We start from the raw sequence: 72089 nt of genomic DNA, 5'->3' as shown, positions 1-72089 counted from the left end.
GTACACTGTTTTCACCCAACACATCAGACGCAAAAATGATAAAGAGAACTTCCCTTCACTAATCGAAATACTCGATAGCTGCCCTGCAGACATTTTCCCCAATATCAACTGTCTCTTAAGGGCCATCATAACGCTCCCTATGACGTCCTGCACTGTTGAGAGACTTTTCTCTGCAACAAACCGGATCAAGACACGCCTGAGATCATCAATGTTGACTGGACTCTTGAACAACCTGACGCTTCTGTCGTTTGAAAGAGAACTAACAGATACCTTGGATCATGACGACATCATCAGTCTCTTCAATTCAAAACCCAGACGACTCCGCCTTGTATAACCAACCGATAAGGTAGGCCATGGTTTCATATTTTAGTCTGGCCCGCCGTGGCATGTATGTTTATTATTGCAGGCACCCTCTGTGAGCGAGGGAGTTCTGAATTGTGACAGGCTACTGTAGGCTATTGGCTATTTAATTTGTGTTTGTATGATTACAGCCCGCCGTGGCATGTAAGTTTATGATTAGGAAGCCTCTGATAAGCGAGGGAGTTATGAATTGTGACGTATTGGTTATTTAATTGTGGTTGTATCCCTGTCAGTGCACTAACGAGGGTTATGCAACATTTGTTATTATTGCGTGCCCGGTTATGTTCCATCCATTCATCTGGCTGCTCATACATAGGTCTAAAACGTGCGGTGATGAGTTTCACTCAGGCCTACCCAGATTTTTCCAGGCCTACCCATCAGCCACTTTCTGTATCCGCCACTGCTCCGAACTACACCAAAGTGATCTCGGTGAGTCAAACGTCTTATAATATGTCGTAAATAAGGTCCAGGTTGTCAAAAACGAGCATTGTCCTTTAACAGCCCTTTCTGCAATTTCACTTTCTGGGCACTGTAGATTAACCCACTGTAAAGAACTATTTACACATTTTATCCAACTTGCCTCTGAAAATGTTATAATTTTGGACTCTCTACAACCATGAAAATGCATGCAGCACTCCATATTTCTCCTTAATGACAATTGGGGGGGTTGAAGAAGAGGGCACCTGACTGGGATGTTTGAGAGACGTAAGTTACCAAGACTTGCCAGTTGACACTGATCTGTTTTATAGAGGTGGGCACCTGTGAGGCAGAGAATAAAATGGTGCCAGTTTGGATAAAAGCAAGACTGCCCTCTTGACATTGATTCATGCTTGCTAGAGCTTTATAGAGCGATATAGCACTCAATGGTTCAGTGCTAGCAAGCTCTTAGCATCACAATATAAAGACATCGGGAAGAGAAAATATACCAACATCAACATAAATACAACGAAATGAAAACATTTCACCGGGAGTTAAGAGTTTTAATAGTGTCAAAGAGTAGAATTTTCGACTTTTCGATCTCAATGTGATGGCTTATTTATGTCAATTCCCTGCCACGGCTTATATAACCTTTATTACCAACTCTCACCAGGTTTTATTGTTATCCGTGGTTCATGAAGCTAATATGTTACTGCTTTAAACTACCATCACATGAGTGAAACAGTCATAGCCTCTCTTAAAATGCATCTCCCACATGAGTTTGTGCTCTAATGCTCTCTCTCTCTTTATCAGAGCAGTACCATTTAATTCAGACCTCTGTTCAAGCTTTTCTCTCAGCTCAGAGGTGTATTCTTTCAAAGACAAAACAGAGACACAACCTTCTCCATAAGCCTGGCTCCTTGTAGCTGGCTTTGGCTGGGGCCCAATTTCCCTGCTGTAAAACCTGTTATCTACATTTCAATCATTAATTCAATTACACCCATGCTGTCTGGTGTTTACATTTTGGGGGCCTTAGTAAGCTGTATGCAAATTCTGATTGGTTTATCAGCGGGAGCTGTCCCGCGATGTGCCTGAAGAACAGACGATTAAAATGTAAGTTTCCGGAAAACTATGATCACATCAGAGCTGCCAACAAATTTTATTAGACTTATTAGAAATACTAGGTATCACACGCAAAAAATCGTCTACTCTGTCGATACAGGTCAATCAAGTAAACGAAAAACACGGTCGGCCCACTGTCTAAAAGGGTCAATACTAAACAATACTAAGGTGGTGAGGTAGCAGCTGATTGGTCAACCGCAGCTGGATGGAATGAAGGATGATTGGACTGGACTCACCAACGGCACCTGAATGGAGTGAGAGTTGGGGGAGGGAACAGAGGGAAGGAAACAAACACACACGCACACACAAACCCAAGCCAGACCAAGGGCCGTAACAGCATGCGTTACTTAAATCAGACATTTTAATCAGTAGCCCTGTGCATACCATTTTGATATCTTACAGAACATATTACAATTAATGAAACCAATGTCTGTATACTAGGGAGATTCCTTCCAAGAGTTTCTCAGAGTTTGTCTATTTATGTGCAAAACTAGTGGCTGGCAATAATCTGGAGGTTGTCAGTACCCGTTATCTTCATCAGTTGTTGTTGTAGGGGGCAGCTTGGTAGTTGTTAGAGGAGGATGAGTGGTGGTTGTTGGAGGAGCCAGAGTGGTGGTAGTGAATCTACAATGAAGGATAGAGGAATGTTAACGAGATTACCAAAAGTAGGTTTAGGGTCCCCATACTTAGAGGCGACATCCAACATATACTGGTGGTGCATCACCATTGCAGTTTATGAGCAGCTGTGTTAGACACAGCTGGGGTCAGCTGAACGGGTGCTCTTTGGCTCTGCTCTCTGAGCTACCTAGCTAGCTAGATACGACAGAACCAACAGCAGTAGCTAGCTATGAGCATAACGTTTACACTTTATAATAAGTGCACACTATAAAGCATTTATTAATACTTAATTCATCATTCATAAAGCGTTATTCATTCATTATTACACATTATAAAGACATGTATTCATACATTTATAAAGGTTTTAATAAGTTAATATTAAATGTGTTTATTCACAGTTTTTTCCTACTTCATAAACAATGCATTTACCATTTGTAAATTACGTATCATATCAATTAAACACGTTTTTCATGAGTTGTTAATGGTTCATCAGGTTGTTTATAACGTGGAAATTAATGATTGACAAACTATAAGTACCTTATGCATGCATTTACGCATGAAATGAATTAGACATGCACACAGCTAGTAAGTGGGTTAATAGATGCTTTATAAACACTTAATAATGCTGTAATTCGTGATGAATTCAAGTAGTTATAAGGCATTTACTAGGCCGTTGGTAAAGTATTATGTGGGAGTTGATTTAAAGTGTAAACTATCTACTACGGAGCTTCCTTCCAAGAGTTTCTCAGTTTGTCTATTTATGTGCAAAACTAGTGGCTGGCAATAATCTGGAGGTTGTCAGTATCTGTTAACTTCATCAGTTGTTGTTGGAGGGGGCAGCGTGGTGGTTGTTAGAGTGGGATGAGTGGTGGTTGTTGGAGGAGCCAGAGTGGTGGTAGTGAATCTACAATGATGGATAGAGGAATGTTAACGAGATTACCAAAAGTAGGTTTAGAGCGCCCATACTTAGAGGCAACATCAAAAATACACTGGTGGTGGATCACCATTGCAGTTTATGAGTAGCCAGTTCATGAGCAGCTGGGTTTGACACAGCTGGGGTCAGCTGAACGGGTGCTCTTTGGCTCTGCTCTCTGAGCTACCAAGCTAGCTAGATACAACAGAACCAACAGCAGTAGCTAGCTATGAGCATAACATTTACACTTTATAATAAGTGCACACTATAAAGCATTTATTAATACTTAATCCATCATTGACAAAGCGTTTTTCATTCATTATTACACATTATAAAGACATGTATTAACACATTCATGAAGGTTTTATTCTTCATTAATAAGCTAATGTAAAATGTGTTTATTCACTGTTTTTTCCTACTTCATAAACAATGCATTTACCATTTGTAAATTACGTATAATATCAATTACAAACCCGTTTTTCATGAGTTGTTAATGGTTCATCAGGTTGTTTATAACGTGGAATTTAATGATTGACAAACTACTTATAAGTACTTTATGCATGCATTTATTCATGAAATGAATTAGACATGCACACATGGTTAGTAAGTGGGTTAATAGATGCTTTATAAACACTTAATAATGCTGTAATTCGTGATGAATTCAAGTAGTTATAAAGCATTTACTAGGTCGTTGGTAAAGTAATATGTGGGAGTTGATTTAAAGTGTAAACTATCTATGCTTTACACAGCATTTACTAATGAGATATTAAGGCTGGCAATACAATTGCGATTGATTTAAACTAGTCTGCAGTGTTTTTTTTTATTGCACATGGGTGGTTTTGATCCCTGGTCTACTGCAGTGCAAACACCTGTCGAGACCATTAGGCCACCAAAAACAGTGATGCAAATTCACTTTCTTTAGTGCCTTTATACAATCCATCTGGTTGCGCAATATCGGAAGCAGTCTTGAATTTTGGATTTTGACCATTGACATGCGTTACTTAAATCAGACATTTAAATCAGTAGCCCTGTGCATATCATTTTAATATCTTAATGTAACATATTCAAATTAATGAAACCAACGTCTGTATACTAGGGAGCTTTCTAGGCGCATGTGAAGAAAAAAGAAAGAAAAAAAAGTCGGAGGCCTACACTATGGCCTACAAACCTACACTAGGGCCTACAAAACATGTATTTACCCCTTGTAATGAATGCAATTTCAAAGATAATGAGTTGGGGTGATAGCCATGCTTCGACAAACCAATTTGCACATGCAAATGTCACTGCGCTCAACTTCGCAGGTGCTGAAGCCTATTCTTCCCCTCTATATAGTGCCTTTGTAGGGTAATGGTATCTTAGATCTAAACAGTTCGATTCCTACCTGGAACTTATTTTGACCGTAAGGGGTCCTTTCGGGTGGACTATCAGATAGTAGCAATGTCATCCCGAAGGGACATTTGTTAACACACAATAACAACTATAGTAATATAACTACTAGCCTACAACAACAACACACAGGCTACCTACCATCAGTCTCAAGTAAGTACACCAACACGTTATCTCTCCTATGAAGCTATACATGGACTCCTCATTCTAACTGTGAACAGGTGCGCTGGCTTACAGCCATGCACAAAAAAAACAGTGCCTCTTGTGGTAGCAACATAGAACTGCAAGTCAACAACCCGACAAAGGGAGGGAGGGAGTGACAACCGGACATTTACTATCTTTGGTGCGTCACCAGGCACAAAAATGCAAAATGTACTTTTTTCTCCACATGCGCCTAGGAAACTCCCTAGTAAACAGACGTTGGTTTCATGAATTTTAATATGTTACATTAAGATATCAAAATGCTATGCACTGGGCTACTGATTAAAATGTCTGGTTTAAGTAATGTGTGCCCATGGTCTAAATCCAAAATTCAAGCCTGATTCCGATATTGCGCAACCAGTTAGATTGTATAAAGGCACTAAAGAAAGTCAAGTTGCGTCACTGTTTTTGGTGGCCTAATGGTTTAGACAGGTGTTTGCACTGCAGTACACCAGGGTTCAAAACCACCCCTGTGCAATAAATAAAAAAAATACTGAAGACTAGTTGAAATCGATCGCAATTGCATTGCCAGCCTTAATATCTCATCAATAAATGCTGTGTAAAGCATACACTTTAGATCAACTCCAACATAATACTTTACCAACGGCCTAGTAAATGTTTTATAACTACTTGAACTCATCATGTATTACAGCATTATAAAGTGTTTATAAATCTTCTTCTATAATATCTTCTTAAAAATCATCGATTAACCCACTTACTAACAATTTGTGCATGTCTAATTCATTACATGGATAAATGCATGCGTCAAGCACTCATAAATAGTTTGTCAATCATTAACTTCCACATTATAAACAACCTGATGAACCATTAACATCTCATGAAAAACTTGTTTGTAATTGATATATGTAGTTTACAAATGCTAAATACATTGTTTATAAAGCATGAAAAAACAGTGAATAAACACATTTTACATTAGCTTATTAATGAACAATAAAAGCTTTATAAATGTGTTAGTACATTTCTTACTAATGTGGAATAATAAATGAATAATGATTAAAAAATGATGAATTAAGTATTTCATAAATGCTTTATAGTGTGAACTTATTATAAAGTGTTACCAGCATGACTAGCTAATTCAAAGCAGTTGATCTTCGCCATGATTAAACAAGTCCAAATGAATGGAGGTGAATGGGCGGCCATGTGTGGGCGGCTCTCTGGTGCTTGCCTTGGGTCAGAGCCGGCGGGGCAGTTTGGTACATTGCGGGCTCTCTCCCCACATCCCCCACTCCAAACCCTGTGTCTCTAGAGCCCCTAAACTAAATTGACCAATTGTGCTGTTGTTTAAAGTATGTGTGTAAACAGCTGAGAGTTCATCTATTTATGTGCAAAACTAGTGGCTGGTAATAATCTGGACGTTGTCAGTACCTCTTATCTTCATCAGTTGTTGTGGGAGGGGGCAGCGTGGTGGTTGTTAGAGGGGGATGAGTGGTGGTTGTTGGAGGAGCCAGAGTGGTGGTAATGAATCTACAATGAAGGATAGAGAAATGTTTACAAGATGACCAATATTAGGTTTTGCCTCCAAGAAGGAAAGAAAAACTAGAAAAAATGTGTAGCGGCTAAATGCCTACACCCAACAATGCAAGTTGCAGTTAACCTAACTAACCCTAACCCTAAGGAACTGCTAACCTAACCTAATGCTAATGCTAGCTAACTGATGCTAACTCTAGCATTAGCTAGCTAGTGTTAACATTAGCGTTAGCTAGCATTAGCATTATCGTTACCGTTCAAAAGTGCCTTTTGTAAAATTTGTCACAGTGACCTTGACCTTTGACATTTGAATACCAAAATCTAATCCAATTAATCTAATTAAGTCCAATTGGACATTTTGGCCAAATATGTACAAATTCTGTCAAGCCGTTCTTGAGATATCGTGTTCAGCAGCCCAAAATCATATTTTTTGAGGTCAGTAACCCTTGACCTTTGACCTCCACAATGTAAACAGTTAATCCTTGAGTCCAACTCAACATTTTACCCAAATATGAACAAATTCCGTTAAGCCTTTCTTGAGATATTGTGTTCAGCAGGCCAAAGACACATTTTGTGAGGTCATAGTGACCTTGAACTTTGACCTTTGACCCCCACGATCTAAGCAGTTCATCCTTCAGTGCCAGTGAACATTTCTACCAAAGGGGAAGAAATTACATCAATGTGTTCACGAGATATTACATTAACAAACATCGGACGGACGGACGGACAGACAACCTGAAACCATAATGCCTCCGGCCAGGTAGAGGCATAAAAACACACCTGTAGTGGCAAATGATATTACCATAAATCCTCTAATAGTGGCCTGTATTCAATTATAGGCTGGGTCTCTTATAATGGCCGGGGGCACGGTCAACACAGACAAATACAGGCCGGCTCCCTATACAGGCCAGGTCAAAAGGGAAAAAAGCTCTGGGCTTTATGGTAGTTTTGGTTGCTAGGCACATTGTTCGAGGTGGTAACAAACATGGCGCCGACCAGAAGAAAGTTTGACGTGAAATTTAAAGAGAGAGCTTTGCAGTATGCTGCAGAACATTCAGGAGAGCAAGCTGCAAAGCACTTTGGCATCGACCCGAAGAGAATCAGATACTGGAGAAAGCAGAAGGATGAACTGCGCTTAGCTGACAAGGAAAGAGCACGGCTAGCTGGTGTATGGGGTTAGATCTGTTTCAATACTTGTCAATATACACCACATGTTGTACAAATGTTTTTTGGTGATTCACAAATACATTTGTGTGGTTCACAAATAAATTCTTGTTTCACAAATGTTTTTTGGTGATTCACAAATAAATTCTTGTTTCACAAATGTATTTTTGTGGTTCACAAATATATTTCAAACTCTACCGTCAACCCTATGGTAGTTATTTTTCATAATGTTTGCAAATATATTTATGTGATTCACAAATACATTTGTGTGATTCACAAATAAATTCTTGTTTCACAAATGTATTTTTGTGGTTCACAAATATATTTCAAACTCACAAACATGTGCCCCGCTTGTATTTACTTGCACCGCTTGTATTTACTGGCACCTGGGCGCTTGTATTTACTGGCACCTGGGAGACACGAACCAGAAAGCGAATTATGAAACGTTTAGAAAAAATGTACCCTGCCTCATCTCAAGCCAATCAGATTACAAGGCAGCTCTGACCAATCAGTGTGCGCGTTTTGTTTTGGTTCCGTCACTCAGCTTCGTTTTCTTATTTTGTTAGGGGATTAATTGAAGTCCAGAGTTTAGGGAAGGGACCTTACATTTTCAGTCACACTTTCGATTCCCTTTTGTCTTTTTTATTGCCCTTTTTTATGAAGTAGGCTACAGGACATTTTGATCACACCATATAGGTTCCCAATACAATTAAAATAAATAATGGGAGTCAAATGTATCTTCTACAACTACCTTAGATGCTCAATTCACCTTTACATGGGCACCTTCTAGCCCAAGTATGGCTGATGTGATGTCAATGCACTGTGAATGCACAATGAATTTTAGACTTGTAAAGAAAATTTCCCCTAAATTCTCAGCTGATACATTTACACTCATTCTAAGGGTGTTAGAAGCATTTTACAGTGAGGAACACCATGCTTGTGGTCTCATCTGTGCTGTTGTCCTCCAGGGTTGCAGAGTGCAGTTGAGGAATGGATGGTGTGTTGACTTGTTCAGACTAAGATTTGCAGGTGTTACTGGAGAACCTACCATGATATTAACATTTATGAAACAATAATTTATTTGTGAACCACACAAATGTATTTGTGAATCACCAAAAAACATTTGTGAAACATGTGGTGTATATTGACAAGTATTGAAACAGATCTAACCCCATACTGGTGGTGGGCAGAAGAAAGTTAGCTTGGAGCTAGAAGTATAAGGTGGTCTTAACGCCCACACTCGGGAGTGGTGGTCGTAACGCCCAAACATAGCCACTTCCACTTAACTTTCACTTTCTGTTTACATACCGGTAGGCCTCTTTGATTTGTTTTGTTGGATGACATAGGGCATATTTTTTGGTTTGTGCAACATGTTTGCAATAAAAGTCCTCAAATTAAGGGATTATGTCCATGAGAGTTTAATTTTAAGAAATAAAGGCCTGCGTCCAATAAAGGCCTGGGGCTCTCTGCAGCTCAGTAAATAAAGGCCACAGCCACTATTAGAAGATTTACGGTACTTTCAAAAACAGCTTCATATAAGAACTCTATGTCATACCTGGTGGAACATGGACCCTCATCACGGTTCCCTCGTAGCTGAGAGAACCTCACAGGTGGCAACGTTGGGCATGGGAGAGAGTTTTTCTTAAGGAGAGGGGAGATATCTGGGAGGAGAATAAATAAGTTGCATAAATGTTGCATGAGTGGATACCTTCAAGACACTGATGACAATAGACACAATTCAACTCCCTCCCTCTTAAAGCAATGGTGGCTATGTTTAAGGGTTGTCTAACATTCAGTTTGTTTGAGATGCTTAAGGTTACCAAACACATCACTTAAAGAACCTCAGTAAAGAAAAGACCTCAGCCGGTCGAGGAGGAAAAAAGGAACGACTCATGAGCGGGTCGTCCAATGATCGTAGGGTTGGCAGTTCGAATCCCGTCGCCTCCTGTCCACATGTCGAAGTGTCCTTGGGCAAGACACTGAACCCCAAATTGCTCCGAATGAGCAGGCTAGCACCTTGCATGGCAGCTGCCGCCATTGGTGTGTGAATGTGTGTGTAAATGGGTGAATGAGAGACCATTGTAAAGCGCTTTGGATAAAAGCATTATATAAGTGCAGTCCATTTACCATTTACCTCAGTGCTACAGTGGAGTACTAAGCCTTTTGCCGGCTAACCTTGGAACGTGATGAGGAAGATGGCATCGCCTCCCTTCAGGAAGTCACTGGTCTTCATGTCTTGCAGCTCCCTGAATTTTCTTCTTCCATACAGACTGTTGGCAAGGAACTTCTCATTGTTCTCGTCAGTGTAGATTCTTCCTACTTTACGAGGGTTGTCCCAAAAAGAATTTCCTGTCAACAGTAGAGAATTGAATGACTCAATAGAACAGTGTAATATTTTGTAAATGTTGTCCATTTCCTTAAAATATGTTCTAACTGTTGCACAGTAGAGCTGTTGTGTTGTTGTTGGACTGTAATATTACTATCCTGACATCGTATTTGCTCATGAAGCTCACCATCAGAGTCTGTCACAGAGGGGTCTGTGGTGAAGCTGAACTGCTTGGACATCTGCAGCTGGATTTGGGGGTTCTGGTCCAGAGACAGGAAGGTCACCTGCCTCCAAAGACAAGGCCACTGGAGCTGGTCATCATACTGACCAGACACCAGACGCATGTAGATGCCAAAATAGCTCCTAGACAACAATCTCAATCCTATCTGATAGGCATAACCTTCTCTGGAGTACAGCCGAGGGCTGAACAGAAAGGCACCGGAGGAGCTGGTTGTCAGACGGTTCTCAAAGTCCTTGATCTGCCAGGTAAAATGTGGGCACTCTGTCTCTGACAGGTTGATGTCATTGATGGAGAACCCTCCTGTAGAAGGTCCTGCTCCTTTATACACTTCAAACTCCACCTGGAAGCTGCTGGTGGCGTTCAGGGGTACATGATGAAGCTGCCAGTGGGGAGTTGGAGGACCTGGGAGAGACGAAGAGGGAGAAGATAGAAAGAGAAACATTTGATGTTGACATTGTGGGATTGTTCAATGCTCGCTTCCTGCGTGCCTCCAGGTGGCTGAGCCTGTTTGGCGGTATTCACAGTGTTGCCAACTTGGCGACTTTGTCACTATATCTGGCGACTTTACAGACCCCTTGGCGACTTAAAGGAGTAGTAAAGGGAAAATACATGTTTAGCCCTGTTTTAAGGTTACTTATGATCATATACAATGGTTCAGATCAAAACGTTGACAAAAATAGCACTTTTGAGAAAGTCTGATAATTGCTCTACCACCGTTTTGGTCACAATGGATGTGGGTGGGCTCCTTGAAAAATCATTCAAAAAACATGTTAAACTCTCAATTTCTCTCAATGTATTATAAAGAAATGAAATCAGGCATTTAAATTCCATGAAGGAAGGAAGAACTTCCAACTTTAACTTGGACTGAATGTCATTCCAGGACTTTGGGGCTGCATAAGTAAATGCTGTCCTGCCAAGTCCTGTACTAGTCCGTGGAACTTTAAAGGAGTAGTAAAGGGAAAAATCATGTTTAGCCCTGTTTTAGGGTTACTTATGATCATATACAATGATTCAGATCGAAAAGTTGACAAAACTAGCACTTTTGAGAAAGTTGATAATTGCTCTACCACCGTTTAGGTCATACAATGGATGTGGGTGGGCACCTTGAAAAATCCTTCAAAAACATGTTAAACTCTCGATTTCAAAGACAAGAAGCTCACCAAGGAGGTAATTGGTTTCCGTTGGTATTCTGACATCAAATTCGCCGCAAAGTATGAATCCTGTAGGGTTTCATTGATCATTTTATGAAATCCATTGACTTGTATTGACGCGACCGTTGTAGATGTGTAGATCAAACCTCAGAGGGGATTCAGGAAGTGGAACTACTACTACTTACGGTAGCTATTGTTATTGTTCAAGCGGAAGTTTACACACATGTGTTGCGACTAAATAGTTCTATGCTAAATATTTTTTAAAAAGCCTTTCCAGATGAACTAGAATCTTACTTTATGGCGAATTATATGTCAGAACGCCAACTAACACCTCGGTGAGTTTCTTGTCTTTAACATGTTTTTTTTTAATGATTTTCCACAGTGCCCACCCACATCCATTGTTTGACCAAAACGGTGGTAGAGCAATTATCGGACTTTCTCAAAAGTGCTAGTTTTGTCAACTTTTTGATCTGAACCATTGTTTATGATCATAAGTAACCTTAAAACAGGGCTAAACATGATTTTTCCCTTTACTACTCCTTTAAGTGTGATCCAGTCACTAGAATGTGTTTGTTGGGCTGGAGCATTTCTGTCCAAAAGGGCAACTATATACGATGGCTGTTTGCCGGTCAACGCCTTGAAAATGAACAAGAGCCAATGATATTCTCGCCGAGCTGCCAGGGATGGCCAGCCAACCTTACTGTAAAGGATACAATGGTGTGTGTCATACCGATCCCCAGTAATAAATCTAAGTGCAGAGTGGTACACAGTCCAATGGTTTCAGGGTGGAAGCTGAAGCGTGATGATAAACGACATCTCCATAATCAAGAACGGATAAGAATATTGATTCAACAACTTTTTTTCCGACAGAATTGAGGGAATCTTGAGCGATTTCTGTACAGAAAGCCAACCATTTTGCGCAGCTTAGAAGCAAGATATTTATATTCAGTGACTCTGCTAATTTGTGTACCATTTAGTGATGCTATCTGTAAACTATTGTAAGCCACATTTTTTGCCCTGACAATATCATGAATTTTGTTTTATTAGAATTGAGAACAAGCTTAAGTTGATGTAGGGCATCTTGCAAAGGAATGAAAGAGAGCTGCAAGTTTTCAGTAGCTAACTGCACAGAATCAGCAATACAATAGATAACCGTGTCATCAGCATATAAATGGGCTTCACAGGATCCATTCAAAGATGATAAAATATTGTTTATGTAGATTGTGAAGAGGACAGGGCACAGCACCGAACCCTGCACTGAGTTACTTGAAAGAAAATATTTAACTTGATTGTTTACTAGTGACTCCACTACTTTTGCCAAACAGGGCAGCCTAGAGATCGGTCTATAGTTATCTAAATTAACTCTCTCACCGCCGTTATGTAGTGGGAGTACGCTAGCCGATTTCCACTCAAGAGGAAGCTTGCCAGTGGCAACAGAGATATTAAAGATGTAAGTCAACTGCTCAACCATAACTGGAGCAGCCAGTTTGATAAAGTAAGCCTCCAGGTCATCTTCACCAGTGGAACACTTATTGTCTAATTGTCTATTGGCTATTCCTGCATGATAAACCTCATCAAGTGTAAATGAGTTGAGAGAAAAATTAGGATGAGGAGACATTTGACCCTGACTATCAGATACAGCAGCTGACAGAGACCCAGTTATATTTCTGTCAAAAAGATGTCCTGCCTCAGCAAAATCCTGGTTAAACGACTGACAGATCTCATTCTTATCAGAGATCTCACGGTTGTTGATAACAATATGGGTGGGGAGGGAATTAGAGGTTTTTTTTTTGTTTACATTTACTGCACTCCAGAATTTAGCAGGATTAGAATATGCATTAGTAACTAGATCAAGGTAATAGTCTGTCTTTGCTTTTCTTACAGCATTTGTACACTTGTTCCTAATCTGACGAAAAGCAAGCCAGTGTCGAGAGTCACCAGAGCGCCTAGCACAAGACCAGGCCGAGCTCCTATTCCTAAACAACCAAGATAATTCAGGGCTATACCATGGTGTGACTCTGTCCTTAATGCGAACCCTCTTGAATGGAGCGTGTTTATTTAATACTGTATTAAATGAGCCTATAAGTGAGTTCAAGGCTACCAGAACATCAGGCTCTGACATGACATGACTCCAGTCACAGTCATTTATGTCACCCATAAACCTCTCTGCATCAAAGTTTTTAAGGCTGCGTTCCGAATCACATACTACCCTACTATATAGTATGCCAAAACAGGATGTAGTATGTCCCAATACATAGTATGCCACATGCAGTATGGCAAAAATACCAGGATGTCCTACTACATCCGGTCGTATTTTGCAGCATGCAAGCCAGCAGGCTTTTCTGGCTATTCTGACCCACAATCCTGTGCACAGCGGAAATGTGCGTCACATGAGCGAGTTGTGACAGCTGTAGACGAATGTCGCGTTATGGACAGCGACGGATGTGGGCAAATATAAAGGTGCAATGTTATGACAAGGTAGTATGTCCCAATTGGATGCCTACTGCTTTCAAAGTACGTACTTTCTAAGGGCAGCTGTAGTAGGTACTGGTAGTAAGAAGTAGAAGTATGCGATTCGGAACGCAGCCTAAAATTCCTCTTTGAGACCACCTGAGACCCTGACTTCCTTACATGCACATCCCTTAAACAAGCAATAGGACAACGATCGCTCACACCTAGTTTAAAAACACCACTAGAAGGATATTTGTTGACCTTATTAGTAAAAATAAGGTCTATCAGAGTGGAGTTTCAGGTCACCCATTACAAGCAATTCATCAGCAGCGTATTCACAAAACATGTTCACTAAAGTAGCAATAGTATCTGAATCTGCTGATGGAAGACGGTACACTCCTACCACAGTCATAGAATCAAGACCATGTTGAACCTTTAGAGCAAGAAACTCAAAGCACTTTGGGAGAGAGACAGCATTTAAAATTGTCACTGGAAGACTAGACTTGACATACATTTCTACTCCCCCACCCTTGCCTATATGATCCATTCTATAGAAATTATAATTACAAAGAGCCAAATCTGAGTTATCAATATTCTTATCAATCCAAGTTTCAAAATATCTGGGGTTGTCTGTTCAACTAGAATAGTTATATGGTCAGAGTTCTTAAGTAGACTTTAGATATTTAGATGGATTAATCCAAGGCCCTTTTGATTCTTGAAATTTAGCGGTGTAAGGGGAGGGACTGGGGTGGTGACTGCAGTAGTCCTAACAAGGTGTGGAGGTTGAAGAGGTATTGTGACCAAATTACTCACAATAGTAATTGCATATTAAGTAGGCCTACTAATTCTGACAGGGATGTTTTCGTCACTATTATTAGGTGATCCTAGCCCAATTGCAATACTACAGTACATGGAGGAACTATTGTGGTAGGGGCTGGGATCTGCGGGACGTCAATGGTTGAGGGACCTGTGATCTCTAGGCAGTGCATGGGCGAGTAGTACCACAGCCTGTGTCAGCTGAGAAACACAGGTGAAGGGAGGAGAACAGTGATGGATACAGTAGGAGAAGTTGGAGGAAAGTGCTCGGGCGCCTGCAAAGTTTAAATGGAGACCATCAACTGCAAAGAGATTGCTACGGTGCCAGAAGAGGTCAAAATTATTTATGAAGTTCACGTTGTGGGTACGACAAGTGGACCAGGTGTTTAGGCTTAGTAATCTAGAGAAGCGGCCGAGGCCGTGGCCAGGCGAGGGGGTGGGGTCAGAGATACCAACGCTGTAGTGAAGGTGTTTCAGTACACCAAACAGCTGGATAAAGTCACACTTTAACAGCTCGGACTGCTGTTTCCTGATGTTGTTTGTCCCTGCGTGCACTATGAGCGAGTCAGCAGCGGGGAAGGATGTCATAACCTCTTCAATTTTATCTGTGATGACCGCCACTGTGGCACCTAAAAAGACCACGGCGTGGGCGTTATGGATTGACACATTGCTAACTATTGAGTCACCTATTATGATTGTCGACGGTGGAGACGGGGACAGCTGTTTTGAGAGACGCGGACTAACGTCAGAAGGGACGACGTCGGATGGACGAGGCCCTGGGGGTTCAAGTGATCGCGGCAAGGCTGGCAGGGAGACCTCCTCGATTGACTTGGGAGGGGGAGGGCAACCCGAGTGTCTTCTCACAGATAATTTTAATAGATTACGTCGCTCGCTCCCTTTACTGGAGGAGGACTGGGGAACGACCGAGGTAAACGTTGAGGTGTGCTGTGGACGCACAGGAGTTTCTTTTTTGTTTGGGAGAGGGGGGAAGTCCTCATCCAAGACTGCAAATGAGTTGTTAGTGGCTAGCGGAGGGTCAGACTGGTGGACACGGTGGGTAAGTTTGCCATGTTTGCCTCGGCTAGCCATAGTCCATGGAACCGGGGTGGAACTTTCACGGGGCTGCTTTGATTTAGCTCCCTCCCGGATCCAATATTCATCAGACTGAACACATGGTACAGTATCTTCCAACTCCCCCATGGCTGATGTAGCAGCATCAGGGCCGACAAAAACAGTTGAGTCGGCACCCGCAGGGCCAGGGGCAGCGAGGAGGATTGGGCAGACAGAAACATCCAGTGGTGCAGGGATCGGATCCGAGTCTCCTGGACCTGGGGCAGTCGGATCCAGGTCTCCTGGAGCTGGTTCCTCGAGGGCTGGATCTTCGGGGGTCATGGAGTCAGCCGAATTCTTCTGATGGATCTTAGATGCATCGAACAAGGAGTCCATCAGACGCTCATCTTCCTGGATACTGTAGAGGAGGCATTCGTCGCATCTGGAAGGTGAGGTGAGTACTGTAGGCATTGTGCCCACCGGGTTTATGATTACGGCGCAGGCCCATAAATTGGGCCTGCCGCGGTTGATCGGTTCCGAGTGCAGGATTTGCGGTCCAGATAGTAAAACAGGAAACGCTGTCTTGTAAAATCGCACAATTTTATAAAAGCAAAACAGGATTAATAAATGCCTCTGGGCAGGGGTGAAAATTAACTTTTTGGCTCACGGTGAGTCACCTGCCAAGGGGACTGTAGATGAAAAAACCTACCGGCCAAGTATATCTTTTTTTCAGATAGCCTTACGAAATCTAGTCGCCAATTGGAAATTTTACCTGCATTTGGCCGGTGGCAGGTGTTAATTTTCAGCCCTGCCTCTGGGAGAAACTCCAATCGGTTATGTTAAAATGATAAAAACAACTTAAAAGTGCAAGCCGATAAGCGAGCTGTCAAACAATTGACTTCCTGCTTCGTGACGTAGAGATGACATGCTTACAAACAAACACTTCTGAAGATAGAAACCAGATAGCAGCCTCTCTTCTACTTGATCTGGTAATTGCCTGTTGTGACCTTAATTGACTCTGTTTCATTCCTTTGGGTTTAGGAATGTCTCATGAGATACTTTTAGGTATGACACAATTTTAGATATGAGGAACTGCATTTGTTTTTTTGTTTTTCTACATTCATCTTATGATCATATCTAACCTCAACTCCTCCCACTGCTGCTTTTACCAGTTGGTCCAGTTTGTTACATTCCTCATATATAGGGCTTCTGTTAGCATGTTTTGGTTACTGTAGTTCACATTACTCCTAATTCCAGTGGATTAAACATTGATTTTGTTCTGTTGATATTTGTGTCTCTGTGTGAACTCATCAACACTGTAAATGAGGAAAACCCCCGTGCTTTACGAGTATAAATAAAGGTTTAAAATTAAATTCCATGAAGTAAGTTTTTAAATATATGGATGGAGCTAAGGTTTGTTAACATTTAGTGCTAGTGCCTATTGTAGTGCAAGTGGGATACTGGATGTGCTGAGATAATGTATTTTGATCCAGCTACTGGATCAAATCATGGCATGGTAATCATACCAAAATATAAACTAGAGACATGTAGGAAAACAAAAATACCAATATTCTTTGGACACATTAGGTGGAATTGGCCCCTGGACTAAATAGTTAGTTTGTAAACTACCTGGTCAGCCTTTTCTATTCATTTTGCCTCTTTCAGAATTGCATATTATGCAATTTTGTTGATTATGTCATGTAGCTACTTCTAGCTACTTTTGGGAGAACCAACAGCTACTTCCCTCAGAGGAGCTGGCAACACTAGCGGTATGACACAATTACCCAAACCCTGCGCTATAGCGATTGTGATGTAGTGTTGCATAAATGGCCTTAGCTCTCGCAGATGGATATATTGTTGCCTTGTTTAGAAACATTTTTACACCTGTGGAAAGGCATTCCTGCATCGTTGATGACGTCAACGTGACCCAGAGATACCCTGAGATCTACCCAGAGATCACCTGTGATCTGTCCTATGAGATGCAGCTTTCCCTTCGAGTCCCTCTCATCCTGGAACTCTCTGATCCAGATGTTGAGCTGGTCTTGGTCTCCCCCACTGTGGTAGTAGTAGAACTGCAGACACTGGACACTGCACGTCCTGCCGGGAGTCATCCTCCTGCTCTCCAGCCAGTCTGAGTCCCCCTCCTGCCCCGACGCTGTGCTGGAGTGCACGAAGAAACCTGCTCACAGAGAAGAAAAGGTTGACATATTTCAAAATATCTGTGGAGACTGTGTACTTTGTTAACCAGTGATGAACTCTCATGCATTACATTTGTGTTGTTCAACCTTAGCCTTCATAAGGCAGATGTGAAAATATACCAGACTGTGTCTATTAATGGGCTTGATGATGACTGTACCCTGTGGTGGAGAAGGTGTGGTGAGCCCTGAAAGAAAAGAGAAGACGTTACTCTCCACCCCAGTGACCGCTGGACGAGAGGTACTGTTTTCTGTGCCGTGTGTTCCTCCCTCTGTTCGCCTGTCCGCAAAATTGTGCAAAAACTACTGCACCGATTTTCTCCAAACCTGTTGAATGGGTGTACAGTAGCATGGGCCACTTTAGAACCTTTACATTTTGGAGCAAATCCGAATTATGGGGTGGGTCCACAAGCTGCCCAAACGCGGCCAGCCATTCACCACCATTCATTTTACTAGGATTACGCAAAAAGTACCAGACTGCTTTTCATGAAACTCGGTGGGGGGTGTGGGGGGTTCTGTGCTCTCTGAGCACCATTTCTAGTTTTTTTGTATTTTTATTTTTACCACATTTATGCTTATGAGTAATATGCATTCATAATATTACTCAACAAAGTATAATACTCTTTACATGACAGGATAGAATTGCCGGTAGTGCCTATGTTATTGTGTCAGTAGGTTGTAGAGCACTTTTTGTGTAAATGTTATGAAAGAACAGACAAACAGTGGATGTACAGTACTTTTGAGTATATTTCATTATATAGCAATTGTCATTAGCATTATCATTCCCATCTTACCGTCTGGTCTGCTACTACCCAGGCTGGTGTGGTCGCTGTCAGGACCCCCTGCCACACGTGTCACTCTCTCCCAGCCTCCCTCCACACTTCTGGAGCAGCGGCCCATCCCACACATTCCGTCCGAGAAACTGCAATGTTCCATGAATGCAACAGTCCCATCTACAAGCAGGTGATATGAAGCACATCGAATAAGAATTTAAGATCCTCGTGAAATCTTAACATCTGGAAATCTGGATTTTCCAGCTCAAATAGTATATTTCACAAAGGCTATTTAGTGTAGAGAATTAATGTTTTTGTATCCTCTGCTTACTGCAATTGTACAGTCTGTTCAGCTTCAGCACATCATTGGAGCTCATTTCCAAGCGTTGACCAATCACATCCTGGAACTCTGGTCGGATGGTGATAATGGTGAATCCGTTGCCATTGCTGAAGTAGTTTTGTCCGTAGTGCATGACTGAATAGTAGTCATATGGAGTACCCAGTGTGGTGGAGACTTTAGCAGATAGTTTCTTAAAATGATCCTCTCTACCTGTCGGTAGAAGTACGTGTTGATAAAATCAGCAAAGAAACACCTACATATCAGAAGGCACAACTTCATTAGTTTACTTTGTTACTCAAACAGTGGAGGACTAACTCATCATACCAGCTTTGATGTTTTCCCAGATTATTTTGACATGGTCGTCTCTGTCGTATCTGGACTGCTCATGATAGAAGCCCAGAGCGTGGATGAACTCATGCTCCACTATGGATAGATCATCACAATACTGTCCTATGGAGAGGGGTTGTCCTTTGAGGATAGCTTTCCCTATGTAGGAGTAACACCTGCAAGGGAACAGTCATAAGAAAACCTGTCAATGATCCGACAGAGAACAAAGGAAACTGGAGGGCATATATACTCAGGGAGAACAATCAAGGAACAACGTACAGGTGTGCAACAAGACATACTGTAACGAGACAATCACCCAGACAAGGACATGGAGGGATACCAACAAGACACCTACACAAGGACAGAGGGAACCAGGACACAAGGGAAGGGGACAGGGAACGAGGCTAGGACTGGGAATGGGACTGGGCAGAAAACTAGGGGAAACTAGAGGGGGGAGCTAGAGGGACTGGAGTGACGTGGGACTGGTGAGGGACTGGTGTCTAAAGCTGGGGCTGGGAGGACACAAACCAACATAGAAGACAACGAACACAAGATGAAACACATGGAGGCAGAACAAAACTAGGTGACAATGTCAATAATGTGCCAAAGTCTCTAGGGGTAGGGCAGGGGCAGTCACTGGGAGGTGCTCAGGGTCCAGGAGGGTCCAGCAGGCACAGGAGCTCAGGGTCAGGAATCCAGGCCGGGAACAGGGAGTGAGCAGGGTGAACCAGGGGTCTGGGGCAGGGGCAAGGGTCCAGACTGGGAGCAGGGGGCGAGCCGGGGCGGACCCGGCCCGAACCATAACACCTATGCTACAACATTCTTCTTGGATATTTAGTCGACATCTTGTATCTGGACAAATATCTGAATATATTGTATCACCATGGAATTATGTGTCCTACAATCTGTACTATGTCAAGAATTCTACATTTAAACTAGATTGTGAAGTTACCCAAGTTTGCTAGTTTATTGGTGTTAATTCAAATACATCCCTGTAATGACTTCAAAGAGCATTTTGGTGTAATTTATGTTACCATGTAATTAATTGCCTTCTTGTGAAATGCAATAACCAAACTGGTGTTGCAGCTAACTGAAGGATAACTTACCCTCCTAACTTCTGAACAGATATGTAATAATCCTCAGAGTCTCTGGGCTTGAAATCCATGCATGTCTTCAGCCTGAACTGGTCAAATGCTCGAAGGATGATTCCTTTGGCATTCATCTCTTCATGAGAGATCGTTGTGAATGATTGGATACATCAATGATATAATGGTGAGAGGAGAAGATTTCAAGATTTCAAGATCAGTTTATTAGCCATGTATAGGGTTCATATGGAATTTCACTAGGGTTAAGGCATATGCTGTTGCAGATGACAGGACAGTGCAGGACAGGACAGTGCAAAGACACGATAGTGCAAATGCAATACAGAAAACAGTGCAAATACAAAATACAGTGCAAACAAAATACAATACACACAATATGATAAAGATTAAAAAGGGAGGCACAAGTGCAATTTACAGAAAATATACAGAATGGAGTGTGGTGAGTGTATTCAGTGTGCGTGCAGAGTATAGTGTGATAGAAGAGCGATGTTACCTGTGAGTAAACATCCACATTAAAGGACAATGCTCGTTTTTGATAACCTGGACCTTATTAACGACATATTATAAGACGTTTGACTCACCGAGATCACTTTGGTGTAGTTCGGAGGCATGTAGAAGAAATTTAAAATCCAGCGCAAGCCAGTATATCCATGTTATGGCGGTGGTCGGGGCACTTAGAATGCAGTTTCTAAAAATCTATTTTCTGCCGCGAAACGGTTGTTTTCATCAATCTGTCTTGATGAATCGCTAATTGTGCTTACATAGAGAGCATAGGGCTGTTGTGGTATTTCACATGCCTCTGTAATATGATCTTTAGAAACGTCTTTAGACACGAAATAGCTTCCTCACTTGCTCCAGCACGCATGCGCACAGCGTGCTGGAGCAATGATTGTGCGCTGTGCGCATTAGTGCTGGAGCAAGTGAGGAAGCTATTTCGTTTCGAAAGATGTTTCTAAAGATCATGGCATGTGAAAACCACAACAGGCATGCTCTATGTTAGCACAACATAACATGTCATAATATGTCGTAAATAAGGTGCAGGTTGTCAAAAACGAGCATTGTCCTTTAACACCTTACAAGGCAGAGTTATGGTTAATGTCACAAATGTAATGCTTCCTTTACCTAGGCTGCTATCCAAAACATAGGGTACTGGAGATGTCCAAAGCTGTGACGTGTCCACAATGCCATTCCTTTGGATTCCCGGGAGCTAGACCATAAGCAGAAAACAGATACAGATGTGGGAAGTTAAAAATCCCCCCTCCTGCAGCATTTCACCATTGCGGTATTTGGCAGGGAAATCCCGTTGGAAATCCTGTATGTGTAATGGTAAGACGGTAACGAGCTCAGAGGCCTCTTGTAAATGTAAAGACTATAAAGAAACATTACATATGATGTGAGCTGTCACCTGTAGTATGTCTCCACCAGGCAAATTCAGCTCTAAAAGACCAATGGACAAATTGTTCTTGAGAAATATTGGGACATTATTGTATGTATAAATTACATTTAAAAATGTTTTGTAATTGTTGGTGGAAATTGAACTTTACCTTTGTTTATGTCACTTATGTCCTTTTCTTGATCAATATCTGGAAAAATAAGAGAAGAGAAACTTCACAATGTGCTGCCAGACAAGGTAAGACTTTTATATATAATAATGTATGAGAGTAGCAATTTGATTATAGACCATATTTTTGCGTGGCTGGAAGCCAGCGCACCATAGATAGCATTTGTCCGGTTGTCACTCCCTCCTTCCCTCCTTCCCTCCCTCTGTCGTGTTGTTGACCTGCAGTTCTATGTTGCCACCACAAGAAGCAGTGGTCCCAGCACACCAAAATAAATATACTGTGACACCGCACATTTGCCAGATCCTCTGTGGTGTAGTGGATAAAGCGCCTGAGTCCCATGCCAAAGGTCAGGGGGAGTGTTTCAGATTTTCCCAGATTTAGCCAATTTTAATTCCTGGGAATTTTCTGACCTCTTCCCGGGTCATCCCGGGATTTCCCGTACAAATTGGAAGTGCTTTTTAAAATTGTATTTATGCTATGTAGACAAATAAATGCAACAGAATAGTGATATTGTATAATAATGTATCACATTAAATGTTTTATTTATAAAAATCTACATGTGAAAACGAAAAAGAGCTCAAATTCGCAATTTAAAAGTAGGCTATGTGAAAAAAAAAATCCCTTGCGCTTACATTGTAGGCTACACTAGCCCTAAGCCTAAACATTAAAAAACCAAATTCCTATCCCATCTCGATTAGGCTATTTCACTTTCCTCTGTTTGATAAAGTGGGACTTGAGGAAGCAAAGAGCATTGATGGAGCGGTCACTCAGCCAGTTTCTAAGCTTAGTGACAAACTGTCCGCACACTGAGAAGGCTTGACTCTGTTCGGTTGATTCCGTTTCCTGATCTGGTGGTGGTTGGACTTGGGAAGGCTCCTCAGTGGCAACAAAAAGTCGCTCGAACAGACTGAGTGCCGTCTTCGGTAGCCTAGCATAGATCAGGAGACTGGAGGGCATAGCGAAGAGCTCATCTCCGGGATTGACTAGGCTATCACCAGGTTGTGGAGATACCTAGAATAGGCTATATAATGCGCTATCATGATATTTCTTAACCTGTATTCATAAGCAAGCTATTGGTAGGCTATTATTGTTGTACATTTATAATTAGATCATGGTTAATATGCTACAGCTATTCTAATAGTCTAGCCAACATTATTATTATTATTATTATTAGCCTATGTGAGACAGTGACACTGCACACTATGCAGTACATGTTTGCCTCTGATCCACCGCTGTAGTCGGCTAATGCCTATGATCCACCGCTGTAGTAGGGCTTAAACTAACCGGTGCTTCATTTTCTCAGAATCGGCGCGCATAACTTTTTAAAACAAAAATTTACATAACTCATACGCCCACTTATTTAAGAAGAAAATAACACAATATATTGAGTGTTTATTAATTGTTTTAGGCTACTAATGCACAATAGTTAAATTTCCAGCCCAAAAAAACAACCTCCGGGAAGGCGGGTCCAGATGCCATTTCCCGGGAGGGGAACGACAGGTTCCCTACCCGGGATTCCCGGGATCCTGCCTGAAACACTAGTCAGGGGTTCAAGCCCTGGTGTGGGAGATTTTTTTTTTTTGTCACTGGATGTTATAGAAGCTATGTAAAAATGTGGTTACCTGGTGGTGCTAGGTCAGTTTTTGAATTCATGTGCAGTAATTGAACATTTGAAATACTCCTGTTTTACAGTATAGGTGTCTCAGTAATTACCCATTATATGTGACCGCCGCTGGTAATTTGGTCCTCAACTAGGCATTTTCATGTCTCATACATTGAAATCTGAACATATTTGAAGAAGATATGCTTATTTGAATGCTAGTACTGCCAAATCAACTTAGCTGAGAAATCTCCCTCCAAAGTTCTCCAACATTTTCACACCTGACTGCCAGGCGTGAACAATAGCCTGGTAACCCCACCCCCAGCCACTCCCCCACTGGACGATCTGTCATTATCTGTCAGAGTGGCTGTCAACTTGGGGTATTACCTGAGAGTGGCTGCCAAGTGAGGTGCTCTCTCACTGATGACCCCACACTCTTTGAGTCAGTATTAATCTTGTGTTGTGAATGCAGTTAAGAACAATATAAGATGAAGTTCAAATTTAACGTTCTTTATTGTCACATACATGATATAAAGTACAAGCATAAGTAGTTAAGTGTACAAAAAAAGGCAACAGTCTAAGTGTTAAAGTGTACAGTCAGTTGTCTGTTTTATAGACAAGGTGCAAAGTGTTCATTGTGATCAAGTGTACAACAAAGTAATAACATTCCCCAGCTCAATCCTCAAGGTAATAACAACAGTACTCAGCTCAGTATTCAATATTCTAACAATGCAGTCTGTGCAAGTGTGGGCAAGTCTGTGCAAGAGAACAAGCAACGCTTCAGTATACAAACAGGAAAACAGGAAAGGCTGTGGCCTTTCTCCTGCAGTGCTGTCCGTCCTGATGATCTGCAGTGAATCTACAAGCGGACAGTCTTGTTCTGAGCTGCTGTGGAGTTTGGCGGGGGACATGTGACGTCTCGTCCCTCATCAGAACAGAACTCTCTGATCTTGTCAAAGAGATACGTCTGTCTGGCCATGTCCAGTCCGGGTGGGGCTTGCACAAGAAGACCTTCTCTGGGGGGCAGGACATCAGGCTTGCGCAGCAGCTGAAACTCGACTGCCGGTGCATCACGGTGTTCTCTGGCCACAACCATGCCAGGTCTCTCTGCATCAAAACTGCAATAGAATAGAAGGAAGAAAGTACATTAAACTATTGCACACAGTATTGGCACTCCATTTAGATAAAATAGTACCAGAAAGTGTTGATTAAATAGACTAGCTAATGCATGATAGGATGAACGTATTCTCACCTGTTGTGCAAAATCAAAGCTGTAGTGTATAGTGATCTTCTTGCTGGCTGGTATGGAGGGGCCCAGGGAGAGCTGCAAATCCTCACTTTTTTGCTCATCCTGTAACCAAAAACAAAAAACAAAGGTGTCAGACTACCACACCTCTCATGCTCTCTCATTCTGTTTCTCTCTATAATATAGCTACCTAGCTCGATATTAGCTGCCTCGCTGGCTAGTTTAGGAACAAAGGGCTAGCTCAGCTAACTAGCATGTTAGCTAACGTTAGCTAGCTAGCCTTTGTTATGCTAGCTAGACTTAGTCACTTGTTTAGAAAGGAGCTTCTGCTAAACGACAACGTCAATGTAATGTAAACAGCACAGATAGTATAAAGATCAGCTTACCCCAAAGCAAAGCAGAATGCTTGGCGGTGGTGTGAATCTGGTACGTCGTTCGCGTTCGCTCGGTAGCAACATGCTTTGTTGATACAGTCATCTCTGTATCACAGGTCATCAAGAATAAAACTCCGTGTACGAACGAGTCCTGCTCTGCTGGAGTTTTAGCTGCTCTTAAAACTCTTTCCATGCCCTGGATGCCATCCCCGTCTTCTCTTTAGCAAAAGCTGTAGCATCCATGGTTTAACTTGGAACTGAATGTAAACAAAGACGGCGTGCTGTTCTTATGGGCAGGGTGGGGGGCGGAGAACCCGGAAGCAATAGCCAATGAAAACAAATCATGCTAATCGATCTGCCCGCCCCCAAGCCCGGCTCGAAATCAGCTAAAAACGAGCTTAGTTTGCAGACTAATTAAACGTATTTCGTGAACCTAAAACTGTTGTCTGTTATAGTAAGTAGGTTCTTCACAACTTCAACTTTGGTAATACGCAAAAAAACAAAAAACGAAAAAAAAAGTTTTCTTAGCTATTTTGCCCTCTAGCGCATTTCGGGGTTTGCCGAGTTGCGGACCAAATCACCAGCCGCTGTCACATATATTAGGCTATACTTTGCATGTATTTACCAGGTAAATGTTTAGTTTTTTCAGATGGATGGGAGAGATCCCATGGGAACAAAACGTTTTTATTTTAATTTTTAAGGAAATGTACAGTCTGTTTTGCAGATTAATTAACTGTGTCAAAATAATTTTGCCACCACAAGAGGCAGTGATCCCAGAACATCGGGATAGGGTGTCAGCCTCCCATGCCAAAGGTTGTGGGTTCAATCCTCGGTGTGGATGATATTTTGTCATTGGATGTTATAGAAGCTATGTAAAAAGCAGTATGAAGTTCCTTGGTAGTATATGCAAATGGCCAGGAATCCATTCGGCCAGAGGTCCACCAGCTCATCCATCGGGGACCCGCTGTAGGTCCGCTAGCCTTGTGTTATCTGGGTTTATCCCTTACGTTTGTCCAGAAACAGAAGTTGAACCAATTGCAGCAAAAAATCTAACGTTACAGGAATCATCAATGTAACTGCTTTAACCACTGACCGCTACCATTAATGTTATGGAAGCTGCTGCTAGTTGTTGTGAGCTAATGAGCTAACTGGCTCTCCCGCTTTTATTGTGCTGGATTAGCATTGGAAGCATTGGAACTGATGTGTCCAGGCGACAAGACCTATCTTAATTTATTAGACATTATTTCATGTCATTTCAATTCACAGCTATTTCAGTGGCATGACTAGCTTCCATCCTACAACTCCTGAACAGAAACAAGCCAGCCATGCACATAAGCCAGGCTAGACCTGGCCTGGTTTCATCCAAACAATCTGTCAAATTCCTGTATTTTGGATTGGAATTATATTTTTTAAATAATCTAGTAACATCCTAGATCCAGATTAAGGATCGTATTATAGAATATTATATTTTATTTTGATCAATTGAGAACTTGAATGTGCTGGAAAGGCAGTGGGCAACATTATTTTAAAACATGCTGTGAAATATATATATATATATACAGAAGAACCCCACTTATCCGAACCCAACGGGACCGAAGGTCGTTCGTATCTCTGAAATGTCCGGATGACTGAAATTTATGTTAAAATGCACCAAATTCAATAAGTGGTATACTTGTTTCATATAGACTCATAATAGACCAATGAATACCCTTAATTACTTGTGAAAATGCATCAAAATTGCAATCAAATAGCCAACTAAACTCATATAGCCTAGCCTATAATAGACCTACAGTAGCCTATAATAAAATAACCACATTTCCACTTGAGTGCGTGCTTTGATCAAATACAGTACTTTATTCTCAAATGAGGCGTACGCTGCATCGATAGGCTACTGTATTCGCAGAGAAAAATGGTATAGCCCAAAAATACCCCAACATTAGAACAATTAGAGCAAATGATAATCAAGAAATAAATGAAATGAAATGACAGACAAGTTGTTGTGTCTCTAAGTCAACCGATGTAGGCTAACGTGGGCTGTAGGCTATTATTTAACAAATACAGTAGGTCTAGTAGGCTAATCTACATGCCCACAACACGTCTGTGTTCCTGAAGTCCATTAACTGGGAACGAAAAATGACTCCATGCTGCTTCAGGTTGCTGACGCGCTTTCTGGCTATAGGAATGCAGCTCTCGCGCAGCAGACTCGTTTGCGTTTTGCGCTCGACATTAGAGTAACAAAGAAATTAAACGTGACAGTAGGCTACAGCCTACAGGCAACATGTAGGTCAACATAGTTCTGTTTTTTTTTCACAGTAGGATACAGTACTGTAATGAAAATACCACCAGTAACCAGATAGCAGGCAAAAAAACACAACGTTTTTTAAGCCTGTCCGGTAGACCAGGAGGTTCGGATCTCTGAAGTTCGGATGAGTGGGGTCCTACTGTATATGTTTATATATAATTGGTAGAGTGGTGCCAGAGTATATCCTTAGGTAATTTGAGAAATATCAAGCAAATTGGCCACAGGGTGGCACTATGACAAGCAAAATGGCTGAAATTCAATCGATTGCTGTAGTGCCCGCTTTGGCCGGATGGGGCTCATCCTGCTTCTATGGGTAGGTGATGGCATGCTCTACAATTTGCTAATTGGACAAAAAATCGTCAAATTAAATTATGATGTTGATATAAGCGTTTTTTTGTGCAACAACACCCCGGTTGCGCTTTCATTGTTTCAGGGAGGAGTTGTAGAGCAGGGATGAGGAGTAGGGGAGAGAGGAGGTGTAGAGGAGGAGGTGTTGGGGTGGGAGGAGGAAAAGCGTAGGTGTAGAGGAGGGGGGAGGGGTAGAGGAGGAGATGTAGGGGAGGAGGTGTAGAGGAGGGGGAGGGGTAGAGGAGGAGATGTAGGGATGGGAGGAGGTGTAGAGGAGGGGGAGGTGTAGAAGTTGGAGGAGGTGTAGTGTGGGGAGGTGTAGAGGAGGGTGGATGTGTAGGGATGGGAGGAGGTGTAGATTAGGAGGTGTAGGGGAGGGAGGAGGTGTATTGTTTTTATGCAACAACACCCCCTTGCACTTTCATTGTATTTTCATTGACACCAATGGCCGCGTAGCTCAAATGTGGCTATGGCGTGTTTCGCTTTTTGTCTTTGATGCGTAAGGGCCTGGCCCCATTCATTGCTGCTTGCAGCTATATTTATTATTATTATTATCATTATTATTATCCATCCATCCATCTTCATCTGCTTATCCGGGGTCGGGTCGGTATATTATTATTATTATATATTTAAAACATAGTCATTGTCATTATGTAATTTTTTTCCTACGTAAAGTTAAAGGTTGGGCCAACTTATTTGTGGATAAATGCTTACATTTTAGACTAAACAAAAATATTTCGGGCCTATCATCTGACATTCAATCCGCTAGACGTCCTTTGTGTGCCTGTCTGACACTGTCTAGATGAAGTGGCCTATAGCTCCCTTTGGGCTGTCTTGTCTGATCGAAACCTGTTGATTGGCTAATGTCCTATAGCGTCCTATAGCGTACTGGGCCGAAACATACAATCTGCGCATTAAATTACCATCTTTTCACAGTACACTCACAAATCTTCAGGTATACTTTTGATATCATGTACAGTAAAAGATAAAGATTCAAGTAAAATACAGTGTAAGAATGCCAAATAAGCCTAATAAAATGTGGTACTGGAGATGTACATTTACATTTAAAAAATATAAAATAAAAAGAAAAAAGAAAGAAAAGTACAGTAGCCCTCAAGTGCAAAGGGAGCTAGTTAAAAGCTTAAGTGAAGCGATACCTTTTTAGCTTTCTTTTAAAACTATTCAGTGAGCTGGCTTTCCTGATGTCTATAGGTACAGTATTGTGTTCCATAGGTTTGGGCCATGATTCTTACCCTTGATCTTGGGTCCAGGCTTTGGAAAAAGAAAATGTAGACATTTTATTTTTTGCTTGATTATGTTCAAATAATGAAAATTGGTAATTGATTAATTACAAATTAATTAGCATGTATTCTAATTGTTATTCAAATATACCATAAGCAATTCAGATAAAACTCTTACCAGTGGTAACATTTGTGAGACACCCAGGCTCACCACAAGAAAGGTAATGATATACATGATCTTCTCCAGAAGTGGTGTGTCCCTTATTATTTACACAGAAATGTACACACCATTTGTTGAAATGCAATAATATATGAAATGACATCATTCAAGAACAACAATTAAAAAGATCACTGCATCTAATCTGTAGTGTACAGGTAAAAGCAGTCACTACCAAAAATAGTTGTCATCTAATCATTCTTATTAGAGCAATCCTTCCTATTTGTTTGTCTTGCACTCATGTACATGCATTCCACGCGCACAAGCGTTGTCCAATTAAATGATTACAACAACTTCTCGCTTAATAATAATTAATAATTCAAACCATAGACAATAGTAAACTACATATAAATCAACAGTGCATAATCAACAAAGTAAATAATTTGGATCCAAACCACAATATTTACTAATAATTCATAATTCAATTCATACATTTCATAAACTTCAACTCCATCAATTCATCATAATTCAAATAGGAAATAGGATCAAGAAATCAGTACGTTCAACAACTTAAATTGGCTCCAACAATTCTTATACCACAGTACCACAATATTAACCATACTCTTACCTCAAAAATCAAATGCTGGATAAACACCCCTGATCAGCGAAAAGATTACACTTGTACTGTTTCATCTGTACCTCAAGAAGAACAGGTTCTCAAGCCACATTCTAAAGATTATGATGGTGCATTGCTGCATGGCATTGCTATGCTTTACCCGGATGGGACTAATTGTAGTTATGAAGTCTTGCATGACTGCTGGAACCATACTTTCGAAATCAGTGCTCTGGAATACTTGTACTATTTGCTATTTCACACTCATTTACCCATACCATGTACAGTACATATGACTAATAAAACCTACTTTAATTTGAACTTGAATACAATGTGAAGAGGGGGCTCTGGTGCTATATTAGCACTCCTACTCTGATAAATTAAGACCCACAGTGATATCAGTGATCACATTCTGCAGCAGCGAGAACAGTCCACAGCCTGGGTGGCTGTTGTCTTTTACCATTTTCCGTGCTTTCTTAAGACATTTTGTGTGATAGATATCTTGTATTACTATACAGGGAAGTGGATGTATACCCATTTATCCCTAGCCAGAATGTTCCATAAACGCTATAGATCGATCTGCAAAGGAAAATAACAAACAGGAAAGAGTTGGCAGTTTGATGTAATCAGTAAGATAAAGACTATATTCTCGCTCCTCAGTCCTGTGAGTAGGCTTTTATTCACCACTTACCACATCCGTACAGCAAATTTAGCTTAAGGGCATCATTGACGCTCGTATCCAGATGTTGACCAATCACATCCTTGTACTTTGGGCCATCACCATCGCTGAAGCTCTTCTTTGTGTAGTGCATCAGGTGTAGTCATGGAGTTCGCAGGGTGGTAAATATGCTTTATTATATTTATTCATATAATATTTAGAAGATATTGCTGCGGACTAGATAAGGTGTGTTTATTAAGGCATTACTTAATAAGCCAATAAGTTGAGTTGTTAATGGTTCATCAGGTTGTTCATAATTTGGAAGTTGATGACTGACAAACTATTTATTCATGCATTTATAAACAACCTGATGAACCATTAACAAATCAAGTTGTTTGTAATTGATATGATACGTAATTTACAAATGGTAAATAAATTGTTTATTAAGTATGAAAAGAGCATGGTCTTGCTATGATCTACCTGGATATAGATATATTAAGACACCGTATCATGAAAAAAAGGGGTTGGAACAGATAATTGCTCATGTCAAGTCAACTGTACATATTGTTCAGTCTGCAGCAACCGGTTTCAGATCTTAACCTGGGGACAGGTACAGTAAGAACCAGTGTTGGGGGTCGTTACTCAAAAAAGTAACACAAAAATGTATTACATATTACACATTAAAAATAAAAATGTATTACATATTACACATTACTTAAAAAAAAGAAGTAATGCCTTACTTTACTTGATTACTCCCTGGAGAAAGTGATTAGTTACACTACTCGTTACATTACTCTTTACTTTTTCTTTTAACTTACTGTGTAAGATGCATTGTCACATAATTTGATGTGGTTCAGGAATAGACTTCTCAGACAAGCCGGGAAAATGCAAATGACTAGCTGTCGTCACCTGCTAGCCGGCCTTACTAACTAGCGAACCCCATTTGCTACTATAACAATAATTTATACTGTACCATTAAACTACATACAGTATACCCATATGAACACAAATCTCTACCGTAACAAGGTCTTCTTTAGGCTCTTTAATAGGGCTCTCCTATGGGCGGGGCGCATGCCGCTTGTGTAGGCGCTGCCATCTTTATCCCTTGGCGTGATGACTCTGCCTGAACCTAACCAATTGGCAATCGTTATCATCCCTTGTGCCTAACCCGAACCAATCACTGCTCTTCCCCGTCCCTCCCATGGATGGGGAGGAAAAAAAGTGGAATCAATTGTGCAATAGTCAATCTTGGTGCCACAACTGCACTCATTTTTTTTTTTTCTTTTACTGAGTATTCAATCCAATCATATGCTTTGTATAGCTTGGTTTTGAATCTTCTCCCATTCCTAATGGGAAACTGACATAAAGGTTGTACCGGAGAGGTGTTTTTGGAAGTACTAATGTCCATGCCTTCATTGCTACACTGAACTGGACTGGTCTCATCATGGTCACTGGTACTGTCACTGCTGTTGCTACTGCACTTGCTGCCATCTGTTTGAGCAGGTGGACCTGGTTCAGTCTTCTTAGAAACAAATTATCAACACAAAACATTACAGATTTAGCTACTCAAATCCATAAATTAGGCTACTCACACAAGTTAGTGGGGGGGGGGGGGGGGGTCATTGATTGAAATGATTGAGAATAGAGGCGACATGGTTGACATAGACCTAGCCTATGTAAATTAGCGATTGATTACCCTAACGTTAGTTAGATAGCTCGATTCGCGCGTGACGTTAAGTCAGTTTTTTCACTAAAATAACACAACGTGTTCTTATAATATAGTGACAGACAAAACATGACATGGACTTGTTCATGTTACATTTTAATCAACCCACCTGAGAATGACAGACGAACACTCACGTGGATTTGTAGTTATGTTTGGTGAGGTCGGACTGTAGACTATTCTATTCACGCACTACTCGCCCACAATACTAATGAGTCAGTTGGAGGTGTGGTGCAAACAAATGTATGCCTGTATGTGTAGAGCGGATAAAATCCCATAAAATGACAAAACATATTTCAGATTAAAAATTTAAATTTGTCTAGAACTCAAGGTATAGCGAATGCCATAGTTTGCCATACCCAAACGACGCCCCTGTCACTGACGTTCACACCCCATCGTATATTCTATTATTTGGTTTGGTTTAGTTGTTTCAGTTGTTCTACTTTACTTTAATTTCTGTTCAGCCCACGGCTGTACTCCAGGTTGTGTAGGAGCTATTTTGGCCTGGCTCTGCGTCTGGTGTCTGGTCAGTATGATGACCTGCTCCAGTGGCCTTGTCCTTGGAGGCAGGTGACCTTCCTGTCTCTGGACCAGAACTCCCAAATCCAGCTGCAGATGTCCAGGCAGTTCAGCTTGACCACAGACCCCTCTGAGACAGAATCTGATGGTGAGCTTCATGAGCAAATAGGACGTCAGAATAGTAATATTACAGACCAATAACAACATTACATTTCTACTGTGCAACAGTTATTATGCATAGTATATGCATGTTATATATGCATAGTTACGCTATGCAAACCCCCTAATGCACATCATGTATTCCAGGGGCTAATCCAGATTATGATCCAAACATGAAAAAATAATACATGATAATCTCTCCAGCCTTGTAGCTTAATTTCATTTCATTTTATTTATTTATTTGAACAGGGACAGTACATATTAATCAACCACAGGGGTAAATGTCTCAGTCTAAATTTCAACTGCAGTCCATGAGGCCAGATATAATAAGTCATCGCTAAATGGAAAAAGGTTATAGTTAAAAACATAGCACACACTATAAAGTTTAATGACTTTTGTAAAATTCAAAATGGTGCTTTACTTGAAATTCACACAGGAGAAAAGCCATATGAGTGTCATGTGTAACGAAAAGCGTGTACAGTGACATTAGGGTGCCAATACTTAGAGGCGGCAAATGTCAAAAATATACTGGTGATGCATCTGGGGTCAGCTGAACGGGTGCTCTTTGGCTCTGCTCTCTGAGCTACCGAGCTAGCTAGATATGACAGAACCAACAGCAGTATTCTAGCTAGCTATGAGCATACAGTAACTATCTAATTCAAATCCATGATTAAACAAGTCCAAATGAATGGAGGTGAGTGGGCAGCCATGTGTGGGCGGCTCTGAATGGGTTCTAAATTGGCCCAGGCAACGATCTGACTCCCAAATCAGACACCTGAGTTTATGGCCCAGAGGTGGAGTGCCTTTGGGTTATCTTAACTAAATTGACCAATTGTGCTGTTGTTTAAAGTTTGTGTGTTAAAAGATGTGCTGTGAATGAACAGAAGAGAAATTGGGAGGATAATTGCTCAGAGTTCATCCAGGTGACAGGTGAGAGTATCAAAGCACTGTGTGCCTGTCTGTCTGTCTTATGTGTCAATAAAACTAAGGATTCATCATTTTAACTCCATTCCCCTGTTCTCTTTTTTTATGTTGGAGATACTGTATCTATGGGTTCGCTTTCAAACAAACACTTCTGAAGATAGAAACCAGATACCAGCCTCTCTACTTCCTTTGTGATCTTGTCATCACCTGTTGTGACCTTTCATTCCTTTGGGTTTAGGAATGTCTCATGAGATACTTTTAGGTATGACACAATTTTAGATATGAGGAACTGCATTTGATCATAATGATCATATCTAACCTCAACTCCTCCCACTGCTGCTTTTACCAGTTGGTCAAGTTTGTTACATTCCTCACATATAGGGCTTCTGTTAGCATGTTTTGGTTACTGTAGTTCACATTACTCCTAATTCCAGTGGATTAAACATTGATTATTTTATATTGTATTTTGCTCTGCTGATATTTGTGTATCTGTGTGAACTCATCAACCCTGTAAATGAGGGAAACCTCAGTGCTTTTTGAGTATAAATAAACGTTTTAAATTAAATTCCATGAGGTAGGTTTTTAATATATGGATGGAGCTAACGTTTGTTAACATTTAGTGCTAGTGCCTATTGTAGTGAAGGTGGGATACTGGGGTGTTGGTGTGTTGAGATAATGTATTTTGATCCAGCATTAAGCTACTAGATAGGCATGGTTATCATACCAAAATATAAACTACAGACATGTTGGAAAACAGAAATACCAATATTCTTTGGTCACCTTAGGTAGGTGGTACCAAAATCTGTATTGGCCTCTGGACTAAATGGTTAGTTTGTAAACTACCTGGTCAGCCTTTTCTATTTATTTTGCCTCTTTCAGAATTGCATATTATGCAAATTAGTTGATTATGTCATGTAGCTACTTCTAGCTACTTTTTGGAGAACCAACAGTTACTTCTCTTAGAGGAGCTTGCAACACTATCGGTATGACACATACAGTATACCCGAACCGTGCGCTATGACACAGCGATTCGTCAACTGTACATAACTCTACACAGGTGGAGTAATGACGGCAAGCAGGGCCACTAACAAAGAAAATATGTCCGACACAATAGTCTCCACAGTGACATTTGTGCTTTTGTTAAGTGGTGGTAAGATGATAAGGAAGTTTAGTGAAAGCGGTTAGATGATTGATCTTCTCTTTCATGTCATTGGCTGTTGTGTAATGACTGAGCACAATACAGATTTTAGATTACTTGTATATTGTTTTTTATAATATTTATCATTACTATTTTTGCAGTTTAAGTACTTTCTGTAGCCTACTCCCACACTTTCTGTACTTAAATCTCAGAAAGGTTTGTTTTATATTCAAGCTGGCTGTGCTAATGTTTTCACATTAAATTCCACTCACTTATCAGCTAAAGCAATTTAGGTTCCTGAGTTGAGTGTTCTAAGACAAAATCACAACATGTGTAGATCCCTCTGTGTTGGCCCTCTGTGGTGCCATCTAGGGACATGTTGCTGGGTGTGAGTGTTGACCATCTTAATTACTAATCTGCCTCTCATCCCCGGCAGAGCCAACCCGGTGCACCTGGCCCGGTGCATCGGTGGGGTTCAAAGGCCACGCCCCAGGCTCACAATGGGTCTCTCACGCTCTTGCTGCCACTCTGCTTCTCTTTTGTTCTACTTTACAGGCACCTGTTTGTTTTGTTTAAACATGGTTGGAGGTCTGCTCGAGGGCACATTCTGTAACCTGGTGGGGTTGCCAGTTACCAGAGAACCAAGCCCCCAGGGTTCGAACTCAAAAGTGAAGGCCTATTGAACTGCGCCATCTTGTAAAATTTTCATTGTATGACGTATGTCCGGTGCCTTTTGTACTTGCGCAGTTGTGCTTTTCTGGCCTACGCGCGTCCACGAACAGATTCACTTTCATGTGAAATGTAGACGGGCGTTCCCGGTTCTCCCCGCTTTGAGTTAGCAATGAAAACCGGCTTGCATATTAACCTGTTTTTGTCAAATATATCCATTGGAGACATTCTATTTTTTTATCCAGGCAAAAGGCACCGGATATACGTCAAACGATGAAAAATTGCCAATATGTTGCGGTTCAATAGGCCTTCACTTTTGATAGCGGTCAGTGAATGGAGTGGCTGTATCCAGTTCTATTAATACATCCATGCAGAGAACTGACACCTGCCTGTAGGAAGGGCCTTGTTGTGGGCCAAGTTCTTTGGTCAGTGCATAAATAACCGCCATTAACAACACTTCACTCCACAAATCATACAGAGACGAATCCTCCTTCTGAGCCTTCACCCAATCTTCCCTAGAAACAGATGGAGGAAGATCAGGCAGGGAACCGACATACTCCGGCACCATACTGGAACCATCCCCCAAAACAGGCAGGCCAGGGGCAGACAGTTCGCGGCTCTGTGCTCGTGTCACAGCGCAGGCTGGAAAACCCTTTGGAAAACCTAGACCACTTTCATCCCACCCTCCGGACGGCAGCGGCCTGGACACAACCACTGTTGGTCGGTGGCACATCGGCCCACACGGCGTTAGCAGCCAGATCATTGCCCAGAATCATATCCACTCCTTTGAGTGGCAATGCAGGGTGCACCCCGACAGGAACAGCACCCTGCACCAGCTCCCAATCCAGCACCACAGTATGATGCGGCACAGGAGTCAAGCCCATCTCCATCCCCTTCGCTTCCCATATATTTAAGCAGGTATTACGGCAGCTGGGGGTGAAGCATAACCATGCCTCGGTATACCTGAGGGAATGTTTCCCCCGTGGACCCCATTTGGATAGCACGATGTATTGACCGTGGACAAATGTGGCCTCAAATGAAATGAGGTGTCCGCTTCCACATGCGTTGAATGGTACACTTCGGGAAACTTGTGTCCATTTTGGTTACTTACTTGTACCGAAGTGTCAATTCCAGTAGATGGAATCGTATCGTATCGTATCTCGTATCATTAATCAAATGTGACCGCCGCTGGTGATTTGGTCCTCAACTAGGCATTTTCATTTTTCAGTTTTTTACAGATTATGAAAGTGCAGATTGTAAGCTTTCAAATGAGGTCTCATACATTGAAATCTGAACATATTTGAAGAAGATATGCTTATTTGAATGCTAGTACTGCCAAATCAACTTAGCTGAGAAATCGCCCTCCAAAGTTCTCCAACATTTCACACCTCTGACTGCCAGGTAATGGGCGTGAACAATAGCCTGGTAACCGCACCCCCAGCCACTCCCCCACTGGACGATCTGTCATTATCTGTCAGAGTGGCTGTCAACTTGGGGTATTACCTGAGAGTGGGGTGCTCTCTCACTGATTACCCCACACTCTTTGAGTCAGTATTAATCTTGTGTTGTGAATGCAGTTAAGAACAATATAAGATGAAGTTCAAATTTAACATTCTTTATTGTCAAATACATGATATACATTACAAGCATAAGTAGTAAAGTGTACAAAAAAAGGCAACAGTCTAAGTGTTAAAGTGTACAGTCAGTTGTATAGACGAGGTGCATAGTGTTCATTGTGATCAAGTGCACAACAAAGTAATAAGGTGCATAGTGTTCAATGTGATCAAGTGCACAACAAAGTAATAACAAGGTGCATAGTGTTCATTGTGATCAAGTGCACAGCAAAGTAATAACAAGGTGCATAGTGTTCATTGTGATCAAGTGTACAACAAAGTAATAACAGTCCCCAGCTCAATACTCAAGGTAATAACAGTACTCGGCTCAGTATTCAATATTCGAACAATGCAGTCTGTGCAAGTGTGCGCAAGTCTGTGCAAGAGAACACGCAATGCTTCAGTATACAAACAGGAAAAGGCTGTGGCCTTTCTCCTGCAGTGCTGTCCATCCTGATGATCTGCAGTGAATCTACAAGCGGACAGTCTTGTTCTGAGCTGCTGTGGAGTTTGGCGGGGGACATGTGATGTCTCGTCCCTCATCAGAACAGAACTCTCTGATCTTGTTAAAGAGATATGTCTGTCTGGCCATGTCCAGTCCGGGTGGGGCTTGCACAGGAAGACCTTCTCTGGGGGGCAGGACATCAGGCTTGCGCAGCAGCTGAAACTCAACTGCTGGTGCATCACGGTGTTCTCTGGCCACAACCATGCCAGGTCTCTCTGCATCAAAACTGCAATAGAATAGAAGGAAGAAAGTACATTAACCTATTGCCCACAGTACTGGCACTCCATATACATAAAATAGTACCAGAAAGTGTTGATTAAATAGACTAGCTAATGCATGATAATTACCTGAAGTGCTGGTAACTCGAAATCTGTGGGAGTGCCCGGAAGTAGGGTTTCAGATGCTCTTGCCAGTTGTAGCATTCAACAAGCACGGTGCCGTCTTCCAGTCCAACAAGCTGGGGGATGTTGACGTGCTTCACAGGAGAGCTGTCCCTGACGACTCCAGCAATGGCAGACAGAGTGTCCACTCTGGTCTTCCTGAAGCTCTGCTTGACCAGGCCGAAGCACCAGTCAGGGCCAAACTTGGTGTGGCCTGCAATCAGGAAGTGGACGTCCAGCTGCAGGTGAAGCTTGTGCATGGTCCGCCAAGCACAGTACCACAGCACAAAATTGTTCTTGTTTTGTCCACGGCAGTTGTCGCAATGAAGGTCCACGTGTGTTTCTCCAACTCCATAGTTGTTGAAGAAATGATGCACGTAGTTGATGACTGCATTGCTGCCCTTGCTTGAGGCCATCCCTTCGTCGATCAGGTAGTTCACTTGCTTCGGTATTCCCTCACAGCAGACACCAAAAATGCCACACTTACGAGGAGTCAAGAAGTACATGGGTCCTGGCTGAAAAGGGTCAGAAGGGAAGTGAACCTAAGAGACAAAGGAAAAAATAGGAAGAAAAGGAAAAGATGAGATGCATTGAAAATCAAAAACACACATGTAACCCTAACCATACCACATCACATCACAACACACTCATCATAGGATGAACGTATTCTCACCTGTTGTGCAAAATCAAAGCTGTAGTGCATAGTGATCTTCTTGCTGCCTGGTGTGGAGGGGCCAAGGGAGAGCTGCAAATCCTCACAGGTCTTGGCACATGCAGCTTTCATGTCATTGTAGAGTGACCGCTCCTGTAGAACAAGGTTGAGATGCTGCTCCTGCTTCTTCAGCTTGGCTGATTTCACGTTGTCAGGCAGGTTGGCACTTCGGTAAACTTGATAGTTGTTGCTCTGACACAGCCAGCAGAGATCTGTCCGGGGTTTGGTGCTTGCTATGTGAGGGAGCAATGACTTCCACAGCCGTCTGAAGGTGTCCAGAGCCACAACACGGTGTTCTGAAAATAAATAATATTTTATTTGTATGATATTATTGAATTAAATATGTATGTTTTTAACCATAGGATGTCAAAGTATGTATGTATCCAACTTTTACATACCAAGCTTTTCCACAGCATCTTTGTAGAGCCGCCACACTGTAGCTTTGGAGACATTGGATGGCAGCAACTTTGCAGTTAAATCCCTGTGACCAGGGTGTCTGCCAGGCAAGACAATGGCATGGTCTTCAGCGTAGTTGCCGATGAACGTCACAACTCGTTCGATGTCCTCTTTCTTAAGGAAGTAGCGGTTTGTACGTGGACCCTTCTTCCTTTCTCGCACTTGTCCACCATTCTCCTGGTAGTCTTGGGCTATGGCCTGGAGCTTGTTCTTGCTCATGCTGTAACCAAAACAAAAAACAAGGTGTCAGACTAACATACCTCTCATGCTCTCTCATTCTGTTTCTCTCTGTAATAGCTACCTAGCTAGCTAGATATTAGCTGCCTCGCTGGGTAGTTTAGGAACACGGGGCTAGCTCAGCTAACTAGCATGTTAGCTAACGTTAGCTAGCTAGATATTAGCTGCCTCGCTGGGTAGTTTAGGAACACGGGGCTAGCTCAGCTAACTAGCATGTTAGCTAACGTTAGCTAGCTAGATATTAGCTGCCTCGCTGGGTAGTTTAGGAACACGGGGCTAGCTCAGCTAACTAGCATGTTAGCTAACGTTAGCTAGCTAGATATTAGCTGCCTCGCTGGGTAGTTTAGGAACACGGGGCTAGCTCAGCTAACTAGCATGTTAGCTAACGTTAGCTAGCTAGATATTAGCTGCCTCGCTGGGTAGTTTAGGAACACGGGGCTAGCTCAGCTAACTAGCATGTTAGCTAACGTTAGCTAGCTAGATATTAGCTGCCTCGCTGGGTAGTTTAGGAACACGGGGCTAGCTCAGCTAACTAGCATGTTAGCTAACGTTAGCTAGCTAGATATTAGCTGCCTCGCTGGGTAGTTTAGGAACGAAGGGACAGCTCAGCTAACTAGCATGTTAGCTAACGTTAGCTAGCTAGCCTTTGTTAGTTAGTGCTAGATTTGTTATGCTAGCTAGACTCAGTCACTTGTTTAGAAATGAGCTACTGCTAAACGACTAACGTAAATGTAAACAGCACAGGTAGTATAAAGATAGCTTACCCTATAGAAAAGCAGAAAGCTTGGCGGCAGACAACCGTCGTGTGAATCTGGTACGTCGTTCGCCGCAACTTTCGCTTGGTAGCAACTTGCTTTGTTGAAACAGTCAGCTCTGTATCACAGTTCAACACGTACAAAACTGCGTGTACGAACGAGTCCTGCTCTCCTGGAGTTCTAGCTGCCATGTTCAGTCTCGACCGGTAAACCAATTCAGGGTTCACTTTGCGAAGGCAAGAGGTAGGAGCCACAGCAGAATTCTCCTTTCGTCTCACTTGGCACTTGCAATCAAAGTTTTTGATCCTGTCCATTTCTTCTGTTTCACAGTCGATGTTCACGGTAACAATATCGATTGCTCGTAAAACTCTTTCCATGTCCTGGATGCCATCCCCCTCTTCTCCATCTTCGTCGACTTCCAGCTCGAGATCAGAAGCATTGTCCTCTTCTTCACTACCACATTCCGAGTTTGTACCATCGTCAACATCCATGTAGTCCTTTAGGTACGAATCCATAAGTTCTCCATTGTCGAATCGTCGAGCGGCGTTGAGCAGATCTTTGTTCAGAGCTTTCGCAAAAGCAGTAGCATCCATGGTTAAACGTGGAACTGAATGTAAACAAACACCACGTGCAGTTCTTATGGGCAGGGTGGGGGGCGGAGAACCCGGAAGCAATAGCCAATGAAAACAAATCATGCTAATCGATCTGCCCGCCCCCAAGCCCGGCTCGAAATCAGCTAAAAACGAGCTTAGTTTGCAGACTAATTAAACGTATTTCGTGAACCTAAAACTGTTGTCTGTTATAGTAAGTAGGTTCTTCACAACTTCAACTTTGGTAATACACCAAAAAACAAAAAACGAAAAAAAACGTTTTTTTAGTTATTTTGCCCTCTAGCGCATTTCGGGGTTTGCCGAGTTGCGGACCAAATCACCAGCCGCTGTCACAAATGGGAAACTTTCAGTTCATTCCAGAAGGGAGGTTTACTGTTCAATGGCCCAAATGGGAAACTTGTCCATTTAAGTAGCAATTCATTCCAGAAGGGGGGTTTACAGTACAATGTCCCAAATGGGAAACTTGTTGTCCATTTGAGTAGCAATTCATTCCAGAAGAGGGGTGTACTGTACAGTCCATCCCTGCTGTCCATATAGGGCGGAGTCTCACCAGATTTGTGGGGTGGCGTGCTCTAGAGGGGAGAGGCCCCTCACAGGTGTTAGGTGGTGTTCTTAGTTCACCTCTTTTGTTTAGACTTATAGTCTTTCAGGTGGATGGTCTACCCATTGCTGGATGGCCTACGGGTTTCTTTGGCCAATCAGAACACTTGATTTTTAACTTTCTCCGATCGGCATGAAAATCGATGAGCACCTAGGGGGAGGCTCCCTTAAGACAGCCATGTTGTTTGCAACAGCCAATCAGGAGGCTTGATTTTAAACATGCTCCGATTGTCACGAAAATTGGTTTACTACTTAAAGGAGTAGTAAAGGTAAAATGCATGTTTAGCCCTGTTTTAAGGTTACTTATGATCATATACAATGATTCAGATCAAAACATTGACAAACCTAGCATTTTCGAGAAAGTTGATAATTGCTCTACCACCGTTTTGGTCATACAATGGATGGGCATCTTGAAAAATCATTCAAAAACATGTTTAACTCTTGATTTCAAAGACAAGAAGCTCACCGAGGGGGTAATTGGTGTCCGTTGGTGTTCTGACATCAAATTTGCCACAACGTATGAATCCTGTAGGGTTTTATTTATCATTTTATGAAATCCATTGACTTGTATTGAAGCGACCGTTGTAGATGTGTAGATCAATCCGCAGAGAGGATTCAGGAAGCGGAACTACTTACGGTAGCTATTGTTGTTGTTAATAGTTCATCAGGTTGTTTATAACGTGGAAGATAATGATTTGTAAAACTATAAGTACTTTATGCATGCATTTATCCATGAAATGAATTAGACATGCACACATGGTTAGTAAGTGGGTTAATAGATGCTTTATAAACACTTAATAATGCTGTAATTCGTGATGAATTCAAGTAGTTATGAAGCATTTACTAGGCCGTTGGTAAAGTATTTTGTGGGAGTTGATTTAAAGTGTAAACTATCTATGCTTTACACAGCATTTACTAATGTAAAATGTGTTTAATTCAGTGTTTTTTTTCATACTTCATAAACAATGCATTTACCATTTGTAAATTACGTATCATATCAATTACAAACACGTTTTTCATGAGTTGTTAATGGTTCATCAGGTTGTTTATAACGTGCTTTAGATTGGTATTCTTGCACTTTGCCTTCAGCACTAGATTATGCTCTTAGTCACTTGTTTTAGAAGGAAGATGCACTTGTGAGTTCTGGCAAGTAGTAGTACATTGGCTTTCCCTACATTAAATGCAATTATTGTTAGTCGCTTTGGATAAAAGTGTCTGCTAAATGACTGTTATGTAATGTAATGTAATGTGGAAGTTAATGATTGACAAACTACTTATGAGTACTTTATGCAGACCTGCCAACATGTACGCATTTTGCGTAGCGGGCACGCATTTTTACTGTATGGTACGCTGGTACGATTTGTCACTGTAAAGTACGCAAAAAGCGGTGGTTGTTTGTGTTTTTATTTTTTAGTCGGCTTTTCAAATCTATGCCAATAAGCATTTAGCCTCATTTGAGTCGTTTGAGTTAGACCAATCATAGCGTCGGGTGATTTTTGCAAACGGGAATGCAACAGTCAGTTAGCAGTTGCCCAGCTCGCAAGCGCAAATCGTTCCTAGATCGTTCCCCCTCATCACTGCGTCTGGCTGAGGATGGCTCTTGCAATTCTGCTTGGCAAAGGTAACGTTAAACGGACTTGGGGAATGTGTAGCCTACAATTCACGTTGAGGTAGCTAGACGTTACCAGTGTTTCCCAGTAAGTTAATGTCGGCAGCACAGATTTAGCTATGTGTCTACCGCCACAGTTTCATCAAATATGGAAAAGTACAATCTCAACACCACTAGCTAACGTTTTATGCTTTGCATCAGTGCACCCTGTTATTTCAAGCTGTCTCCCCTCACTAGCTGACAGCCTTGTTAGTTAGCTAGACTAGTCCCACTTGCTACGCGCACAACTTCTATCACTGGCTAGCTACCAGTGTTTCCCGGCAGCTAAGTTAAACTGTCGGCAGCACAGTTAAGCTACGAGTCTACCGCCACAGTTTCATCAAATATGGAAAAATACAATCTCGATACCGCTAGCTAACGTTATATGCTTTGCAGTGCACCCATTATTTCAACCTGTCTCCCCTCACTCTAGCTGGCAGCCTTGTTAGCCCCCCTTGCTACGCGCACAACTTCTATCTCTGGCTAGCTACCACCCTACTAACACAATCAGGTTGCAGCAATGTTGCAGAAACGTGCAATTTAGACTTTTGTATGGTCCACTCAACGTCAAGTTAAACGTGCATGCAACGCAAACGCGGTATCTGCACACAAGTTGCTGCAACGTGCAGGTCCAACGTGTCTGCAACGTGCCTGTAATGTGTACACAACGTTGTGATTTCTGTGATGATTTCGATGTATATTGCTGCAACGTTGTATACATGTTTATATATTACTTTGTTACGTTGCTGCAACGTGGTCTACACTTCCGTTGGCTACATATATAATTTGCATTACAAAACAAATCAGCTCCTTGCACAAGCTCCACTACTTCCTGAAACTCTACAGGCATATTTCTTTACCGTCCTATACTATTGGATAGCAATAGCGATGAATCCGGTGTGCAGCACACCTGATCAATCACTTCCATCCACTAGTATAGGACAGGAAAGAAATACGCATGTAGAGTGTCAGGAAGTAGTGGAGCTTGTGCAAAGAGCCTATTAATGTCATAGTCAATGCAGCAAGCAAAATTATGGTACAAAAGTTATGACACAACACCATTCAGTCAAGAACAATTTATTTTATTAAAAAAGTACACAATGTCTGGCCTGCAACATGATAAACAAGTTTAAAAACAAAAAGGATTTTTAAAAAAAATATACAAAAACATTTATTTACAAAAAAAGTTATTTACAAAAAAATGGCAGGCTGTGCTCAGATAGGCTGGGGGAGGGGGGGGGGGGGCTGTGCTCAGATGGGCTGCGGGTGGGCGTCAGATGGGCTGGGGGGCAGCTAGGAAGGGAAGTCTTCCTCATCAGAATGCTGGGGAGTGCTCAGATGGACTGTTCTTGGATGGGCTGTGCTCAGGCGGACTTCTGCAGATACCTAAAGACACAATGAAATGGCCGTAAATACACAACGCACATACATGCACAAAAAAGTGGTACACAATCTTTGGAACCATGCAGTGTCACTGGGTAGGAGAAACCAAAAAAAAAGACATCACTTACCCTTCTGCATTTAGCAGGGGCATGTTTCAATGTCTCCTGCAGCTGGGCGGCCACCTCCGCCATCGTAGCCTTTGGCATGGAGACCATCACTGCACCTTTAAGTTATCAAGAAAGGTAATGGTTTCAATTCACATCGGTCATGGAACAAAGACGATGTATTAAAAAATATTCAAAATATGAACCATTTCTTACGTGTTAGAACATTGAAGAGTGTCATACTCTTCAGTGGCTTCTTCCCCTTCTTCCCGTGCACACTGTAGGCGCTCCACACCGCATGTGTTGCTACAGCTGACAGCACCCGCCGGACTGTGTCCGCCAAGTCTCTGCCACCAATGGCACCTAGGTATTGTGTCTGCAAAACAAAGACAGTCATTTACTGTACCCTTACCTGCACTGCAAAAATCTCCTCTGATGTTCCCGGTCCTTCAACCTGGCCTCACAGACCTGCAGCTCCTCGTCCGTTTGGGCAGGGTTCAGTACATCCAGCACTTCTCCCTGGGCTCCAGACTCCACAGGCCGCGTGCTCTGGGCCAGTTCCCTCACAGTCCGTGCAAGCTCACGGAGTTGCTCCGGCATCTCTGAGAACTGCTGATGTACAGACCTCTGGAAATCTAGATAAACACAGATGTGGCTATAAGTACATTGACATAAAACTAAATGAAACTCAAAATATATCCCTGCATGCAACATGAAGTAGTCCCATACCAGCATCTGCAGAGCAGCATCGATTAGGTAGAGGGGTACATGGAGTCAATGGTGCTGGAGCCGTTTTATTGGGCGACGGCATCACAGACCTAACTGAAAAACAAAAGGGATAAAGGAAAGGGATTAGCAGGAAATTGTATGGTGTTGGCAGCATGCTTTGGCTTCTGGCATTTGAAGGAAAATAAATTAAGACATTAACAGGTAGACATCACAACACCACAGCAGTACATGCCACTCTTACCTGGTCTGGCTGGGGTGCTATACATGAAGCCTGGGCTCGCATGGTTTTCGCTCACAGGGGATGAGCTCGGAAAGTCTGCAAGATGAGTAAATGGTATTCAATCTAAAAAAGCCAATCACAGAGCTAACTGAAAACCTAAAGGGATTAGCAGGAAACTTTATGGTGTTGGCTTTGGCTTCTGGCATTTGGAGGGAAACTAAATAAAGACAAGACAGGTAGACACCACAGCAGTACATGCCACTCTTACCTGGTCTGGCTGGGGTGCTGTATGATCTGGCTGGGGTGCTATACATGGGGCCTGGGCCCCGCTCGCCCACATGGGACAAGCTTGGAAAATCTGCAAGATGAGTAAAATGGTATTCAAAATAAATACAAAATAGTCCAACTATCAGTGTGCAGTAGGCATAGACATTTCATTTCAACACAAACATGCATACCTGGATTGTACAGCACACGTGGATTGTACTGGACCGCTGGCAGAGGCCTTTCAACTCCGGCACCTGGCACCTGGTCTTTGGCCTGCATAGTGGGGACCAATGGCTGCCCGGGGCTTGGAATATCTAGTGGAATATCAGTAAATTAGCTCAGATTACTCGATTTCAAAAGTACTACTCTTTTGGGACTGTTGAATGCACTTATATATTACCTTCGTCACTGGAGTGATAGCGTGTGTTGCGCCGTCTCTTTCGAACGTCTTGGCACTCGTCCATTGACGACTGCTGCTCAAAGACTTTTGCCATGAGCCTGGCACCTTCGTAATGATCTGTGTGCATAAAGTACCATAATCAATACATTTCAGCTATCATTTTTTCCTCAGAATAATGAGTCATGATCTTCCCCCCACCCCCATCAGTATTTTTTAATAGCTTAAAATGCAAACAGTACCAGTTGTGGACTTTGGGAAAACCTGGACTCTGTGGAGCGCCCAGCCAGGGTTAGGTTCCACACAGCTCTTTATCCGTTGGCTGACTCATTCATTGGCCAGGAACACATCTGCAACTGTGAGTGAAACCATGTTAGTACCCGCTTCCCTGTACAATTGAAAAGTAGCACACCAATCAGAAACATTGTTCACACAAACATGTTCTTACCCCATCCTTTTTGGAGAGCCAGGATACTGGGACAACCGACACAGTGTCCTCCCCCAGAAACTCCACACTGCAATAGTCTGCCCAATAAACAAAAAAATATTAAGGTTATAAACACATAAGGACCCTATGGGAAAGTAGGCAGAGGGGAAGAAGCGACTAAAACAACAATTCAACAAGTCATTACAGCCGATAAGTAATTAGTGACACGCCACTATTCTATACTATTCTTTTTTTTTTGATTCTCTGCCGGCCCAGGACAGATGCGGTCAATGGCGGTCAATCATCAGTGTGGGAAACATGAAGCTAGTTTAGGCATTAGCCACTGCAGTGCACAGATTAAATGTATAAAGCCCGTGAATCACGCGTTACTACTCGCAGTTTTAACAGGAACGCCTGTTTTTGACTCGTGAACTCCAACAATACACACCGATACTACTAATGTGGCAAACAAAGCTGCCTCCATCTTTGTTTCGAGCTAACGCTATTGTCCATGGTAACCCGCTTACCTCGTGGGTGGCATTGTTCTCAGTCTCCCACTTTCCAGACAAATGGAAAATATATAAAGCATTATATTGGCTTCGCCTTCACCTTTGCCTATGTAAAATAAGCCTAAGATTCGTGATGTCCTTAGAAAGCCTGACACGAGCGAGCTCCCAATGTGAGTCTCAAATTCAGCAGTCAAACAAACAAACAATTCACATTTCCCTCAGTCCAGCGGCCATTTTAGAGTAACGCTAACTAACAAACTACCAGCTCAGACCGTTCGCTTATGTTTCTGCAAATGTTCGCGGCGAACACAAAGCCAGCAGTAACAGAAAAAAGGTTTGCAATAGTTTGTCGGAGTATTTGCAATATTGTCTAAACGTTAGTCAAGTTCGGGCCTCGACTTAGCTAGCCAACACTAGGTAGCGTGCTAGCTAGCATTAGCTAACGTTAGCTAGCTATCATTAGGTAGCGTGCTAGCTAGCATTAGCTAACGTTAGCTAGCTAGCATTAGGTAGCGTGCTAGCTAGCATTAGCTAACGTTAGCTAGCTATCATTGGGCTTCCAATTCCTGAACTTAGTTTAGCGTGCAGGTTATGAGTTACTTCTGTTTACTTAAATTATTAGCTTTCGGTGGTTCCTCTGAAAAGGGTGACATCTCAAGGGGATGCTGAAGAATCTGAGGCCATCATCTTGTCCTTTTCTGTTTGTACAGTTCACAGCAGCTTTGAGGCATAATTAGCTACATGAAACGGAGCTCCTGGCTACTGTGGCGAGTTCGTTTGCCTTTTTGCCGAGAGGCTGCGTGCTCCCTCTGCTGTGACGTAGGCGGCGAACCCATCTATAGGGAGGGAAAGTAATCTCATCGCCCCCTAGTGGTAGCGTTCCATAATGCCGAGAGAATGAATGGGTTTTCTCGACACGTCTTTGAAAAATGATATCTTGGTCGACACCGAAAAGTTAGTAGAATTTTTTTTAATTAATGAAAAAGCATTCAATTTATAACAAACAGGGAAATATACAATCAATAACATTTCTAAGATGCGTTATTTACCTCAACATACAGTACAATATGAAGGATATAAGCGAAAATTTAAAAAAAATAAAAAAGACAGGAGCAGTTTGGCAAAGAATCCTGCCTACTTTAACTGTGAACCAGCAAGCAGTGACGTCACGGGATAGCCCGATTGCAATCCTAATGCTAGCCTAATAGGACTTTAATCCAACGTCACTGCAACGTTATTTAATGTTGACCCATATTGCCAATGTTTCTGCAACGTTGCAGAAAAGTCTAATTAGACTTAGGAGGGTAAAGTTATTTCGACCTTAGATGGACGTTGTCACAACATCGCCTGATGGTAACGTTGCAACTTACCTAAGTACAACTTATGTGCAACGTTGCTGCAACCCACTGTGTTAGTAGGGCAGTGTTTCCCAGTAAGTTAAACTGTCGGCAGCACAGTATAGCTATGGGTCTACCGCCACAGTTTCATCAAATATAGAAAAGTACAATCTCGATACCGCTAGCTAACGTTATATGCTTTGCAGTGAACCGTTATTTCAACCTATCTCCCCTCGCTCTAGTTGACAGCCTCGTTAGCTAGCCGCGCGCGCACACACACACACGCACAACTTCTCTGGCTAGCTAGCGAATGTCTTACAATGGGAAACACTGGTTATGTAGTTATGTAGGCTATGTGTTTGCAAGCTTAGCTAGCTTACTTATTAACTAGTCATGTAAAGGCAAAAAAGTAACCAGCACAGGACAGGTGAGAGAGGAGAGGATAGAGGTTGTTGAGAGGAGAAGGAAGGAGACAGGAGAGAGTGAAGATGAGAGATTAGAACGACAGTCTGATTAGGGGTGCAGATTTGACACCTTTAGGTGAAAAAAGCCGTTTTTAATCCAAAATAGGTCATTTGTTTGATCTATGTATGGGTTTGCATGTTTGTCACCTTTTTCACCTGTGATCGGTTTGCACCTCTGCTGATGATTTAGACGGTATGAGTATGCAGTTAAGCATCAATGGGCATCAAACATACATTTTTATTAAATAAAACATTCTATCTATTATTCTCACCCCATAACTCAAAATTAAAGAAAGAATATTTCATGTAAACATGCTGTTTCAGAATACTGTTGGCCTACGTTTCACGATTTTGTTATTTTCGTTCTTTAAAGGTCACCAGAATACAGGAATCTTTTTTTCTGGGGGAGGGCCCCCAGATCCCCGCATTGATATAGAAATCCTCTCTAATTTGGCTGTCTTGAGCTTGGCACCACCACACCAAGAGATCAATTCCACAGGAAACACTGAGTCAGCTATCCGAAATATACTATGTGTTATGTCCGTTTTTGGCCGTACAACATGTACATGCGCTGAAAGGTTTTTCGTGATAAAGTGGTACTCAAAAACATTCTTCAGGGTTGGCAGGTCTGCTTTATGCATGCATTTATCCATAAAATGAATTATACATTGTCATAGAATTTACATCTGGCCTCAAGACCTTTCTATTCCAAACACCTTAAACCTTTGTTCTCTCTCTCCTTTTGTAATTCACCAGCTCCCTCAACCGTTCACATAGACAGGGTGGCCTCCAGGAGGTCCACACACCTAGAAAAGTCTACTCCAGAATAACCATCCTTTGTCCCTTTGTCTCCATGAAATTGCCGCCTTTTCTCATGTCACATGTCTGTATACTCGGCCACGTCTGCCATTTCATATGACGTGCAATGAGTTAGCCAATCACATCCTCAAAGCCCTGTACCTGTGTTTTGCTTGAATATAAGACTGTGCATGACAAGCTTTGAATTCACTTCCTTGGATGAACCACTCTTGTTGCGTTGTCCAGGAAGTCCTTGCGCTCGTATTGTTTTCTCAATAAACCAGACTTAACCTTTTGAGCGAATCTTGGTAAATCCTTTTTGACTAGATCAGTTAAAATCCATTACAACATGCACACACGGTTAGTAAGTGGGTTAATACAGATGTGGGAACATAAGAATGTAACTTGCTGCAGCATTTCACGTCGCGGTATTTGGCAGGGAAATCCCGTTGGAAATCTCGTGGGATTTCAGACGGGTGTTATTTCGTTTTAGTGATGCACTACCGCCAGGTGGCGTCTTTGAGTAGATTTAGCAGGCTGGGCTCTGTTTTTCTCCTATAGTCTACGAATGAAGCATCATTAAATTTCACATTCTTTAATTTAAATGCTCTGTTGTAAAGCACTTTGAGCTGAAGGTATCTGTATGAAAGGGGCTATACAAATAACGTTTAATTGTTATTATTACCTTGTTCTCAAACACATGTTTTATCCACCTCGATGTAATTTAATTATTACGAACACCTATAATATATCTAGGCCTACAGTAGCCTATCTATCTCGGCAACTGACGTCGGGTCAAGACGTGGAGGCTGTTTGGTCAAATGCGCAAAATAACAGTATTGTAAATATATTTGTTAGTAAAGATATGGTGAACGTGAGGGTTTTGCGTTTTGTTTCTGGAACGCATTCAACTGTTAGGCTACTCGTAAACCCCGGAAGTAAATTTGAAGACAGGGCATAATGTAGCCAAGTCTGAGCGCAGTAGGCTATATGGCTTCAGCACGATACAAAGAAAAAATAAGCTTGATCGACTTGTGGATCCATACAAAATTGAAATAGTCGCCATGAGTAAAGATCACTCATTGCCAATCATATCCGGACATTAACTATCTTGTGCATAGCGGCAGGTTTGACAGTGAGACATCAACCGATAATTGTAATAATGCGATTATTGAAATGGTCTTGTGAACGCCTTTATCTGATTTCCAAAATCGGGGTAAGGTCCATAGGACGATTGTGGGTTTTCATTTGCACATAACTATATTTTAATAAAACATTGAAGTCCGCCTGTCAATGACTTTCCCTAAAATTGTGTTCTGTTGCACCCCCTATTGTTAAATTATAAATGAAAAAAACATAGGCTACACAATATGTTGTTATTTGAATGATCTTGAATATATATATTCAAGATCATTCAAATAACAAAATATCGTGTATGTTTTAATTTATTTATACCGGCCGCCAGCTGTTCAATGAACGGCTATAGGGAATGCGCAGTTTCGCGCTGGCTACAGCCTATTATATGAACAGTTTCGCGCTATGTAGGCTATTATAAATAGGCCTAAGTATTATTCATTGGGAATAGCTTGGACTCGCTGGGGACTGGTGGAGAGACACAGAGCCTCCCCAGACGCGACATCTCCAGTTGGCTGTGTATTTGAGCTGCCGCCTCAACCGTGCGTAAGAGCAGAGCGCATCGCTACAACTAGTAGCCCATAGCCATTAAAACGGCTTATTGTTTTATTCATATATCAACTAGATAATTCGATAATAATGAGTAGCCTAGTAGGCTATAAAATGAATTCAATAGGGCAAGCCTTAAGTTGTAGCCTAGGCTACAGTAGCCTACAATCACAAGACGCATAGGCCTAGCCTATCGTAAAAAGCGTTGCGTTCTCATAGGCCTATATTAACTTAGATAATTATTAATTATGCTCAGGTCATAATGTCCGTTGAAAATAATTCCCTCTAAGCAGAATTTGAATTGTATTAAAATAGGAAATGATTCCTTCTAGGTCTATATAAAAAAAAACATTTTTCTAATGTGTAGCCTATAGGCGATGAACAAAACAGCCACAATGTAGCCTGCTTAGCGAGCGAGAGGGCAGTCTACCATAAAGTGTATAACCATAATGTAGCCTAATATATCTAGACTACATGCATTGTGGTATTTCTTTATATAGCCAATTGTTTCTCAATAAACAGTTATGTCATCCTCTGAGTCCGAATGTAGGCTAATAGACCGGCAGCTCTAAATGCCTTCCCAATCAATGAGACATGGTTGTAAAAATGATGTTTTATTGATGAAAAGGGTAAAACTGAAGAGTCATTGCATTGATCGATGCAGTCCGCTACCAGCAAACACTGAAAATACAGGTCCTCCAGCGAACCTGGACTAGACTATTGTAACCCCCCCCCCCCAAAAAATTCTTTTATATTCAAATAAACTGGAGGAACCGGTTTCCCTGGATCGTGGGAGGGGGGTAGCCTGCGTTAGCGGGTGCTTTGCCATGACCGGCCATTGAATTTATGTGTTGCCATTCATTTAAACCACCATCTCATCTAGACTAGGCCTACTTCTGTTGCTGCATTTTTACATTTATGCTTTCATGATTTTAGAGCGCAATAAACATTTTTGCAGGATTCCAAAAAGTCCATCCATTCATCCAACTTTGTTCTGAGCGCAGCGCAGGCTGGTAGCCTACTGTCAAGGCTCACGACTGATGCACTCCCTTAACACGTCTCTTCCCAGGCCATCAAGATAATTTCAATATGAAAGACCTTGGGATTCCAGGAGTCAAGGCCGTTTCAGACGGGGAGCGACATTCCGCCTGCGTTCTGCTCGGAGCGGGGGACGCACGCGTCCTGCGCGCAGCGGGGCAAGCTGACTACGATTCAGCTCTTGTCGCGGGCGGGCGTGTGCAGCATAGTTCCATATGAGAACACTCCTCGGTCCAATTCCGTATAGTAGATCAGCCTGTGTAGCCTACTTTCAACGAATGTATTATTAGACATAATATCATAATAATATATAAAGCCTTCAACGACCTCCTGCTGCCTGCCTGATGGTCTCAGGGCTAAAGAGACCGCGCGATCATTCCTCTAGCTGCTTTACTGCTAATGCGAGTTCGTCTCCGTTCCTGCCCGAGAAACAGAAGTTGAACTTATAGCATCAAAATAGCTACAGGAATCAACGTTGTAAAGTTATCTATCTGCTTTTTAGCCACCGACAGCTACCGTTAATATTATGGAAGCTGCTGTCGTGAGCTAACGTGCTATCACGGTCTCATCGTGCAGCTTCACAGCCTGCTATTAGCAGACAGCATTAAGTTGACAAAATCACACTTGCACATCATTAGAATTCCAACCATTTATATGGGATTTATCATTCAACTAAACATGGAACCTGAATACTACCTGATATTTCAACCTGCTGCCATCAGTGATCGGCGCGTCTGCTTGTTTGAGTCATGAATATCTTACGCAGTTACATTCCATGTGTCCCAAAACTGTTAAATCATTCCCCATGTAGTTCACTATGAGTCGCACTCAATACATCCATGGTAATAGGGAGGGAGTGAGTGAACCATTTCAAACACATCTCTGGTCATCTCCGTTAGCCATCTTCCTCGTCCTGATGCCATGTTCCATATGAGAACACTCAGCCTAATGTATTAAACTTCTACTTGTCCCGACAGTTAACAGATATAGACCCGGCGACAGTTACAGAGATAGAAACTATAAATAGATAGGCTTTGTTCGTAATAATTAAATTACAACCAGACAGACAACAAGGAGTTTGAGAACGGTAGGCTCATCTAATGTGCGAGCCAGCAATGGGTCAATGAGTGGTATTACTGCGCCCCTATGGGCAGGCGAGCGGTGGTGCGGAATGACGTAAAGCGCCTGTTAGAATACCGCGGGTCAAGTTACATTCTTATGTTCCCACATCTGTATATGCTTCATAAACACTTAATAATGCTGTAATTCGTGATGAATTCAAGTAAAGCATTTACTAGGCCGTTGGTAAAGTAGTATGTGGGAGTGGATTTAAAGTGTAAACGATCTATGCTTTACACAGCATTTACAAATGAGATATTAAGGCTGGCAATGCAATTGCGATTGATTTCAACTAGTCTGCAGTGTTGTTGTTTTTTATTGCACATGGGTCGTTTTGATCCCTGATCTACTGCAGTGCAAACACCTGTCGAGACCATTAGGCCACCGAAAACAGTGATGCAACTTGACTTTATTTAGTGCCTTTATACAATCCAATTGGTTGCACAATATCGGAAGCAGGCTTGAATTTTGGATTTTGACCATTGGCATGTGTTACGTCCCCTAGAGGGTGTGGTGTGCTAGGCGTAGTGAGGCAGGACACAGGAGGCAGTAGACAGAATAAATATATAAAAAATATATTTATTACTAACACAAAATACCTACTCCACAGGGAACAAAGGGACTAAGAACGGTGCCAAACAAAAGAACACAGTAAAATCCACTTCCCTAACCCCCCTAAACAAAAACCTTCCCTAACTATGAAAACTTACAAAGGTGGCACACGCTCCTAACCTGGTGTACATAACAGGAGGTAAACTACTTGAGCTGTGTATACCCATGGGTAGCTTACCTGTCCTTTGCCCCCTGGGCGGGTTACGACACTAAGGAATAATAAACAAACTTAACAGAAAACTAATATACAAGTATAAGGACCATAACATAGACAAACGACTAAGAAAACGAATATACAAGTACAAGGATAGTGTGGCTACTAACTAAGATTAACAAACAGTCAACTAATTTAACAAATAGATGATGGGCCGAAGCTGGCTATCTGCTCTAGTTTCTGAAAGTATCGAGATTCGCCAAGAGTAGCTGATTTTTTCACATAAAGTACGTGGCTTTTAAAAAAAACATGTTTCCGTTTGTTGGCAATCCCAACTCGATTATAGTTTTATGAAAATTACATTTAGCCTTACGAAGTTAGGATGTACGGCGGACTACAACGAAAGGGGCCTGGCTGTAGAACCAACCAAAATTCACTAAAGTGTCACGTGACTTGACACTCACCAATGATATTCCTCTGAATCGAAGAGTAGGAAGTTAACACCGGTTCTTTCGTGTCCTTTAACTTGTAGTTGTGGCTAATTATATCGATCTTCTTCAATGTTCCATCCACAAGATGAAGATCAGCGTTCAAATTCAGCGAACACAGCAAACGTTTGCGAACGTTAGCAAAGTATTTTCCGTTAGCTTTGTGTTAGCCGCAAACGTTTGCTAACAGAAGCTAACAGTCTGGAGAGGTAGTTCGCCAGTAACAGAACGAGGATCACAATGGACCCAGGCTTACTGGAGATGTGCTCCCATGGAGATTGTTGCGTTTATGCAAACTATTTGGAACGTTCATTAAAAGCCGTTCAAATGTGACCGTTTGGAGAAAACATGTTTGCGACGAACGTTCACCTCTGTTAGCTGAATTTGAACGCACCCAAGGCTTGTCTGCTTTGAGTACTATCTCCCAGCCTCTCACTTTGAGTACCTTGAGGTTGCTATGTCATTGAATATGTTTCGTTTCCTCTTCTTCATTGGAGCAAGAAATTCAAGGGTTCATGACATGTTCCTTCCATGCGGATAGCTAACGTTGTGACTACACTCAGGTAAGGTTTCGCTTAACTGTAATATTAATTATTGATATATGATCTGTTGTTAGTCCTAACTGATCGTTGATGCAGTATATTTAGCACTAGTATAAGTTTTGGTTGGTGACGCACATCCAGGTTAGCTAACAAGAAGCAGTCTAATATCTAGGCTGTAGCAAGAAACTAGAAAACAACAAATGTCATCACTAATTTAAGTTGCTGCCTATTCCTGCCCGGTGTAGCATGTTGTAGTTGGAAGTGGTAGTGGAAACCAAACCACCACAAACATACAACACCCAAATCTGTACGTTAGTGTTGTCACATGCCTAGCCTATAATTGACCACACCACTAGACATAGATTGGCGTAGAAGATAACATTTATTACATAACAGGTTAGAATCATTGCTGTTTACAAGCCTTATAAAAAATAAAAACAGAAATAAAAATGTGTGTACGGGTCTTGATCCACTGGTAGCATGTCAGGGGTAGCCTACTTTTTGTAGTGATAATCATGCAGTGCCTAGGTAATCATCCAGATATGCAGGTACTTCAGCCTGCTTTACTACACCTACAGTAGGTAACAGTGTTTTGGTAGTCCAAACAAAGACACATGTCGGTACATGGTAGGTCGTTGGATTTACATGTGCATCTTCCTTTCACACATTGTGTTTTTTTGAGGAGCAGTACACAAGCTCCAAGATTCCAACTGGGGCTGGAGGAAGTGACATCCAGTCGATCTCAAAGACGTCTTCCTCTATCTTCCAGCCATAGTTCATTGGTGGAGGGATGTCTGGCTGGCTCTGCAGGGACCTCCTGTATATGGCTGCCTGGTAGTTTGCCCGCTGAGTGTGTTCATGCAATGCGTCCTAATTTGGAGGTAGACTTCTGTCATTGCACTTTCCGCTCTTAAACATTTGACACCTTGCAAAATTGACATCCCCTACAGCCTTTAAGGTCATATGGGTCACAGGTTAATGCCTCTGTTTGTTCATACAGCTCTTCTGGTAGTTGGAAAGCTGTTCCCAATGTTTGGAATGTGACACAATGCTCTCTGCTGGACTCAAGTATCTTTACTGCCTTGACTTTTCCATTACCATAGAACACACTCACTGCATCACAGCCTGTGAAACAGTGAGGCCAAGCAGTGCATTACAGACTTCATCACCAAGGTGGCTGTGTATCCTATGGACAGATATGGTGCGTGCGTTTGCCCCTTTCCCTGTGTGGAAGTACAGGTTTGCTCCTATTTCCTTGCAGAGAGCGATGGCTAGTATGAACACATCAGTGTCGGGACTGCTGATCACAACATGTGAACTATACTGTGAGGCATTGGCACAGTGAAGCAACAGTCGGGTGTCTGCTTCCTCCTGTATTGAGAACAGTGTTTGTAGTGGGAAAACCTCAAGCTCTGTGCTACTGCTGTTGACTCTGATCACATGACACTCAGACCCATGTCCAACTATCAAAGTGATGTCTTGAAGTTGCTCTTTGCTGGACTTAGACCATGTCTCAAAGAGAAACTGTTGGAGGTTTTCTTTGTTGTCACCACAAGCCAAGAAATGAAATGATCATGTATCATGTTTATGTAATAAGATTAAATTTGGTACAAACCTCTGGTCTTCTGTATTGTCTTTTCCTTCCTTTCGCAGGCTCTTTCTATGTTTCTAACATTAGAATATTGCATGTAGCATTCTCTGTGGTACCCTGCATTTGCTGGCACATCTGGAATTTGACTGTCCTCTTGCAAATTATTGTTTTTAACAGCCCTTTCTGCAATTTCAATTTCTGGGCACTGTAGATTAACCCACTGTAAAGAACTATTTACACATTTTATCCAACTTGCCTCTGAAAAAGTTATCATTTTGGACTCTCTACAACCGTGAAAATGCATACAGCACTCCATATTTCTCCTTAATGACAATGGGGGGGGTTGAATAAGAGGGCACCTGACTGGGATGTTTGAGAGACGTAAGTTACCAAGACTTGCCAGTTGACACTGATCTGTTTTATAGAGGTGGGCACCTGTGGGGCAGAGAATAAAATGGTGCCAGTTTGGATAAAAGGAAGACTGCCCTCTTGACATTGCTTCATGCTTGCTAGAGCTTTATAGAGCGATATAGCACTCAACGGTTCAGTGCTAGCAAGCTCTTAGCATCACAATATAAAGACATCGGGAAGAGAAAATATACCAACATCAACATAAATACAACGAAATGAAAACATTACACCGGGAGTTAAGAGTTTTAATAGTGTCAAAGAGTAGAATTTTCGAATTTTCGATCTCAATGTGATGGCTTATTTAGGTAAATTCCCTGCCACGGCTTATATAACCTTTATTGCCAACTCTCACCAGGTTTTATTGTTATCCGTGGTTCATGAAGCTAATATGTTACTGCTTTAAACTACCATCACATGAGTCAAAAAGTCATAGCCTCTCTTAAAATGCATCTCCCACATGAGTTTGTGCTCTAATGCTCTCTCTCTCTCTTTATCAGAGCAGTACCATTTAATTCAGACCTCTGTTCAAGCTTTTCTCTCAGCTCAGAGGTGAATTATTTCAAAGACAAAACAGAGACACAACCTTCTCCATAAGCCTGGCTCCTTGTAGCTGGCTTCGCCTGGGGCCCAATTGCCCTGCTGTAAAACCTGTTATTCATCAACCTGGGTCTCTTCAGTTATCTCTATTGCCTTATATGTAATCAACTGATCTATGTTTCTTACTGTTTTTTCCCTCTACCTTCACTAAGTATGTCACAGGCCCTAATACTCGCTCTACCACACCTGGTTTCCATTTCTTCCCATCCCCTCCCCGAAAAATCCTAACCATCACCTTCTGATTAGGCTGGAGGGTTCTAAGGCCACTCTCGAAACTTGTGTGTTTTTCCTGCATCTCTGCTGAAAACTTAGGTCTGATCAGGCACAACCTGGTTCGAACCCTTCTCTTTAGGAAGAGGTCAGATGGGGTTTTTCCTGTCGTCGTTGATGGAGTGTTCCTGTAACTAAACAGAAATCGATCGACACAATGTTGCATAGAATACCCATTTTCTTTCTGCTTGTCCAGTGACTGTTTTAAAGTTTGGACCAACCGTTCTGCCTGACCATTAGAGGCTGGATTGTAGGGTGCTGACTTAATGTGTTTCACACCGTTTGCTTCTAAGAATGTTTCAAACTCTCTAGAAACTAACTGCGGACCATTATCTGACACAACCACTTGGGGGAGCCCATAAGAGGCAAACAGACCCCTCATCACATCAACTGTGGCTTTAGCTGTCGTACTAGTCATCAGCTTGACCTCTGGCCAGCATCAGTAAGCATCACTGACCAGTAGAAACTGATGTTTCCCTTTCTCTGCAAAACCTATATGAATTCGCTCCCATGGCTGCTCTGGCCCTTTCCATAGGTGTACAGGAGCTTTATTTGGCACATTTCTGTTCCCTTGGCACGTTTTACAGCTATTCACCATTTGTTCTATTTCTTTGTCTAAGTTGGGCCACCACAAATGGCTTCTGGCCACTGCCTTAGTCTTCACAATGCCCAGATGTTCAGCATGTAACTCTTTTAACAGTTTAGGTCTCAGTGTTGTAGGTATGACTGTACGTAAACCCCATAACACACAATCTGCTTCCACTGTGAGCTCATCACGTCTGTTCCAGTGTGGCCTTAACCCCTCATCTGATACATGTTTAGGCCAGCCACACTGTGTGAAATGCCTAACTTGAGTAAGGACCTTGTCCTTGTCTGTCTCTTTCTTGACATCTTTAGCTGACACAGGCATAGCTTCTAACCATGACACTCTGTATTCTGGATTACTCTTTGGTGCCTCTACGTGTAATGGTAACCTTGATAGACCGTCTGCATTTGCGCGTTCCAAGGAAGGCTTGTACTCAATGTCGTACTGATATGCTGAGAGAAGTAGCGCCCATCTCTGCAGGCAGGCAGCGGCTAATGCTGGCACACCTGTCTTTGGCCCTAGGATTTTAACTAGTGGCTTATGATCTGTAACTAATAAGAATTTCCTTCCATATAAGTAGTCCCTGAATTTCTGTATCCCAAAAATGATACCTAGTGCTTCCTTCTCTATTTGGGAATAATTAATCTCAGTCTCGCTGAGAGTGCGTGATGCATATGCTATTGGCCGTTCACTACCGTCTGGCATCTTGTGTGATACGACTGCTCCTAGCCCATAGGCACTCGCATCACAAGCTAGTATTAGAGGCAGCTGGGAGTCAAAATGCGTAAGGACTGTTGTAGATGACAACTGGCTTTTTGCATTATCAAACGCTGCCTGGCAACTCTGAGACCAGTCCCAGGGCTTGTCTTTTTGTAGCAACTCAGTCATGGGCTTGATTATTGTAGATAGACTATCGATAAACTTCCCATAGTATGTCAGTAAGGCCAAGAACGCTCTCAGTTCTGTGACATTCTTTGGTACAGGAGCATTGGCTATGGCTGTCACCTTTTCCTGTATTGGGTGCAACCCGTCTCAATCTATTTTATAACAGAATGTTATATATATGTATATTTTATAACAAGTATGTTACACTTGACTGACAGAAGGCACACTTGTCCTTGTTCACCCTTACACCTCTGTCCTTTAACCTTTGCAACACTTGTCCCACATTTTCCCAGTGTTCGGCTTCTGTTGCCCCTGTGATCAGTATATCATCTAGATAGCATACTACCCGTGGAAGACCTTGTAATACCTGATCCATAATTTGTTGAAATATGGCTGGTGAACTAGCTACCCCATATGGCAACCTATTGAGACGATAGAGCCCCTTCTGCGTGTTAATCGTTAGATACTGCTTAGAATCCTCATCTAACTCAACCTGCTGGTATGCTTGTGTGAGGTCAAGTTTAGTGAAATACTTGCCTCCTGCTAATTTAGCAAACAAATCATGTGTCCTTGGAAGTGGATATTTATCTACCTCTAAACATGGGTTGATTGTCACTTTATAGTCACCACAGATTCAGACTTCACCATTGGTTTTGGGGATGCATACTATTGGAGTGGCCCATTCACTGTATTCTACCGGGGTCCAAACTCCTTTCTCTAATAGCTGGTCTAGCTGTTTATCCACTGCTGCTCTTAATGCATAAGGCACCGATCTTGCCTTGCAAAGAGTTGCCTTGTCCACTACCTGCAGTTTTGCAGTTACCCCTGAGATAACTCCTTTGTCATTCTCAAACACCTGAAAGTATTTCTGATACATCTCAGTTAGTGGATCAAATACTGGCACCTGGTTCACTCTAGACCAGTCTAACAGTAAATGCTGAATCCAGTTTCTACCCATCAGTGTTGGACCTTTTCCCTTTGACACTAACAAGGTTAGCTGTTCTGTTTGATCTCTACACTGTACTTTCACTTTGAATTGCCCTTACAGTGGGATTGGCTCTGAGGAATAGGTTTTTAAACTAACCTCACATGGCTGTAGTTTACACTTGCCAAACCTCTGTCTGTACAGTTTATCTGATATGATACTCATGGCTGCACCTGTATCTACTTCCATCTTCAGATCCAGATCCCCTTCCCCTCACCCTAACCCGGGTCCGTATCCTTTTCCTACCCCCCACCCTACCCCAACCCCTGCCTCTATCGGGGCCCAGGCACGCACACACACACACACACACATTAGTGTTTGCCACACCTCTCCCATGATGCTCTTAGCCTTTCTTGCCCTGAAAATGTAGTTTGACGTAATGTATTGCTCTATATATGGCTCCGTGTGCTACTAACCCTGTTCTGCCTCCCCTCTCCCTAGTGCCTCTCTCTCTCCCTCCTATCTCCTAACCAGGTCCAGTGGATGCCCCGCTGTCGCCAATGGACCACCCTGAGTCCGATGGATGCCCCTGTATCTGCTGCAGATGTCGTAGCAAATTAGTTAACACACACACACACACACACACACAGACATACAACAGTCCACTTCCGGCCTTAGGCCTGGGTCCAGTACCCCCTTCCCCTCACCCTACCCCGGGTCCGTATCCTCTTCCTACCCCAACCCTACCCCTGACCCCTGCCTCTACCTGGACCCAGGCACACTCACACACACACTGACATACACCAGTCCTGGGCTCAGATCCCCTTCCCCTCACCCTAACCCGGGTCCGTATCCTTTTCCTACCCCCCACCCTACCCAAACCCCTGCCTCTATCTGGGCCCAGGCACATTCAGGCACATTTATGCACACACAGACATACACCAATGTTTTGCCATGTCTCTCCTATGATGTTATTAGCCTCTCTTACTCTGAAAATGTAATTTAATGTTATTTATTGCTCTATAAATGTTCTTAGCCGGTAGACAAACATACTCCAGGAGCTTGCTCGATCGCCTCGTTGAGAGGGGTCAGGGAAGAATTTTTACAGCTCACTTATCTGGCCCTCGGGTGATTACTGTTTTTTGCTTCCCTCTGGAATATGTAGGGGTGGGATGTCTGCCCACCTCCCTTGTTCTCTGTAAAGCGCATTGTGTTGCCTCTGGGTATGAAATGCGCTATATAAATAAAGCTTTGATTGATTGATTGATTGATCTTAATTTTGACACCATTACACTTTACCATCACCATGTATGGTCTGACATACTCACTGTCACTTTTTACTGAAAACAACCCATAGTCTTTTTCAGTCCCTGGTGTCTCTGATATGTTGAGGGCTCTGACCTCCTCTTCATCAGAATGTGCTGGCTGGACTCCAGCCCTGTAGCACTCTTTTCCACGTTGGCCGATTCCCTCGCCACGTAGCGTGTCTCCCGATCTACAGGATTGCCTTTCCTGAAAACCTGTCTGCTGGCTCTGCCGCCCTGGTTGGCTGTCACGTTCCCTGATGTAGACGTACACGCTCGTTCCAGGTGTCCTTTCTTGTTGCAGGCTCTGCACTGGAAATCTTTGTACTTGCATGAGGCAGCTTGGTGTCCCTCTCGAAGGCATCTGTAGCACGCCGTCTCTCTGGCGCCCTGGCTCTTTTTCTTGTTGTGTGCCACGGTCCCGCGTGCACCTGCGTTCCCCTTGTGACTCACACTGTCCGTTCTCAGCGGGGCTTGTTGAAACGCTTTCAGACTTGTAGTTGTGCAGTCGAAATTACTCCCTATGTCCATCACTTTTGCCCACTTTAGCTGGTCTCCAAACGCAGCACTCAACAGCTTAGCCCGTAGCTCCTTGCTACTTATTCCATAGAGCAGCTGATCCCTTAGTTGTTCTTCTAGCGATGCTCCAAACTCACACGAGGCTGCTAGCTCCTTTAGTGCGGCCACATACTCGGCTAGAGACTCTCCATGTTCTTGCTTGCGTGCACGGAAACTGTAACGTTCACTCAAAACATTTTTCTTTGGCACATAAAAGTCTCTCAAAACATTGCAAATGTCTTCCAATGGGGTATCAGATGGCTTATTTGGCGCTACCAAGTCAGTCAGTAATGAAAACGTCTTTGCACCCACCACGGATAAGAAGACCGCCCGTTGCCTATCCGCTTCAATCTCGTTGGCCTCTACAAACTGTGCAAAACGTTGTTCATATGTGCTGAAGCTCTCGTTAGCTTCATTGAAACACAAACCCGACTCACTGCTGAAAACCGCCATTTCTCGTCCATGCGTTTGCCGTGTACGTTCGTTGCTAGCTGCTCCCACTTTAGCTAGTTAGCTTGCTTCATCTCCTCCGCTTCCACCGAAAAAATAATAATACAAAAAACTCATGGAAAACGAATCTACACCAATGTTATGTCCTAGACACACATGTGGAGGCGGAGACAGAACTGTACGTATTTAAAGAAAATCATTCTTTATTACTTGGTCCAGAACAGGTACCAATTCATCTTAAAGGGAGCGCAACACGGAGAGCGCGCGAATGTGCGCATGCTCATATTATATAGTTGCTATCAAAACCGGACAACACCCTTATTACTACACAATAACAAGTAGTTCTGTGGCTCCATATTCCATTAATCACTTGCAGTATGAATCATCTTGAATTAATACACAACAAGTACCCGTAATCTTCATCAGTTGTTGTTGGAGGGGGCAGCGTGGTGGTTGTTAGAGGAGGATGAGTGGTGGTTGTTGGAGGAGCCAGAGTGGTGGTAGTGAATCTACAATGAAGGAAAGAGGAATGTTAACGAGATTACCAAAAGAAGGTTTAGGGTCCCCATACTTAGAGGCGATATCAAAAATACACTGGTGAAGCATCACCGTTGCAGTTTATGAGCAGCTGTGTTTGACACAGCTGGGGTCAGCTGAACGGGTGCTCTTTGGCTCTGCTCTCTGAGCTACCTAGCTAGCTAGATACGACAGAACCAACAGCAGTAGCTAGCTATGAGCATAACGTTTACACTTTATAATAAGTGCACACTATAAAGCATTTATTAATACTTAATTCATCATTGATAAAGCGTTATTCATTCATTATTACATATTATAAAGACATGTATAAACACATTTATAAAGGTTTTATTCTTCATTAATAAGTTAATGTAAAATATGTTTATTCACTGTTTTCTCCTACTTCATAAACAATGCATTTACCATTTGTAAATTACGTATCATATCAGTTACAAACACGTTTTTCATGAGTTTTTAATGGTTCATCAGGTTGTTTATAACGTGGAAGTTAATGCTTGACAAACTACTTATAAGTACTTTATGCATGCATTTATTCATGAAATGAATTAGACATGCACACACGGTTAGTAAGTGGGTTAATATATGCTTCATAAACACTTAAAAATGCTGTAATTCGTGATGAATTCAAGTAGTTATAAAGCATTTACTAGGCCGTTGGTAAAGTAGTATGTGGGAGTGGATTTAAAGTGTAAACTATACTTACTAATGAGATATTAAGGCTGGCAATGCAATTGCGATTGATTTCAACTAGTCTGCAGTGTTGTTGTTTTTTATTGCACATGGGTGGTTTTGATCCCTGGTCTACTGCAGTGCAAACACCTGTCGAGACCATTATGTGCATACCATTTTGATATTTTTAGCATTAGCATTATCGTTAGCATTAGCGTTAGCGTTCAAAAGTGCCTTTTGTGATGTCACAGTGACTTTGACATTTGAATACCAAAATCTAATACAATTAATCTAATTAAGTCCAATTGGACATTTTGGCCAAATATGTACAAATTCTGTCAAGCCGTTCTTGAGATATCGTGTTCAGCAGGCCAAAACCATCTTTTGTGAGGTCAGTGACCCTTGACCTTTGACCTTCACAATGTAAACAGTTAATCCTTGAGTCCAACTCAACATTTTACCCAAATATGAACAAATTCCGTTAAGCCTTTCTTGAGATATTGTGTTCAGCAGGCCAAAAACACATTTTGTGAGGTCATAGTGACCTTGAACTTAAACCTTTGACACCCACGATCTAAGCAGTCATCCTTCAGTGCCAGTGAACATTTCTACCAAAGGGGAAGAAATTCCATCAATGTGTTCACGAGATATTGCATTAACAAACATCGGACGGACGGACGGACGGACGGACGGACAACCTGAAACCATAATGCTATCGCCTGGCGGAGGCATAAAAACACACCAGTAGTGGCAAATTATATTACCATAAATCCCCTTATAGTGGCCTGTATTCAATTATAGGCTGGGTCTCTTATAATGGCCGGGGGCACGGTCAACACAGACAAATACAGGCCGGCTCCCTATACAGGCCAGGTCAAAAAGTGAGGGGGAAAAAAGCTCTGGGCTTTATGGTAGTTTTGGTTGCTAGGCACATTGTTCGAGGTGGTAACAAACATGGCGCCGACCGGAAGAAAGCTTGACATGAAATTTAAAGAGAGATCTTTGCAGTATGCTGCAGAACATTCGGGAGAGCAAGCTGCAAAGCACTTTGGCATCGACCCGAAGAGAATCAGATACTGGAGAAAGCAGAAGGATGAACTGCGCTTAGCTGACAAGGAAAGAGCACGGCTAGCTGGTGGTGGGCGGAAGAAAGTTAGCTTGGAGCTAGAAGTATAAGGTGGTCTTAACGGCCACATTCGGAAGTGGTCGTCGTAACGCCCAAATGCAGTGACAAGACTGAATTCTGGGCTTGTGCTAGCGACATTTTCAACTGCAACGGAAAATAAACCCACTCTCCTACAATTACATATCATAGAGAGTCTACCTTCATATTTTCAGCTTGTTATGTGCATATTTAGCAATATAAAAACGACCACAAATCATCACTATGAATTCTGTGAAGTGTCGCCCTGAAAATATTGCTAGGAGTTGATGGAATGGGAGTTAAAGCAGCCCCCCTCCAGGATTCCAAATTAGCAACCCAGTTTAAAACTGACTCATCGCCACTAGATTTGAAAACCGGAATTGTTTAGAGGACACTTTGAGCTACAAAGAAAGCTAAATTGTTATCACCAAACGTTGCCTGGTTTTATACATTTACAGTTTTTGTGGCGTTCTCGCCTCAGAGTGGGCATTAACATAGCCACTTCCACTTAACTTTCACTTTCTGTTTACATACCGGTAGGCCTCTTTGATTTGTTTTGTTGGATGACATAGGGCATACTTTTTGGTTTGTGCAACATTTTTGCAATAAAAGTCCTCAAATTAAGAGATTGTGTCCATGAGAGTTTAATTTTAAGAAATAAAGGCCTGCCTCTAATATAGGCCTGCCTCCAATAAAGGCCTGGGGCTCTCTGCAGCTCAGTAAATAAAGGCCACAGCCACTATCAGAGGATTTACGGTACTTTCAAAAACAGCTTCACATAAGAACTCTATGTCATACCTGGTGGAACATGGACCCTCATCACGGTTCCCTAGTAGCTGAGAGAACCTCACAGGTGGCAACGTTGGGCATGGGAGAGAGTTGTTCTGAAGGAGAGGGGAGATATCTGGGAGGAGAATAAGTTGCATAAATGTTGCATGAGTGGATACCTTCAAGACACTGATGACAATAGACACAATTCAACTCTCTCCCTCTTAAAGCAATGGTGGCTATGTTTAAGGGTTGTCTAACATTCAGTTTGTTTGAGATGCTTAATGTTACTAATCATATCACTAAAAGAACCTCAGTAAAGGAAAGACCTCAGCGGGTCGAGGAGGAAAAAAGGAAAGACTCATGAGCGGGTCGTCCAATGATCGTAGGGTTGGCAGTTTGAATCCCGTCGCCTCCTGTCCACATGTCGAAGGGTCCTTGGGCAAGACACTGAACCCCAAATTGCTCCCAATGAGCAGGCTAGCACCTTGCATGGCAGCTGCCGCCATTGGTGTGTGAATGTGTGTGTAAATGGGTGAATGAGAGGCCATTGTAAAGCTTTAGATAAAAGCATTATATAAGTGCAGTCCATTTACCATTTACCTCAGTGCTACAGTGGAGTATTAAGCCTTTTGCTGGCTAACCTTGGAACGTGATGAGGAAGATGGCGTCGCCTCCCTTCAGGAAGTGACTGGTCTTCATGTCTTGCAGCCCCCTGAATTTGCTTCTTCCATACAGAGTGTTGGCAAAGAACTTCTCATTGTTCTCGTCAGTATAGATTCTTCCTACTTTACGAGGGTTGTCCCAAATAGAACTTCCTGTCAACAGTAGAGAATTGAATGACTCAATAGAACAAGAATATTTTGTAAATGTTGTCCATTTCCTTGAAATATGTTCTAACTGTTGCACAGTAGAGCTGTTGTTGGACAGTTGTTGTTGGACAGTTGTTGTGTTGTTGTTGGACTGTAATATTACTATCTTGACATCGTATTTGCTCATGAAGCTCACCATCAGAGTCTGTCACAGAGGGGTCTGTGGTGAAGCTGAACTGCTTGGACATCTGCAGCTGGATTTGGGGGTTCTGGTCCAGAGACAGGAAGGTCACCTGCCTCCAAAGACAAGGCCACTGGAGCTGGTCATCATACTGACCAGACACCAGACGCATGTAGATGCCAAAATAGCTCCTAGACAACCATCTCAATCCTATCTGATAGGCATAACCTTCTCTGGAGTACAGCCGAGGGCTGAACAGAAAGGCACCGGAGGAGCTGGTTGTCAGACGGTTCTCAAAGTCCTTGATCTGCCAGGTAAAAAGTGGGCACTCTGTCTCTGACAGGTTGATGTCATCGATGGAGAACCCCCCTGTAGAAGGTCCTGCTCCTTTATACACTTCAAACTCCACCTGGAAGCTGCTGGTGGCGTTCAGGGGTACATGATGAAGCTGCCAGTGGGGAGTTGGAGGACCTGGGAGAGACGAAGAGGGAGAAGATAGACACATTACTCCTAATTCCAGTGGATTAAACATTGATTATTCTATATTGTATTTTGTTCTGTTGATATTTGTGTCTCTGTGTGAACTCATCAACACTGTAAATGAGGGAAAACCTCAGTGCTTTACCAGTATAAATAAAGGTTTGAAATGAAATTCTGTGAAGTAAGTTTTTAATATATGGATGGAGCTAAGGTTTGTTAACATTTAGTGCTAGTGCCTATTGTAGTGCAAGTGAGATACTGGGGTGTGGGTTTGCTGAGATAATGTATTTTGATCGAGCATTAAGCTACTACAGTAGATAGGCATGGTTATCATACCACAATATAAACTAGAGACATGTAGGAAAACAAAAATACTAATATTCTTTGGTCACCTTAGGTAGGTGGTACCAAAATCTGTATTGGCCCCTGGACTAAATAGTTAGTTTGTAAACTACCCGGTCAGCCTTTTCTATTCATTTTGCCTCTTTCAGAATTGAATATTATGCAAATTAGTTGATTATGTCATGTAGATATTTCTAGCTCCTTTTGGTGTTGCATAAATGGCCTTAGCTCTCGCAGATGGATATATTTTTGCCTTGTTTAGAAACGTTTTACACCTGTGGAAAGGCATTCCTGCATGGACATTATATCCTTGATGACGTCTACGTGACCCAGAGATACCCTGAGATCTACCCAGAGATCACCTGTGATCTGTCCTATGAGATGCAGCTTTCCCTTCGAGTCCCTTTCATCCTGGAACTCTCTGATCCAGATGTTGAGCTGGTCTTGGTCTCCCCCACTGTGGTAGTAGTAGAACTGCAGACACTGGACACTGCAAGTCCTGCCGGGAGTCATCCTCCTGCTCTCCAGCCAGGCTGAGTCCCCCTCCTGCCCCGACGCTGTGCTGGAGTGCACGAAGAAACCTGCTCACAGAGAAGAAAAGGTTGACATATTTCAAAATATCTGTGGAGACTGTGTACTTTATTAACCATTGATGAACTCTCATGCATTACATTTGTGTTGTTCAACCTCTAAAAACCTTAGCCTTCATAAGGCAGATGTGAAAATATACCAGACTGTGTCTATTAATGGGCTTGATGATGACTGTACCCTGTGATGGAGAAGGTGTGGTGAGCCCTGAAAGAAAAGAGAAGACGTTACTCTCCACCCCAGTGACCGCTGGACGAGAGGTACCATTTTCTGTGCCGTGTGTTCGTCCCTCTGTCCGCCTGTCAGCAAAATTGTGCAAAAACTACTGCACCGATTTTCTCCAAATCTGTTGAATGGGTGTACAGTAGCATGGGCCACTTTAGAACCTTTACATTTTGGAGCAAATCCGAATTATGGGGTGGGTCCACAAGCTGCCCAAACGCGGCCAGCCATTCACCACCATTCATTTTTTGGACTAGGATTACGCAAAAAGTACCAGACTGCTTTTCATGAAACTCGTGGGGGGTTCCTTGCTCTCTGAGCACCATTTCTAGTTTTTTTGTATTTTTATTTTAACCACATGTATGCTTATTAGTAATATGCATTCATAATATTACTCAACAAAGTATAATACTCTTTACATGACAGGATAGAATTGCCGGTAGTGCCTATGTTATTGTGTCAGTAGGTTGTAGAGCACTTTTTGTGTAAATGTTATGAAAAAACAGACAAACAGTGGATGTACAGTACTTTTGAGTATATTTCATTATATAGCAATTATCATTAGCATTATCATTCCCATCTTACCGTCTGGTCTGCTACTACCCAGGCTGGTGTGGTCGCTGTCAGGACCCCCTGCCACACGTGTCACTCTCTCCCAGCCTCCCTCCACACTTCTGGAGCAGCGGCCCATCCCACACATTCCGTCCGAGAAACTGCAATGTTCCATGAATGCAACAGTCCCATCTACAAGCAGGTGATATGAAGCACATCGAATAAGAATTTAAGATCCTTGAGAAATCTGGATTTTCCAGCTCAAATAGTATATTTCACAAAGGCTATTTAGTGTAGAGAATTTATGTTTTTGTATCCTCTGCTTACTGCAATTGTACAGTCTGTTCAGCTTCAGCACATCATTGGAGCTCATTTCCAAGCGTTGACCAATCACATCCTGGAACTCTGGTCGGATGGTGATAATGGTGAATCCGTTGCCATTGCTGAAGGCGTTTTGTCCGTAGTGCATGACTGAATAGTAGTCATATGGAGTACCCAGTGTGGTGGAGACTTTAGCAGATCGTTTCTTAAAATTATTCTCTTTTCCTGTCGGTAGAAGTACGTGTTGATAAAATCAGCAAAGAAACACCTACATATCAGAAGGCACAACTTCCTTAGTTTACTTTGTTACTCAAACAGTGTAGGACTAACTCATACCAGTTCTGATGTTTTCCCAGATTATTTTGACATGGTCGTCTCTGTCGTATCTGGACTGCTCATGATAGAAGCCCAGAGCGTGGATGAACTCATGCTCCACTACGGATAGATCATCACAATACCGTCCTATGGAGAGGGGTTGTCCTCTGCGGATAGCTTTCCCTATGTAGGAGTAACACCTGCAAGGAAACAGTCATAAGAAAACCTGTCAATGATCCGACAGAGAACAAAGGAAACAGGAGGGCATATATACTCAGGGAGAACAATCAAGGAACAACGTACAGGTGTGCAACAAGACATACTGTAACGAGACAATCACCCAGACAAGGACATGGAGGGATACCAACAAGACACCTACACAAGGACAGAGGGAACCAGGACACAAGGGAAGGGGACAGGGAACGAGGCTAGGACTGGGAATGGGACTGGGCAGAAAACTAGGGGAAACTAGAGGGGGGAGCTAGAGGGACTGGAGTGACGTGGGACTGGTGAGGGACTGGTGTCTAGAGCTGGGGCTGGGAGGACACAAACCAACATAGAAGACAACGAACACAAGATGAAACACATGGAGGCAGAACAAAACTAGATGACAATGTCAACAATGTGCCAAAGTCTCTAGGGGTAGTGCAGGGGCAGTCACTGGGAGGTGCTCAGGGTCCAGGAGGGTCCAGCAGGCGCAGGAGCTCAGGGTCAGGAATCCAGGCCGGGAACAGGTAGTGAGCAGGGCGAACCAGGGGTCTGGGGCAGGGGCGAGGGTCCAGACTGGGAGCAGGGGGTGAGCAGGGGCGGACCCGGCCCGAACCATAACACCTATGCTACAACATTCTTCTTGGATATTTAGTCGACATCCTGTATCTGGACAAATATCTGAATATATTGTATCACCATGGAATTATGTGTCCTACAATCTGTACTATGTCAAATAATTCTATATTTAAACTAGATTGTGAAGTTACCCAAGTTTGCTAGGAGTTTATTGGTGTTAATTCAAATAAATCCCTGTAATGACTTCAAAGAGCATTTTGGTGTAATTTATGTTACCATGTAATTAATTGCCTTCTTGTGAAATGCAATAACCAAACTGGTGTTGCAGCTAACTGAAGGATAACTTACCCTCCTAACTTCTGAACAGATATGTAGTAATCCTCAGAGTCTCTGGGCTTGAAATCAATGCATGTCTTCAGCCTGAACTGGTCAAATGCTCGAAGGATGATTCCTTTGGCATTCATCTCTTCATGAGAGATCGTTGTGAATGATTGGATGTATCAATGATATAATGGTGAGAGGAGAAGATTTCAAGATTTCAAGATCAGTTTATTAGCCATGTATAGGGTTCATATGGAATTTCACTAAGGTTAAGGCATATGCTGTTGCAGATGACAGGACAGTGCAGGACAGGACAGTGCAAAGACACGATAGTGCAAATGCAATACAGAAAACAGTGCAAATACAAAATACAGTGCAAACAAAATACAATACAATATACACAAAATGATAAAGATTAAAAAGGGAGGCACAAATGCAATTTACAGAAAATATACAGAATGGAGTGTGGTGAGTGTATTCAGTGTGCGTGCAGAGTATAGTGTGATAGATGAGCGATGTTACCTGTGAGTAAACATCCACATTAAAGGACAATGCTCGTTTTTGACAACCTGGACCTTATTAACAACATATTATAAGACGTTTGACTCACCGAGATCACTTTGGTGTAGTTCGGAGGCATGTATAAGAAATTTAAAATCCAGCGCGAGCCAGTATATCCATGTTATGGCGGTGGTCGGGGCACTTAGAATGCAGTTTCTAAAAATCTATTTTCTGCCGCGAAACGGTTGTTTTCATCAATCTGTCTTGATGAATCGCTAGTTGTGCTTACATAGAGAGCATAGGCCTGTTGTGGTATTTCACATGCCTCTGTAATATGATCTTTAGAAACTTCTTTAGACACGAAATAGCTTCCTCACTTGCTCCAGCACGCATGCGCACAGCGTGCTGGAGCAATGATTGTGCGCTGTGCGCATTAGTGCTGGAGCAAGTGAGGAAGCTATTTCGTTTCGAAAGATGTTTCTAAAGATCATGGCATGTGAAAACCAC

General features: G+C 42.4%; 2 protein-coding genes across 2 annotated transcripts; both read right to left on the bottom strand.

Moving 5' to 3' along the window:
- Positions 1-2436: 2436 nt before the first annotated feature.
- Positions 2437-30348, bottom strand: LOC311314348 (meprin A subunit beta-like; the record flags this gene model as incomplete). Its single annotated transcript, XM_084444685.1, has 13 exons — positions 2437-2523; positions 3331-3421; positions 6404-6502; positions 8031-8079; positions 9845-10018; positions 10183-10638; positions 17665-17883; positions 18694-18852; positions 19004-19222; positions 19337-19515; positions 20446-20563; positions 21565-21649; positions 30277-30348. 13 exons carry the CDS (start codon positions 30346-30348, stop codon positions 2437-2439), a joined length of 2007 nt encoding a protein of 668 aa, XP_084300811.1.
- A 33114-nt stretch (positions 30349-63462) lies between these two features.
- LOC311314347 (meprin A subunit beta-like) lies at positions 63463-71224 on the bottom strand (the record flags this gene model as incomplete). The annotated part of the gene is made up of 9 exons (XM_084444684.1): positions 63463-63549; positions 66240-66277; positions 66806-66979; positions 67170-67625; positions 68339-68557; positions 69372-69530; positions 69666-69884; positions 69996-70174; positions 71109-71224. The coding sequence occupies 9 exons, from the start codon at positions 71222-71224 to the stop codon at positions 63463-63465; spliced, it is 1647 nt and encodes a 548-aa protein (XP_084300810.1).
- Positions 71225-72089: the final 865 nt, after the last annotated feature.

The sequence above is a fragment of the Borostomias antarcticus genome, assembly GCF_949987555.1.
Source record: "Borostomias antarcticus genome assembly, chromosome: 10".
In the NCBI taxonomy this organism is placed as follows: domain Eukaryota; kingdom Metazoa; phylum Chordata; class Actinopteri; order Stomiiformes; family Stomiidae; genus Borostomias; species Borostomias antarcticus.
Note: the sequence above shows the minus strand (reverse complement) of the source record. Positions and strands in the feature narration are given on the sequence as shown.